Genomic DNA, 72,089 nt, shown 5'->3' with positions numbered 1-72,089 from the left:
ATTTGCCCAGGGTTACACAGCTTGTAACTGTCTGAAGCCAGATTTAACTCAGAAAGATGAACTCAACGTTCTGTCCACTACATCACCTAGCTGCTCCTTCCTAACAACTAGGGCTATCCAAAAATAGAGTGGGCTATCAGGGGGATAGATCACTACTGATTTTGCCCTCCCTGGAAGTTTTCCAGAAAATGAAAGAACACTTGTTAAACACAATGCAAATGTAGCAAAGATTCTTCTTCAAGTATGGATGATGTCTGTTTGAACTTGAGAGGGCTTTTTGTTTAGAAAGTAATAATGCTTGTAGAGGAAACAATTTGACTGGAACTAAATTTAGGGGGAAGTTGAAAAGCAGAGCCCACCCAAAACACACACACAGAGTGTGCCCACAAAAATGTCCTGCAAAGAAAGTAAACTGTGCAAAATTCAGACTACCTCTCTTAGCCCAGAACTGAACCCTCATGTTGACCAGCTAGACCAAGTCTCTTATTCCTTCCTAAATATTGTTTGCCCTAATCACCAATTCCTGTTTATGATGCTGCTAAGACCTTCTGCCCCAGTTCCCTTAGCTTAGAACCCCAAGCAATTGACTCTGGCTCCCTCTAATCAAATGTTTCTGAGTGGGAATCTTCTAGCTATGGCCTTTCCTTACTCTCCAATCCAGAAAGTATTTATACGGAAAATTCTCCACCATGGCAGGTCCTAGAATAGTGAAAGAAAAGTATATGGGGAATATGGTTTGAGCATCAGTCATTGAGGTAAGATTTTCTTAAAAGAATTTTTACATTGCTTTGTTGCCTTTTTTTGTTTCATTTTAATTTCCAAAGCAGGAAATTTTCTATGAGTTGATGAATAGGCAAGGTTAAGGTCATTAGGAGTCAGACTAAAAGTTTCAGTTAGAGGAGGAATTCGGAAGAATAGGATTTCAAGGTTCCTGAAAGGATACTTAATCAGTTGTATCAATTAAATATTCATTATTTCATCCCAAAATTTCCTCTCACTGGAAAAGTATGGGTGCATCTCATAGGGTAAATGCTCTTGTATACCACAAATGGAATTTTGCTATTTTTTGATTCAGAAGAGGTTGGATAATTTTACAAACATTCATCCCACTGGGAAATTCTATAAAATGCAGCATTTTACCCTACGCAGGTGGAATAGCTCCGAGATGCAAACTTGGAAGGCTGCCATTTCTCATAGTTTTTCCATCCTACTTATTTTTCTCAATTTACTCACTTGTTCATCATCTTCACCTCTTCTATTTTGATTTCATCTCAGGGAGGGTTTTTTCTCCCTTCTGGCAGAAGCAGAAAGAAGCTCCTCAGAGAGAACTCAGAGTCAATGACCCAGGACTGCTCTGTGAGACTGTCCAAGTACTGAGGTGAAGCAGTCAACAGCTGGGGGCTTTCTGCTGAGGGAATGAGTTACAGAGGGGCTCAGAGAAGGAAAGGACAGATGTAATGAGAGAGGGAGGAAGGGAAGGAGGGAAGGAGGGAAGGAGAGAAGGAGGGCAACCAAGGTTTTTCTTTTAATAAAACTGGAAGGTTTCGACTATACAAACACAGCATCTTCAAGAGGCACCTGGACCGTCCTGCATTTTCAGTACACATACTATATTTTCCAAAAGGTAATCTTCAAAGTCATCAAAAAACCTATCTGTTCACAGTGCTGCGCTGGGCACTTTATAAAGTGAGTTAACAAACAGAGCCTGCTCTTCTCCAGAGCAGATGTGATCTTAATCTATCTGAATTTTCAAGTCTCTTGCAGTCACAAGGACATTTGTGGAATTATTTAGCAAATCCTACTTAAGAGGCTTAGTTTTGCTCGGAGGTGCATTGGTGGCCCCAGAAATCAATGACATCCTTTTTTCCATCAAGCAAGAGGGAGGATGTGTAAAAACACAACAGTCCCTTCCCACTCCCACCTTTCTGGAAAGGGCATAATTAATTACAACCTTCGGTCTAAATTGACAAATAAGGATGCCAACTGGAACAGGTAGGGCAGGACACACAAGACCCACCATTTCACATCCCCCAAATAACTATTATTTTATTTATCTTCAAGGGGGCTGGACAAGAAGAACCCATCAATAACTTGAGGTTTCCTTCATCCTTAGATCAAATCTGAGTCTCTGTTATTAAGCTAATGTCTATATAGTGCTTTAAAGTTTACAAAGTGCTCTACTACCTATGTTATCTCACATCTGATGCCCACAAGAGCCCTGTGAGATAGGAAACTGAGTCTAAGATGTTCTGTTCTGAAAGCAATATCTGTCCTAACTCTTCAAACTTTTAGCTTCATCCAAAAAAAAAAAAAAAAGAACTTTGGATCACAGACCCATAAATTTAGAGCTGAAATAGTTAGAAAGTCATCTCATTGACCCTTCTCATTTTACATAGACTTGAATCACGTGGTTTGTTGCCAAGACAAGAATGAAAAATCTAAAAACTTTTCCCTTCCCTTTTTCTCTTCTTTCTTTTTATATATTGCTTATTGTAGGAATTTAAATGTGTTAAATGCTTTTTTAAAAAAGACATTGAAGGTCAATGGCAGAAGAGTTTGAGGGCAATTATTTCTTTCTCTTGAAAAAATAATAGATTTAGAGGCCTCCAAAGATTGCCAGTTCTTCATTGGCCATACAATGGGAAAGACTCAATGTCATCAGCCCTTTTCAAGAACAAAGAAGGCCAAATAACAATGGCACTATTCCTCAATCTCTTCCAATCTATCTGGGGTCTTCTCAACCACTAGAAAGTACCACCCAAAGTCACCACTCATCCCAAACCTGCTAAACAGGAAAAATCAAAGCACATAAAAATATAATTATCTTAATAGTTAAAAAAAATTCTCATTAAGTAATTTAATCCAGCCTTCTGATGAGGGGGATGGGAAGGGAGATAATATGTAACTCAAAGTTTAAAAAAAATAATAAAAAATGATTTATATGTAATTGGGAAAAAATTTAATTTTAAAATAAATAAATAAACTCACACACACACACACACACACACACACACACACCGGAAAAAAAATTCTGATATAGCAACTTCCCCACTGGGCCGTTTCCTGACTTAATGAAATTATGTTCATAAAAACTCTCTAATAAACCTTGAAAATTCTATTAATGTTAATTATTTTTATTATTCCTGGATAGAAAAAGTCCTAGATTCTGGTTTCATCCCTGATTGTAATGAGCTGTTTGATCTTGGATTAATCACTTATTCCCTTTGGACCCAGGTTTTCATATCTAAAAGAGAGGTGGTTGGACTAACTGAACTCTCACAAACTACAGTTAAAAAGCAACGAGATTCAACAGTCTCCGTTGGTTACCTTACTTCTGCATTAGTTTATCAAGAATGTGTCCCCTTTTGTCCAGTTACAAGTTAAACCTACTTCCTACAGTTCTATCCTCTGCTCTTTGGATAGATAATAGAGTCCTTTATCTTATTTGAGTAAATTACCCACAGTCTTACCTCAGGCTACATGGCTCTGGCTCTTTCCTTTTCTTCATCAGATCTATTTTAATCATGTGCACAGATCTGTAGGGATACTAATACCTGCCTTGCCTACTCTTGTTGTGAGTTAAACATTTTGCAAAGAGACAACCTACTCATAGGATGTGAACTATAACTGCAAAGTACCTCAAAGGCTGTCTAATCCAACTTTCTTATTTTGCAGAAGAGGAATCTGAGGTCAGAGAAGTTTGATGATTTTTCCATCCTGCCAAGCTACAGGCTCAAAAATAATTATTAAAGGCTAAAATTCCAAGGATAAGGTAATGCATTTACATACAAGAGTCAATGAAATTGAACTCATTATATTCGCTGAAAATCGGTTAAAGGTTAAATACTTACATAGTGTTAGAGATTTTAATCTGGAAAGGACCTTAGAGTCCATCTAGTCCAATAGTCTTATTAGTTTTGGTTAACATTTTATAGGTGAGGTAACCAAAGCTCAGAGAGGTTAGTCATTAATCATGGTTTTGCAGAAAATGCAAAAGACAACAGAAAGCTAATTAGAGTCCCAGGAAAGATGAAAGCTCCAGACATCTGCATTTGTGGTTATATAGGCTGCCCACCTGGCCCTTCTACCCTCTTAGGGTGACTAAAGATCATCTTATTTTTCAAAGGGTCAGAGGCAAATTTCCATCTTCTTAAAAAGGTTAAAATTCTCTCAGTATAAGAATATACTGCTGTGACCTCATTTAAGAATTGAATCAAATAAAATTAAAATCAGGTAAGTTTAGCAAATACCTGAAGACTGACTGTGAAAACTGAAAGAAACCTGTCAGACTCATCTCCTTGTGGACAAAGCATCAACGTAGAAACAACCTCCATTCATTTTTTCCTACCTTACTTAATGCATTGATGCTATTATTAATTAAACCTCATTGCCTTTCCCTTTCATTATGTTCATTCTTTCCCCAGGCCTCTTTCCTCCCTTAAACTCATTCCTCCACCCCATCACTTCTCTTAAGATACATGTCAGCCATCGTTCCTTCAAAGAAAGTTTCATAGATGATTCTTCATTTCTCTATCCCCTTCATATTTTTCACCCTTCACAAAGGGAGTGGAATTTTAAAACATCAGCCTTTACTTTAAAGATTTGCTTTTAGGATCATTTTCTGGGCATCCAGGAAAGCCTGGAGCTGCAAGAAAGGGGGGGAAAGGATTAAAAAAATACCTTTTATCTGTTCAGTCTACAAAGAAGGAGAAAGATGGGCTATAAGTATAAGGAAAAAAGAAATGAACACTTCCCAGACATGGTATGGGAATAAGGGACTCAAAAGCACAAACACATACACAACAAAGAGAATAAAGATGTTTATACCTATCCTTGTTTTCTTTCCTTTTTTAAGGTTCTTCCAAGACAAGATATTTCCACATCACTTCAACAAATCACCCCGATGCACTCTATTGAGGAAATCAGAGGGAAAAAAAGTTTGCCATTTGGGAAAGTGCTATGAACTCATCAACAATTAGTAATTGCAAGAATGTTTTTCTGTTTCGTTTCCATATAATACTCATTTCTAATCATTAGTCAAGAAGAATAAGTTTGAGGAATGGGATTTGTACCATGACATTTCAAGCAGGACAGATATAATGAAAAGAATATGTGGATTCAAGTACAGCTTGGTTAACAAGTTAAGCAAGTTATTTCAATCCCCTTCATCTCAGGGGTTTTTAATTTCAATGATCCTAAGCCCTTTCTGAAAATAAAAATGGCACATTTCAAAGAATATTCTATACTGAGTACACAACTGCTTTTGACAACCTAAGGAGCAAATATTCCTCCATTAAAACTCAACTGCTTGATGAAGTAGTAACATTCGGATGGATAGATAGCATGTTGTCAAAAAGACTCCAATCCTGCCTCTGACACTACCTGTGTTTTTATGGGAAAGCCCATTTAACCTCTCCAGCTTTCCTTATCTGAAAAATAAGGTCATTGTTAAACTCAATGACCTTTAAGATCTCTCTCAGTTGTATATCTGTGAGACAGAAAAATCAAGATTATTGCGGGACAGGATTTGAAATCGGAGGATGTGGATTTTAATTTTAGTTCTAACATCTTCTATCCATGGCTTTATGGGCAAATCTCTGAATTTCAGTTTCTTCTTCTATAAAATGAAGGGCTTGGACTCAAGGACCTTCATGTCTAATTCTGTGACTCTAAGACCTAAGATTGAACAAAGTTCTGTCTTTGTAGAAACAAAGTGGACTACATGAAATATAAAAGAAATGTACCCAATAGTCCCAGATCACAGAATACAACTCTTACCAATATCATATTAAAAAATTAAGTCTGTTGTTGGAAGATTGCAGATGTCAATTTTTTTTTAAGGTTGCCTACTCATAGAACCCACATGTACAAAAATATTAATAGCATCCCTTTTTGTAGTGGCTGGAAACTGAATGGATGCCCATCAGTTGGAGAATGGCTGAACAAGTTATGATATATGAATGTTATGGAATATTATTTTCTATAAGAAATGACAAGTAGGATCATTTCAGAAAAGCCTGGAGATACTTACATGGAACTGATGCTGAGTGAAGTGAGAAGAACCAAGTTGTACATAGTAGCAAAAAGATTATGTGATGATCAGTTGCAATGGACTTGACTCTTTTCAATAATGCAGTGATTCAAGGCAATTCCAATAGGTTTGGGATGGAAAATGTCATCCACATCCAGAGGGAGAATTATGGAGACTTAATGTAGATCAAAGTATTCACTGTTTCTGTTGTTATTGTTTGCTTTTTTCTCATAGTTTTTTCCCCTTTGGTCTGATTTTCCTTGTACAACATGACAAATATGGAAATATGTTTTAAAGGAATGCAAAATCTTTTTAACCTTTAACCTGTATCAAATTACTTGCTGTCTTGGGGAGAGGGGAAGAGAGGGAAGAAGAAAAAATTTGGAACACAAAATCTTACAAAAATCAATGTTAAAAGCTATCTTCATATATAATTGGAAAAATAAAATGCTATTTAAAATGAATGTTTAAAATTGTCTATACATGTAATTGGGAAAAAAATAAAATACTATTTAAAAGGGAAAAAAAGATGCCTGCTTATAATGATGGGTAACAATAGTTACTAAGTCATTTTGATATAGGTCTGAAATCCAAAACTCACTGCAACTAACTATGCTCATGATGGCTCTGAAAGAACAATCTCTGAAATAAACAACAATGAGTTTGAATAGATCATTCCCCAAATATCTGGGAGCAGATTGACAAGAGGGAAATCTTTAAGGTTCCAAACTATTCACATTAATTGTCTGTATTGCCTGGATCTATCGGATAATTAATAAATCTAATCAACATCACCTAGATAGGAAGTTTCAGTCAATTTGCAGAAATGAAAAAAAAAAAAGTCATACCCTCACCCTTCCCTTCCTAAAGAGATTGTAAGGATTCTTTCAACCTTGTCTTGAGACTATATCTATTAGCTTGTAGAATTTTTATAGCACCTAGAAAGTGTTTTCCATACATGACTACTTGGTAAATTGAGGCAATGTGTTTCTTAAAGTAGAGATTATTTGCTATAGAAAGTATATTATCCTAAGGAAAGAAAAAGAAGGGAGTTTTTTTTTCAAAAGAAAGACAAAAAAAGTTCCAGTGTAATAGCATTAAAAACCTCCCCTCTCCTCTAAATAGAGGTAAAATTTGGAAATAAACCCAGAACCACCTTCCTTTCAGTGACATATGATTAAAATCTGCTTTGCTCTTAATTTGGCACTCTCAAATTACTGGACTCTTGCTGGCACTGCATGCTCACAGTTCATTGCTGCCCTTGAATTACTATACAATTTAAAAAAAAAAAAAAACAGTGGGCATGGAAGGTGTCATCAACACAGCTGGTGAGGAAAATGCTTTACTTCCAAAAGTGGAGTCAGAAGATGTCCTTTGGTGTCACCTGTCCTATGGTGCTGCTCAGCAAAAAAATGAATCTCCCCATGGGCTTATTGTGCTACTCACCTAGGAACATAAGAGGCTATGTTATCCCTGACAAAACTCCAGGTGGTAGGAGAGAACCTGAAATGTATTTTTCCATAGCTGACTCCAGGGATTTCATTGTTTTTCTACTTAAAGCTTTAAAACAAGGGGATCCTGACAAGGATCTATCCAGGACCCAGGGAGAGATATAATTGGTTTCTCATCTTGCTTGAAATTCCGCAAAACATCATGGTTTATTTTCTTTTTTTAATCCATCTTAATTGTGCTATATTTGTTCAGTAGTTATACTCAAAAATTATAGAGAAAATTATTTTGAAATTCAGTTGGCCATCTACTGTCTCTTTCCTTTCTTCAGCTTGCTTCTTGAAATTGAAAAATGCAGGATGTAAAAACAGTAAATTCCCTTCCCTCATTATCCAGATATGTCAAAAGAGAACTATATTGAGTGATATGCAGATAATTGGTTAAAGATTTTTTTTAAAATAAGCAATGCAAAGAAATAGAAGAAAACAATAGATGAAGAAAGACAAAAGATCTTTCATGATAATTAAAGATATCAGAATGGCTAACAACCAAAAAAAAACAAAAACGGAAAAATGTCAGATATTAGAGAGCATGTGGGGGAAAAGTGACACTAATACACTTTTAGTGAAGTTGTGAACTAATCCAATCATGAAGAAAGAAAGAAAAGGAGAGAGAGAGAGAGAGAGGAAGAAAGGAAGGGAGAGAGGAAAATTAGAGATATTAAGGGAATATTTCATGGAAAAAAATAAGTGTGATAAAAGACAAAAATGGTTGGGACTTAACAGAAGTGGAAGAGATAAAAAAGAGGAGGCAAAAATATACAGGAAAAATTATACAAGAAAGGTCTTAACATAACCAGTAACCACAAGAGTGTAATCATTGCTAACAATAAGGTTAGTAGATGTGACAAAATTCCAGATGAACTATTTAAAATCCTAAAAGATAATGCTATCAAAAGTGTTGCAGTCAATTTGCTAGCAAATTTAGAAAACTCAACAATGGCCACTGGATTGGAAAAGATCTATCCCAATTCTACAGAACAGTGCCAAGGAATGTTCAGATTACTGAACAAATACACTCATTATGCTTAAGATTTTGCAAGCGAGGGTTCAGCAATATGTGAACTAAGAATTACCAGAAGAACAGGCTGGTTTTGGAAAAGGTGACTGAACAGCAGATCAAAAACTCAAGACAAATTTCATTTCTAATTTTGCTTGATCCTTAGCCTTTGGCAAGTGCCTTGACCTTAAATTAAGTAAGTTGCTTAACTTCTCTGGTTCTCAGTTTAATTAACTATATGAATCATTATACTCTATTCAATGATGCCAAGAAAAACATAAGTGAAAGGAAATAATGTTCTTAAACAGAAAGCTCTATGAACAAATATAACAAGCAGAGGTCACTTACATAATATGATACCTCTGTCATCATCTTTGAAAACTCATGATATGCATAGATAGGAGCTAATATATATATATATATATAAAATGGCTAGCTTTTCAATCATATCTGACAGTTCTTTGTGACCCCATTTGGGGTTTCTTGGCAAAGATACTACAGTGATTTGCCATTTCCTTCTCCAGCTCATTTTACAGATGAGGAAACTAAGGTAAACAGGGTTAAGTGACTTGCCCAAAGTCACACAACTAAGTATCTGAGGCTGGATTTGATCTTTCTGACTCCAGGCCTAGTGCTCAATCCACTAAATCACCTTACTGCCCTAGTTACAGTATAATATACAGTAACAATATAATCCACTCATAATGATGGAATCTTGAACATGAAAGAATCTTAAAAGTCTCTTAAACCCCAGGAGAACACAGTACACAGTAATAGCAATACTGTACAACAATCCACTCTGAATGACTTAGCTCTTTTCAGCAATACAATGATCCAAGGTAATTCCAAAGGACTCATGATGAAAAATGCTATCCATCTTCAGAAAAAGAATTGATGGAGTCTAAATGCAGATTGAAGTATACTATTTTTCACCTTCTGTATTTTTTCGTGTTTTTTCCCTTTGGGTCTGTGTCTTCTTTCACAACATGATTAATTAAGTAAAATGTTTTGCATCATTGAATATGTATAACCTATATTAAATTGCTTACTACCTCAGGGAGGGATGAGGGGAAAGAGGGAGAGAGAAAAGTTGGAACTCAAACTTTTTTTAAATAAATGTTTAAAATTGTCTTTACATGTAATTGGGTAAAAAATATTATAAATAGCATACATGTTTGTATATATATGTGTGTGTATGTGTGTAAAGTCTTCTAATCCAACCATAACTGAAGAATAATCCTCTCCACTTCTGTAAAGAGTGATCATCCAGTCCCTTTTAAAGAGCTCCAACAATAGCAAATTTACTATATCCATTAGTAACATTAAATTTTCAGTAGTTCTAGTTATCAAGAAAATGTTCTTCCTACTAATTAAATATCACAGAAAGGGCAATCATCAAGTGCAGACTAGGTGTGATCAGATTGCAATATCTCATCAATGAAGTACTTCAAAGAAGATCAAGGGAAAAATTATTATCCAGGAAATGCATAGCAGGAATAAATGTATAATAGGAGCTAGTCACACAGTAAGGGGGAAGGATGACAGATGGACAGCCAGAGGGCTTCATTGGTACCCTCCTAATGTAACAAGAAAGCAAGGAAAGGCTCCAACATGTTGGATACACCTCTTGTGACAAACAAACTCATTGGAGAACATAAGCAAGAACAACACAGGATGAGCCGGCAGGGATGGGCTATGATTTCCATGATTGGTAGAAATACCAAACTGATGTGATCACAGATCCATTCAAGTATTTAGCATTTTTATCACATTAAGTCTAAATCAGCCTTCCTTCAACTTTTATCCACTGGTCCTACTTTGGTTTTCTGGGGCCAGATAGAACAAATGTAACCCCGAGCCTTAGCTAAACAACTCTGTCCTGCCCCTTATTCAGGGAAGAACTTTCACCCCACCAGAGTCCCATATCTGGGATAGGATAGGAGTTGCATAAATCTTATTCCATTTCCACAAATCAATCCTTCAAAAAATACTCATGTCCTTTCTAAATCTTTTCTTTCTCAGATTAAACATTAAATATGTCATAGATAATTATGAGTTTACAATTATAAATAAATATATTTATAATAAAAGCTATATATTGTATAGATAATAAATAAAATAAATTACATACATATATGTAACAAATGTAATATAATATATAAAGAGACAAATATTTCTAATTTCCTCAACCAATCCTCAGTTATCATTGTTTTCATCCTGCTCCCTGGGTCTAGTTTCCCTCATTTCGATTTATTACAGTTCATCAATCTCCTCCCTGTGAAAGACTCCTGGATTCCAAGTCCTCAAATTCTAGGTCCGATATTACTTATGTAACTTGGCACAAATCATTTTAATCTCTCTGAGCCTCTTTTCTCATCTTAAAAGGGGGATTGGACTAAATCCCCTTCCAGCTCTAAACACTATCATATTCTGGATACAATCTGACTAGGGCAAAGCACAGTTTGTCAGTAAGTATTTATTAAACACCTACTATGTGCCAGGAAATGCCTGCTAACATAATGGGATTATCACGTGGCTCTTTCTGGATACAATGCCTCTATCAATGCAACCTTCAATCTCTATTATCTTTTGTTGATTATCTTTTGTTGATTTTAAACAATATTTTAATCTTCATCCCATGTTAATTTATGAATAAATGAAAATGTGCTTGAATTTAAAATATTTCACATTATCACCATTGGGGAACAAGGAGCAGTATTGAAATATCTAATCAAGCATTAGCCTTGATCTAACAAATAGCTTTCTTTTACTATATAAAGAACTCTTATTTTGCTATTGTTATTACTAATTAGCATTTTTATTCTTTAACACATATATGTGTGTGTATATCAGATGGAAATATATATGTTGTTTGTATATATGAGTTTGTTGATATAAACATATATGTGTGTATATATTACATATTCATATATGTGTGTCAGTCCATAATTGGCTATGTCCAAAGCTTAAAACACTATAGCCAGGACACCTAAGCTCAATTCTTCAATACAAGTTTCATTCTTGAACACAAAATAATACAGGGGGTTGGAGGAAGGAGAGAGGAGACAAGAAAGGAACTAGGTAGTTACAGCAGGACCCCAGGCTGTAAGATAATGAAGGAAAAGCAAGAAGGATACCCAAGTGACTTGAGTATTAGAAAGGCAGTTTGAAAAAAAAAGAAAAGAAAAAAGAAAAAGGGAAAAAAAAAAAGAAAGGCAGTTTGATGTTGCTGTGGTGCTGGGGCTGGTGATAGAAACAATATTTCTGTAGTGCTTACTACATGACAAGTGCTTTATATTCATTTGATCCTCACAACAACCCTAGAAGTTGATACTACTATTATCCCCATTTTACAGTTGAAAAGACTGAGGACCTCAAGAAAAACCTAAAAAGGTAAAAAAGAAATCTAACTATTTACTGTAAAGATTATAAAAAATACATGTATACCCCCTTAGAAATGAGGTAGACATTGTACAGAAAAAGGCAAAGTGGGGGGTACTATATCTCACAAAGAGGCAAAGGAAACCATTATATCTGAGAGAAAGAATGGGAGGGGATGAATATAGTGGGATTTTACTAAAGAACTGACTTTAAGAGAAAAAAACAATTCAATAAATGGTGAAACCTTTCCCATCTCATTGAAAAGGAGAAGGGAAAAGTGAAAAGGGAAGGAATAAGCAAGGAAGGGAAACAGAAACGAGAGGAAAGGGAAGATAGGGGAGGAACCCCAAGGTGGGGAGGAGGGATACTAAAAAGGGAGGGCGTGAGGGAAGGGGCCTCAAGTTTAATACTGGGAAGGGGGGAAGGGGAAGGGGAAAAGCATTAGGGGAAAAGATGGCAAGAAACAGAATTGGTAATTTTAACCATAAATGTGAACGGGGAAACTCCATAAAGAGGAAAACGATTAGCAGAATGGATTAAAAAGCCAGAATCCACAATAAATTTGCTTACAGGAAACACACCGAAGCAGGGGAGATACATGCAGAATAAAGGTAAAAGGATGGAAAAATCTACTATGCTTCAGGTGGTCAAAAAGAGGGTAGCCATCCTGATCTCAGATCAAGCAAAACAAAATTGACCTAATTAAAAGAGATAAGGGCACATTCTTGCAAAGGGTAGATAAATAAGAAGCAAATCAATATTTATATATCACCAAGTGGTGTATCATCCAAATTCTTAAAAGAGAAATTAAGAGGGCTGCAAGAAGAAATAGATAGCAAACATAATAGTGGGAGATTCCAACCTTGAATTCGAATTAGATAAACAAACACAAAAAAAATAAGAAAAAGTCAAAGAGGTAAATAGAATAAGAAAAGTTAGATATGATAGACCCTGAGAAAACAAAGGAGACAGAAAGGAGTACTTTCTTTCAGCAGTTCATGAACCTATACAAAATAACCATATTAGACATAAAACCAAACTCAAATGGTAAAGAAATAGTGAATGATCCTTTCAGACAACGATGCAATAAAAAATTACACTCAACAAAAAAGCCAGGGAAAGAGACCAAAAAAATAATTAAACTAAATAATTCCTACTTAAAGAATGATTGGGTGAAACAGCAAATCATAGACATAATTAATAACTTCACCCAAGAAATACAAAAAGACATCATATCAAAATGTGGGGATGCAGCCAAAGCGGTAATAAGGGAAATTTCATTCTCTAGAGGCTTACTTGCATAAAGCAGAGAAAGAGAAGGTCAAGAATTCTTACAACTAAAAAATGCTAGAAAAGGAACAAATTAAAACCCCCCATAAACACTAAACTTGAAATTTAAAAAATAAAAGGAGAGATCAATAAAATTGAAAGTAAAAAAACATTGAATTAATTAATAAAATAAGAGTTTTCTATGAAAAACCAAAAAATAGACAAACCCAGTAAATCATTAAAAAGGAAAAAGGAAAATCAAAGATCTTAAAATGAAAAGGGAGAACTTAAACTAATGAAGAGGAAATTAGAGAAAATTAGGAAACGCCAACTTTATGGCAATAAATTCAACAACTTAAATGAAATAAAAATACCCAAAAAATATAGCTTGCCCAGATTAACAGAGGAAGAAGTAAATATCCTAAACAGTCCATCTTGAAAAGAAATAGAAAAGCTTTAACCAAACCCTGAAAAATCCCCAAAGATGGATTTAAGGAATTTACCAAACATTTAAAGAACAATTAACCCCAATGCTATATAAACTATTTGAAAAAATAGGGACGAAGGAGTCCACCAAAACCTTTTACACAAGACATGGTATGATACCAAACCAGGTAGGTTGAAAACAGAAAGAAAATTATAGACCAATCCTAATAACCGGCCAAAATCTTAAATAAAAAAAAAAAAGAAAATCATCCAAGGATAAAACTATGATCAAGTAGGATTTATACCAGGAATGCAGGGCTGGTCAATATTAGAAAAACTAAATAATTGACTATATCAATAAGCAAACTAACAAACCATATGATCATCCAATAGATGCAGAAAAGATTTGATAAAATCCCAAATCCATTCCTAATAAAAAACACTTGAGTATAGGAATAAATGGACTTTTTCTTAAAAAGTAGGAGCATATATTTAAAACCATCAGTAAGCCCTATGCAATGGAAAACTGAATTTTCCCAGTAAGATCTGAAGTGGGGCCCATGCCCATTATACCAATTATTAGAAAACACTATCGGCAAAAGAGTCGAAAAGATTAAAGGAATCAGAATGGCAGTGAGGAAACCAACCATCACTCTTGCAGATGTATGATGGTAACTTAGAGAACCCTAGAGATTTAAAAAAGCTATTAGAAATAATCCATAACTTTAGCAAAGTTGCAGGTTATAAAAAACCCCTATAAATCCTCACATTTTAACATCACCAACAAAACCAAAGCAAAATACAAAGAGAAATTCCATTCAGAAAACGCCCAACATAAAATATTTGGGAATTATTACCAAAGGAAAGTAGGGAATTATATGAGCAAATTACAAAAAAACCAAATAAATGACTTAAACAATTGAAAAAATATCAAGGCCCTGGATAGGTAGCAAATATAAAAAGATGACAATACTCCCAACTAATCATTTATTTAGTGAACCAATCAGACCCAAAAAAATATTTTAATGATCTAGAAAAATAAAAAAAATTCATATGGAATAATAAAGGTCAAGAATCTAAAAGAATTAATGAAAAAAAAATCAAATGAAGGTGGCCAGCTGTACCTGACCTAAAACTATATTATAAAAAGCATACCAAAACCATTTGGTATTGGCTAAGAAATAGATTAGTTGATCAGGAACAAAAGGTTACAAGAAGAATAGTCAACTATAAATTTAGTTCTTTGACAAACCCAAAGACCCACTTTGGGATAAAATTCATTATTTGACAAAACTGCTAAAAACGGAAATTAGTATGGCAGAAATTAGGCATGGACCCACACTTAACACCAATACCAAGATAAGATCAAATGGGTCCAGATTTAACAAAAGAACAAGATTATTTAAAAAAATTGGAGGAAATAGGATAGTTTATCTCCGATTGTGGAAGAGGAAGAAATTTTGGACTAAAGATAACTAGAGACCATTATTGATCACAAAATAGAAAATTTTGATTACCAAATTAAAAGCTTCTGTACAAACAAAACTAATGTAAACAAGATTAGAAGGGAAGCAAAAACTGGGAAAACATCTTCACAGTTAAAGGTTTATAAAGGCCCATTTAAAATATATAGAGAGCTGACTTAATTTATAAAAACCAAGCCATTCTCCAAATAAATGGTCAAAGGATAGAACAATTTTCAGATGATGAAATTAAAACATTACCAATTAATGAAAGTGTTCCAAATCATTATTAATCAGAGAAAAGTTAAGACAACCGAGATACTACCACACCGCGATTGGCTAAGATGAAGGAAAAATAAATGATTGTTGGGGGATGGTAAACTGGGACACTGATACATTGTTTGGAGCTGTGAAAATCCAACCATTCTGGAGAGCAACAATTATGCCCAAAAAGTTACCAAATTGGCATACCCTTGATCCAAGTGTTTCTACTGGGCTTATACACCCAAGGAGATACTAAAGAAGGGAAAGGGAGCTAAAATGTTTGTGGATTGTTTGTAGTGGCTACAAGCTGGAAAATAAATGATGCCCATCAATTGAGAATTTAAATTGTATAGAATGTTATAAATATTATTGTTCTGTAAGAAATGACCAGAGGGATGTTAAGAGAGGCTTGGAGAGAATTAATGAATGATGCTATGAAATGAGAGAACCAAGAGATCATTATATCGCCAACAACAATTGTATGAAGATATAATCTGATGGAAGTGGGTTTTTTGAAAAAGAGACCTAATCAGTTTCAATTGATCAATGATGGAAGAAAAGCACACCCAAAGAAAAAACACTGGGAAATGAATTAAACTGTTTGATTTTTGTTTTTCTTCCCGGTTACTTACCTTCTGAATCCCCCTCCTGTGCAACAAGAAAACTGTTTGATCGCACACATACATTGTATCTAGGATATACTAGGACATATTCAACATATATAGGACTGTTGCCATCTAGGGAGGGGTGGAGGTGGAGGGAAAAAATCCAAAAAGTGAGTGCAAGGGATAATGTTGTAAAAAAAAAATTATCCAGGCATGGATTCTGTCAATAAAAAGTTGCTATAATAAAAAAAAAGAAAGAAAGAAAAAGAAAAGACTGAGGACAATGAAATTTAAGGTCACACTGCTAGCTTGTGTCTAAGGAAATGTTAGATTTTAAGTCTTCCTCCCTCCAGGTTCAATGCTTACCTATCTCTCATCATAATAACTAGAATTTATATGGTGCTTTAAGGTATGTGAAGCAATTTACATAAATTTTCTGTTTTGATCCTCACAACAACACTATGCAGTAGAAGTTATTATTCCAACTTTAATAGATCAGGCAGCTAAGCCTGAAAGAGGTAGGTTTTTTAACATAGGAAGTATCTGGGGCAAGATCTGAAAAAAGTCTTAAACTATAAGCTCCCTGGAAGTAGGAATTGTTTCATTCTTTGTATGTGTATCCCTATTATGTGAATTTGAATGTGTATCCCTAGCCCTCTGGCATATATTAGGTGCTTAATAAATTTTTGCTGACTAATTGAATGATTACCTACTAAGTTAGATGTCTAATATCTATATAGGAGATGGGAGTGCATAACTTTATGTCAGAAATAAGTGGATTCAAATCCCACTCTAATACTTTCTAACTCTGGACAAATAACATAACCCTTCTAAGCCTCAAATTCACACTATTTGAGATTATGATTGCTTAAAATATGACCATTGGTTCCAGTCCAATGGCAATATACAGTGCAAATTTTAATAATACATCCACAGAGGATTCAATATTCCCACTAAGGGGTATTTAGCCATAAATTAAAATTGTTATTAACTTACAAACTGAACCAAAACTGGAATACATGGGATGAAGAGTTTGGTACAGCATCCCCTGGCAACTATATCATGGTGTGGTAATTCTTGTCCTGGAAAATTAAAAGTACTCCCAACTGTCAAAAATAATAGTAAAGGATTGTCAGGATTCTTATAAAGTTTTTACCCCTAAAAAATTTAATAAAAAAATACTTTTTTAAGTTTCCTGACCATTAGAAGTTATGTCTTTCTGGAAATCTCCCTCCATTTTTCTTATACCTCTTCAGGAAGGTGATTAGAACAAATAATTCAAAATCTAACACTTGTTTAGGGCTGTGAGACATTTCCTGTAGGCAAGGTAATTTCTGCAAATGACAACAGCGACCATCACTTTGTCTCTAGGTGACTGCCAAGTCTGTCCATTCCAGTTAGCATGTTACCTTGTTTTTTGGTAATGTGGACAGAGTTTCCCTCAATTGCTGTTAAGTTAAGCCAATCTAGCATTGGCTTAAAAAACCACTCTTGTATATGTATCACTGTAAGCATGAATTGCAACTCAGCCCCTTCATTTTTCTCCTAATTATTCATAATTCCATAAGATTTTTTATCATTGGCAATATTCAATTTTAAAATATTCATCTTTAGATATGGGGCAATGGCATTTTTCCCATGATCTCAATAATGGAAAATTATTATTATTATTATCTTTATATTGTAATAAAATAATTATTACAGATAATAAATAAATTATTTATTATTATTAAAATCACAGATCTTGAGCTAGAAGGGACCTTAGAAATCATTGAGTTCAACCCATTATATTATGAAAGAGGAAACTAAGATGCTGAGGTAAAGTGACTTGTCCAGCTATTAATGTCTGAAGTAGAATTTGAACTCAAGTATTCCTGGTTCCTCAAGGTAACTCCAAGCCCTCTTCTATCCACTAATCTACATTGCTTCTCACTCTCTCTTTAAAGTCCTTCTCAATGTCTCAATGGGTTTTCAAACAGATTCTGGATGGCCACTTTTTGGGGAAGGTTAGAGAAAGGACTCTTACTTGGGGGTGGATTAGATTGAACAGTCTGGGAGATTCCTCCCAACTCAGAGATTTCTGTGAATTTTTCAGTCACAGTAATTCATAAAGAGCAGTCTGTGTCATTGGAAGGGGTAACTATATTGGTGATCCTCGAAGTTGGTTTTTTTTCCTGTGAGCAGCACCTAATTAGCACCTATCAGAAATTCTCCAAATCGTCTGTCAATATGTGGCAGAAAAATACTTGGGAAACAGATGCCTCCATAAGAACTTGACAGCTTTCCATTCCTTCCAACACTGACATCTTAAAACCCAATGCCCTTATATTCTTGATGCAGAAATTTTAACAGTTCCATGTTGACATTTGCAAAACCCGTCCTTAATGTCTACTGATCACAATAATAACTTTTTTCTGATCCATTTGACTACAAATCTCATTTTACACTCTGTCACAGAGGGCGGAGAGAACATTCATCAGCCTATCACTCACCACTGTGAAAATCATATTAGATTCTCCACTTGACCAATTCTAAAACTGTACTCCATTTAAAATATGCTTGGCAAAGATACTGGAATGGCTTGCCATTTCCTCCTCCAGCTCATTTTATAGATGAGAAAACTGAGGCAAACAGAATTAAGTGATTTGTGCAGGTTATATATGAACTCAGAAAGATGATTTTTCCTGACTTCTTACCCAACACTCTATCCACTGTGCCATGTAGCTACTCCAGGACTTGAACATAGTAGGTACTTAATTAGTACTTAAACAAATTGTTAGATGAAGAGCTAGGACCCCACCTAAGTTATCTTTGTGCACAGTATATTGGACTTTATAGATATCTGATAAATGTTTATTGGCTGAAATTAAATTAATTCAAAATGGGACTTAATTTGACAATCTGCTTTCCATATCTTTATCACTTTATTCTAGCTGAACAAATAGTGTCTTTTCTTACAGTTTAACTGAAAAAACAATACTTGATACTATAGCATTCACAAAGGGCATATTACATTTACATGTTAATGTTACATTATGTGTATATGTACACATGCATATATGTATGCATTTCTAACATTAAGAGAACCGACAATATTCAACATGGAAACACTAAAAAGGCTTTGAATGAGTTTGGCAGCATTTCAGCCACATGAAAGCTTGGAAGCCCAAAATGCATTTCTTCTAAAAACCACTGCGATCAGCAGTTACCCAGACAATAGCATTCAAACTATGTAGACTTAATTTTTTAAAAAAGCAGAAATAGTTCAGCTCAGTCTCTCTTTCTGCAAAATTATCATTAATGTCCAGCAGAAGTCAAGAGATAAAATCCTAAATTAACTGCAATCAATGAGGAGAGTAATCATCTCTCATGACAATCATGAAAGTAATCCTCTCTTCTTGGTATGTATATGTTTGATATAAAATCAGAGTTTTAAAATTGCAAGACACTTTAGAGATCATCTTAAGAAAGGGATACTTAATTGATGGTTGCCCCTTTGATGGAGTAGTGAAGCCTATGGACCCCTTCTATCAAAGAAATAATGTTTGTAAAAAATTTAGCACATAGTAGATGCTTGATAAATGCTTGTTTCCTTTCCATTTTAAAACAATATTTTAATTGCATTTAATATATAATAATGACTAGCATTTATATCGTGCTTTAAAGTACATAAAGCACTTTACAAATATTATCTCATTTTATCTGTTAAAAAAATCCTGAAAGTTAGTATCATTATCCCATTTTACAGATGAGGAAAACTGAAGCAAAGATTAATTGACATGCCCATGGTCATTCAATTAGTGCCTGAGAACCAGATTCAAACTTGAATCTTCCTGACTCCAGGTTCAACACTCTAACTACTGCATCACTTAGCTGTATATAGAACTACGAAGATAATTAATTATATTAAAATATGGTTATCAGAAACATGGAAAGATCTATGTGAACTGATACAGAGTGAAGCAAGCAGAAGCAAGAAAACATCAACTACAACAATGTAAATGGAAAAATCAAAAGTAAATGTAATAAAATTATAAAACTCAAATATGATCTGAATAAAGAAATATGAGAGGGCACCCCCTAAATTATCCTTTTGTCTAGGTAGGAGGTCCACAATCTTTCTTTACACATTGAACATGTTTTCAGACTTTTTCAATGTATCAATCAGTTGCACTGACTTGTTTTTTCTCTTTAAAAAAATTTAGTCTGTCATATGTGAGGACTCCAAAGGAAGGAGAGAAATACATAGGATACTGTGACAATGTAAAAAACAAAAATCATCAACAAAAATTATTGAAAAAGAAATAACAGTTACTAAAATGTTTTTAAAAGACAAGTTCATAGACTCCAGGCTAAAACTCTTAAGAGTTTTAAGATTATACATCTACAGTTTAAATGAATACCAGAGGCCACTTCAGATCATCCTCTTCATTTTATAGGTAAAAAAACTGAGCTAGGGAAGTTAAGTGATTTTTTTTTTCACTTAAATCAAGGTTTATTTACTAATTAGTTGGCAGAAGCAGGACTAGAATCCAGATCCACTGATTAGTGGTCCAGTTCTTTTTCCATTATTTTACCACATGGCCTCTCTATGAAGTCACCGGTCCCTGCCTAAGACTTCAAAGAAATGATATGAACTTTTATCAACTAGAAGATGGCTCTTAAGATCTTTCATGCACCGTGCATCCCCCATATGTCCACTTCCTATTCAGTTTTCACCATATTCTATGTTCTGCAGTCAGATGTTTATATTTTCTCAACTCAATAATAATAATAGGGCTCTCACCAAGTTCTATAATGTTATTCATCATGGTATAGCCATATCAGGTCAATGCTGGAAAGGACAAGTTCTAATGGCTTTTATCAGACACTGAGTGATTCAAGGATGGCCTTGGCCATAAACTGTTTGCTTCTCAAGATCAACCTAGGTAAACCTAGGTAACCTCAAAGAGACTCATTGGCAGTGAGATGAATCTAAGACAAAATTTTCTCTCAATCTCAATTCCCATTAAGACACAAATTATGTCCTTTTTCACTTACTGGGGGTACCCACAAATCACATCATGAAGTAATATGATAGGGGGACCAATATGATGAGTTGTTAAAGGAAGAAATGGGATGCTTGTGAATATAAATTAGATCTATGTAAAATTCCACAAAGAGGCTCTGATGATTAAAGTGTTTTCTTACCATTTATAAGATTAGTGTATGACCACATTTCCATATATTTGCTTAAAGCACCTTCTATTAAATAATTAGTTGAGTATGAGAAGCCAAGGGCATTTGGTTCCTTCATTTAGCAGAATAGACTAACTTTGGAACCAAAGGACCCAGATTCACATCAGTTATGTTAGTTATCACCTAAATGACCTGTCAAGGCCTGAGATACCTCGTTTATAAAAATAAGGAAGTTTGAAGATTAGATCTAAGCAGTTCCTTCCAAGTCTAGACCTCTGATCTATGACTAAAAGATGAATTAAAACTGAGGGCTCTACAAACATTCTTCTTAAATAACCTGAAGAAAAGTGTTCCAGCTGTCTCTTGCCCACTAGAAAGCTGAATTAATAGTTAGCAAATATGGGTTAAATTCCAAAATAACCAACTGCCAAGAAATTGTTCAATTTTTTGCTTGTCTTGGAATTTAGCTGCCTAGAATTTTTTTTTAAATAAATAGAAAATGCATTGGCCATGGCCCCTTAGGTGTGGATACTTGTTATGATAATGTTAATATTAAAACATGATTAAGCCAGTATGGAGATTGGGGGGAAGGGTTAATCCTTCAATGATGAGAAAATAAAAAGGAATTAAGTTCAGAAAAGATTTCTAAAAATAAGAGTAATATTCAAGGCTTAGAGTTAGCTATCATAGAACCAATTCAATTTAATGAACATTTATTAAGCTATTGTTCAGTTGTGTCTAAATTTTCATGGACCCTACTAATGGATTTTCTTGGCAAAGAAACTGGAGTGATTTGTCATTTCCTCCTCCAGTAGATTAAAACAGAGTTAAATGACTCGCTCAAGATCACCATTAGTGTCGGAGCCACATTTAAACACTCAGTTCCTCCTGACTCTAAGCCCAGCACTCTCTCCACTGAACTACCTAGCTGCCTCCTTTATTAAATACAATTCTACACCATCACAGATAAGATGGTCTGAGAGATGAGAGCCAACCTTAGAATAAGGAGATTCAGGGCTCAACTCCGATCATTTCTTATACATCCTGACACAGGGACCCTTAACAAGCTATTTAACTTCAAAGTGTCCCCAGGCAACTTCATAAAACTAAGAAATACTGTGTTAAACAGCATTTCTGGAAGAAGTTTCTTCATAAGCAATTCCCTGTATCAATCACAGAACTAGATCAACCCCCCCCCAAAAAAAAAATCCAATAGACACTTAGATACATACACACACTGAGAATTTTAGAACTAGAATCCACCTTAGAGATCCTCTCATTCTCTCTTTTTATTCTAAAGATGAAGGCAACTCAACTCTTGGCATCAGAGCCATCACAATATATATCCTGATTTTTTATCCATTTCTTTTCATTACTTCATCCTATCCCATTATTCATGACTAAAGAATAAGACTAAAAACCCTATCATTTAGCAAAAATAATTTAAACAATTGACAAAATATTTACTGATTAGCTGTAATAATGTCTAAATTACTACACTAAGTTTCTTATTTAATTAAAAATCCAAATTTCCAAGCAAAACCCATGGCATACAATGGAGTACCAAGTAGGAGACTTCAAGTGGGAGGACAAAGACACATTTAGCTTTCAATATTCCTTCTTCATTGCTGTTAATATAGTCTTGCATATAAGTATATAAGTATTATATAATATATACTATTATGTTGTATATTATATATAGTATATCTCATACATAAACATTACCAAATAAATCTAAAATAGTTTATATATAGTATATCTCCTATATAAGTATTACTAAATAAATCTAAAATGATTTCAAATCTAAAATAGCAATTTAAATAAGAAATGGAACCATTCAAAATGAGTCTCAAAGGAAGATAAAGATTATATGAGGTTGAATTAAGGAAGGAGGACATTCTGAGTCATAAGGATGGAAGATGCATTATCATAGCAAAAAAGCAGGCCAGTTTGATTGGATTTCAGAAAGCAATACAGATAGAAATTAATATACAGTGAATCTAAAGGTGAAACAAGTTGTACAGAGACTTAAAAGCTACACAGAGAAGTTTGCATTTTTTTCTGAGAGGCATTAAGGAACCATGGAAATTGATTGAAAGGCAAGTAAAATGATCAGTTCGAAATTTAAGGAAAATCAGTTTGGCAGTTGTGTGAAGGATGATCTGGGGTGAGGGAAATGTTAAAACAGGAAGACCAATTAGGAGTCCATTGTAATCTGGGCAAAGGGGGATGAGAACCTGAAATGTGATACCTGTGTGAGGAGACAGGTTGTTGTGAGAAATGCTGGGAAAGATAATGTGAGAATTATCCCTTCAAATGCTCACCTTTGAAATTTCTTCCTCTGAGCCTTATCTCAAACTTTATTTTTTCCCAGGCTAGTCCTCTAGAAGTTACTATTTTTTGTTATTGTTGTTCAGTCACGCCTGACTTTATACTCCCATTTGGAGTTTTCTTGGCAGAGATACTGCAGTAGTTTGCCATTTCCTTCTCCAGTTCATTTTACAGATGAGGAAACTGAGGCAGAGAGAGTTAAGTGTCTAAGGTCAGATTTAAGCTCAGATGAGTCTTTCTTGACTCCGACTATATCACCTAGCTACCCTACAAGTTATATCACTGCATAAATCTAGGGGAACTGCTGACTCTTTCCAACACTTAGTCTAAACATTCACAATCAAAGGAAAATGTTTACAGAATCAGCACTTTGGATCCAAAGAAAAACATACCACAGTATTCAGGATTACACATGCCATCTAGTAATTAACTGCAATGCTTCCCCATGAATATGCCCAGTAAGTTGTTTCCTTTTTGAAATTATTCATTGCCAAACCGCCTTCTCAATAGCAAACCCTTTGAAATAAGCATTTTTTTAAAGCTACTCCTTGGCTAAATAAATAAACAAACAAACCAACTACATGCTTGATCCTGCACTGATCTATGATGTGTCTGAATGAAAAAATCACAGACAAAAATATGGTCAAATCATCAGTTTAATGACTTAATAGCTGAAGGGACCTTAGAGATAATCTAAACTAAAAATTACTGATATGGAGTCAGTGAAATTGCTCTCTTGCCTTGGAGGATTTATACATATATATACATATATACATATATATATATATATATATATTGATCACTGCATTTCAATAATCCATTTCCCTTGTACTTCTATGCATATGGTTAAAAAGCATTATTCTGAGGACTCCATAAGTTTAACCAAATCCAAGGTTCTATGACTAAAAACATTTAAGAATTTTTTAACTCAACCAACCCTTTGATTTTACAAACAAAAATACTGAGGTACAAGGTGATTCACCCAAGATCACACAGTAAAGTGATTTGTCCTTCATTCTTAAAGAGGTCCAAAATTACAACCATGTTGGAGTCAACGTGTCCAGTTATAACCAATGAGACCAACAGAAGCTTGGGAATGCTCTACCCCAGGTCAGGCACAAATAGTCCATATGAAAATTTGAGTGGACTTGTCTCTAAATTTGCACATCTTAACTGGCACTAAGTAGAAGAGGTGGAACAAATATTTCCCCCCTGAAGATAGCATCCAGAGGGGAAAATGGCATTTTATTCACCCTCACTCTGACTTAAAGAGCCACATCAAAAATTATTCTTTGACCTTTGGCCCAGCAACTTAACCCACATCTATGGCTAGGAACTTAATTTTGGAGAATAAAACATGGAGAAAAACAGCAATCAAGTGAGAAGCACTGATTAAGTGCCTAGTAAATGCCAACCACTGTGCTAAGTGCTGTAGAGAAAAAAGTCAAGACAATCTCTGCCCTCACAAGCTAATAAGAGACAATAGCAAACATCCAAATACATAGGAGATGTATATAAAGGATAAATTGGAGATAATCTCAGTGGGAAGGCAAGAAAGGTAGAAGATGGAATTCCAGCTAAGACTTAAAGGAGTTGGGGAAGCCTAAAGGGTGTGGAGGGGAAAAGTGTCAGGCATGTATTAGTCAGTGAAAAAACATAGATAAGTGTCTTGTGAAAGGAATGGTAGAGACCAGTGCCACTGGATCCCAAAGTATGAGGGGGTGGTAGAGAGAGGAGGGGACAAGATAAATTCAGCCTTAGTTTTTTCATCTATGAAACAGGCATAATATCTGTCCTAACCACTTCCTACAATCATTATGAAGCCCATATGAGATAATTGCACATAAAGTGTTTTCCAATTCTTCAAGTGCTATATAAATGTCAGCTATTATTATTGCCTCCTTTTGGCACTTATAAATTCAAATCTTCCAAGGACCACAATTATATCTTATTCATCTTGGCAGCCTCCTTCAGCCCTTCTCTAGTACGTTGCACAGAGGAATTGTTAAGTGTTTATTGAATTGAACTGAAAGTTTCATGCCCTAATGATTTCATGTCAATCATTGTTTTTTTCAGCAATGTGAGGAAGTGAGGAGGGCAGCCTAGTAGGGGCCCTAGTCTATTCTAAATTCTTTAATTCGTCAAGAATTATCCACTTTTGAATAAAAAAAAGTCCTTAGGACAGCCTTAAAAAAATCATCACCATCATTTCTCCAGTTGCTCCATCCAACCTCATCCACTTATATTACCCAGTTTTTGACATCTTTAATTTTTCCTTTTAAAAAATACCCTGAATAATAACTCTATGGTTTCTATAATTCACCAGAAGATCCCCTGAGGTCTATATTCCCACCATCAGCTCACTTTCTCCCAGTTCATTACCTCTCTTCCTTCTATCCTCCAGAACCCAATCTATAGGAGCTCATTTAAATAAACTGTACATTTAAAGAAAAAAAATCCAAGATGTTCACTCACATGGAAAAGATAGAGAGTGAGCATTCCAAGGATATTATTGTCCCTGTGCCACCGTACAGGGCATTCAATTTTCTACACTCATTAGAGCTAACTCAGCAACAGCCTGCCACGCTGACTTCCTTCACTGTGAACTACAGTAAGGAGCGAAACATGTGTCTGCAATCCCCTGTTGTTCCTGAGCCAACTCCAGCACCCAGTGCAAAATAGGTCTATAAAGATCACTGGAAGGAATCTTGGCAAACATCATGTCTAACCTTCTCATTTTACAAATGAGGGAACTGAGGCTTGGAAAAGTCAAATTACTTGTCCAAGATCTCTGAGTCAGCTGGTAGTCTCAAACTTGCCTTCTAGTTCCTAGTTCAGTATTCTTTTCCCTTCCTAAATTTTTGTTGTTTTTGCCTTTTTTTTTTGAGGAGAAAGAGGAAATTTTAATCCATTATAAATGAGAATCAAGGTGGACCTTCCTTCAGAAAGGAATTCTTTACATATAAAAAAGTTTGTCTCCCAAATCTGTGTACAAAGGGGATGAAAAAAAAATTAAACTGTCCTGGGCTTTGTTCTTCTTCAAACCAAAAGGGAGAAGGAATCATTTTCTTTCTTTATTTAAAACAAATGGAAACTTTGAGGGACTTTAATTCTGACAGTGACGCTCAATCTCTGCTACTTCAAGGGTATAAGAAATTCTCAGAGCATTTTTATGACTTTGTAATCTCAAAACATAATTATGATTTACTTTGATTTTTCTTAATAGGCTATATACAGCTTTTGTGAGAGAGAGGAAGGTGTCTCAAAGGTATTGTGATGACCAGATTTTCTCAACCAAAAAACAGGATAAATGATCTAATGCTTTTTAGTTTGAAATAAGGATATTCTAAAATATTCTAAAGGTATAGCCATAATACCCTAAGTGAAGAACCAACCCAAGCAATTCTAAAAAAAAATTATAAACAAACAGCAGTCTTTGACCTAAAGTTCTATTGCTTCATTTTCCAAACTCTTCTGCAATAAGAATCTTTATTTTTTGTTGCTTCTCAGGACAGCAGAAGGATGAATATAGGCGATGCTTTAATGTATTCGTCTGAGCAAGGAAGACTTATGGCTTTTAAAGAATGTTTTAAGAGGGTTAAAAAAGCAGAGAATTCATATCTGTCCTTTCAGAAACAGTCCCCAAATAGCTGTTTTCAACCGCTGCCTTGCCGGAATCATGTGCTCCCATTGTACAACTTAAAGCAAAACGCAGAAATTTAATCTCGCTATGCCTATCAACCATCTTTGTGCAGAGTTGGTAGTACCATAAAAACTACATATTCTGCTGGTGCCTTTATTATTTATGAATATTACACTGAAAGCCAGACTCCTCCAGGGGAATCGGGGAGTGGCAAATTCGACTCAGATTAAACCCATACGGGTTTACGCTTTTTAAACAGAACCACTTTTCTGGTCCAAAATAGTGTGACAGTTCCCACAAGAAAACCGAGGAAAGCTTTTGTTCAATATGTGTCCAGCACGCCAGAAGAGGTTTTGAATGGAATAGTATGGTTTTTTTTTTATTTTCAAAGAGCCTGCCATGTACACTAGCGTTGGGTAGGATAGAGATAGGGAAATCCCTTAAAAGATGCTGTAAATAATGACTAGGAAGGTGCAGGGTTCTTGGGGCACTGGAAGGGGCACCCTCAATGAAATAGGGTCAAGCTGGACAGAGACCTGTATATACACATTCATCATGGGCCCTTAATCCCATAAACCAACAATGCACGTTGCCCCAGATGCCTCTTCTCAAACTTCAGCCAGAAAGAACTAACTGCACAACTATGCAAAACGGAGCTTCTTCCCTCACCCCCACCCCCACCGCACGGCATCCAAGCTTCCCTGGGCTCCTTGGCGGCGGCATCTCACACTCCTTTCGCAGAAACACCCTGACGTGACAGCTCCTCTTTTAGCAACAGAAGCAGCGTGCTCCCCCGCACCCTTCCCAGCCTGGAAGGAGAGTCTGGAGCTCCCGGGGCTGCCCGGGCGGGAGCGCGCACACCCTACCCACTCCCGGGGAAACTTCGCTGCTCTGCGAGCACCCCAGTAGTAAACGCTGTCGCGAAGGCGGGTCGGGGCGCGGGGCTGGAGACTGGGAGGGGTTAGCCCAGGAGAACCGAGGTACGGATGCAAGGTGCACTGGGCATGGTGCACGGGCGTCCGGGGGAACCTGGGGAAGGGTGAGTTGGAAGTTAAGTTCAAGTGCACGGAGCCCCGGAAGGAAGAATGCCCATTTCTCAGGCTGCTCGATAGCCCCCAGCCCGCGTGCGGGGAAACCCCCAGAGAGCAAAGCTGTGGGAGAGGAAGGCAGAAGGGAGCTTGGGTGAATGAAAGTGCACCTTCCCGGAAAGCTAGGAGAGGAAGAGGAAAAGAAACTGGGGGGGGGGGGGGGGGGGGGGGGGGGGGGGGGGGGGGGGAGAGATGCACTAGATGTCCGAGTTTCTGGAGGGAGGGACGCGTGCAGACTTCAATTGGAAGGGATTAGGGGGCGGAGGGTCAAGTGTGGACACGAAGGTTCATGCCATATGCACGGCAGTAAATGTCCTGGCTCCGGATCTCCCGAATATGGCTCCCACATTCGAAGATGAGAATAACTCCAGCAAGGAAATCGCCCTCTCCCCGTATTTCTCCCTTTTCCATTCCCTTCCACTTTAACCCTTAGTCCACCGCCCACAGCCCCCTACACCCCTGGTACTCACCTGGATCTGGCAGGAGATTTCGGAATCGTCCAGTAACCGGATGGTACATTTCATCTCCTGGCTGAGCGATTTGATGCTCGAGCTCCTAAAGCGGATCATTTTCATCGTCCTCCTGCCTCCCCGCACACAGTGGCAGGAGGCGAACATACACCGCGGCCCCGGGGAGCGGGAAACCTCCGGGAGACACCCACGCGGGCTGCCCGGGGAGCAGCAGCGGCAGCGGCAGCGGCGGGAGGATGGGGCCGCGATCAGCCCCGGGGAGGCGGCGGCGGCGGCGGCAGCGGCAGCGGGAGAGGCTGCCGCTGGCCAGACATGCTGGTAGTGAGAGCGATGGCTGGTGATTCCCTCCCGCCTGGCCCGCTCCCCCCGCCTCCACCCCCCCAGCTCCCAGTCCTTTCCTTCTCTCCTCTCGCCAAAGAGAACCCGGGCTGGTGACGCCGTCACCGAAACACACACACACACATACACACTGGCAAGGAGAAAGAGAGGGTGGGGGGTAGTGGAGGGTTCTGGGGATGAACCCGAGGAGAAGGGGAACGAGAGAGAAACAGAGAGAGAGGGAGAGAGAGAGAGAGAGAGAGAGAGAGAGATCCCTGTCTGTGATGCTGTTGCTGCTGCGTCAAGCTTTGCTCTGCTGTCTCCTGCTTAGCTTTAGCTTCCCTCCCTCCCCCAGCCAGCCTGTCTCCTAGCCTGTTTTCTCAGCATAACCTCCTTCTCTCTATGTGTGTCTCTCTCTTTCCTTATTTCTTCCTCCTATCTATCTCTCCTTCCATCTCCTCCACCTTCTTTCTCTTCTCTCCACCTCCCTCACTTCTTCTTCTTCTTCTTCTTCTTCTTCTTCTTCTTCTTCTTCTTCTTCTTCTTCTTCTTCTTCTTCTTCTTCTTCTTCTTCTTCTTCTTCTTCTAATTCTTCTTCTTCTTCTAATTCTTCTTCTTCTCTTCCTACATTCACACCATCCACTTCTTCTGTTTCCTTTCTCTTCCACACCAGAGCTGACATACTTCACTCTATCCTGCTACAAAAGATTGAATTATAAATGAGTTAAAATGCACATAAGTTCACCAGACCATAGAAATAATTGCTGGGAAAAGAAGGGGAAATGAGGAGGTTCCATTCAGAGGGTCAAAAAAGTGATGGCCAAAGTTGCCCAAATAGTGACATTATGCTAAAGAATGATTTGAAGTAAATGGATTAAGACTAAGTTAGCCCTTGAAGGCAGCTAGAAGACAAAGAGAATAAGATTTAGAGAAACAGAGACCTGAGTTCAAATGAAATTATAACTGAAGCATTTATTAGCCAGATGATCATAAGCAAATCACTTAACTTTTCCCAGACTGACTTTTTCCATCTGTAAAATCAAGGGATTGGACATGACAGACTTCAAGGACCCTTCCAGTTCCAAATCCATGATCCTTTAAAAAATAATATCTGGTATCCCCAGCATCCAGCAAAGTGTCTGATAGATAATAGGTAATTGATTGCTTGGCTAATTGGTACACACAATGATTTTTTAAATCCTAGCTTCTTCGACTTTCTTCTCCCACAATGGCAAAGTATTTGAAGTAAATATATAGTTTCCAAGATGGACATTTTGAAAGGTACAATACTCATCATTTGTAAACAAAGTCCAATACAGCAAGATTTGAAAAAAAAACTCTTTTTCTTTATACCATGCTGCCTCTCAACTATATGCTGGACTTGTGGGAATTCCAAATCCTTGATATATCTCTCATCTAGCTATGATCTCTTCCAAGGCTTGCCTATACATCATCTTCTCTGTGACATTTAAAATCCCCATCCTGTTCAAGAATATCTGCCACTCAACGGTTATTTGAAAGATACCAAGCATTTATCAGAATTTCTTCAGTTAGATGATGGAGATGTTACTTTATGGTGAAGTTGAGTGGGTCTATTGCCAGGATTTATAATGGGCAGCATCTTACAATTGTTAGTATATTTTGTATTTTTAGGTTGTGTCCCTTTTTGCTAGAAATTAGTAAGAGGGACATCAAGGAAGAAGAGACAGAAAGACATGAATTATATTCATTTCTATTCTAAGGTTACCAAAGGCAGCACTGGAGTTAAGCATAGGAATCTCCTTAGTGACTCAACTCTCTCTGGTATAAAGTGGACACCTCCTAAATTTATAGTTTTACAGAGTTATCTGTAGCACTTAAAGGTTACATAACTTGCCCAAAGTTACAATTCCAGTACATTTTATAGGCAGGACCCAAACCTAGGACCTGAATCTTCCGGCTTCAACTCCAGCTGTTTCCCATTTTTCCACCTTGCCTCTGCACACAGTACATGTAAACCTAAAATTCTGGGTTTGGGACTATTAATGATGAAAAATAATAATAATAATCCAAACCCAAAGATGTTACATTCTTAGGTGGAAGACAGGTGTTCTCACTTCAGCAAAACAGCCCATGGCTACTCCTAAAGAGAATTCTACCAAAAGTAAGCATAAGAACAGATTGCTCTAACAGCCTTGGGGTCTTAACTCCATTCAGTTCATTAACCATGCTTAAAGAACAAATACTTGCAATCATTGTGAATGTTCAAAAGAATATGTTACAGACTTTCAAGGCAATTTGAAAAGGGGTACTCCAAAAAGGTTTGTAGCCAATAGATCATAGTTGGAATATGCACAAAAGCTTCCAAGCTGATTACCCTGAAGGAGACAACCTTTTTGGACATCTGAGTTCTTCTGTGCTAGGGATACATTTGCCTCTCACTGACTGTGGATGCTCTTCCTGTTGTCCTTCATAAATGTAAAATTCCTTGTTGCAATATTTAAAGATTGCTGATTACTAAAAATGAAAGTGTAGTTTCTAGGTTAGCAGATTAGACTGTGCTACAATGAAAGATATTCTCTGTGTTTTGTAACTTCACCAACAACCACACTACTTGCTATGTAAGTAATAAGTACTATTAATATAGTATTTGTTGACTGACTTTCTGAATGTGTTGACAGTTTTCATTAGGATTGACACCTTCCCACCAAATTCCATATCCATCTCCCCCAACATTATCTCAATCATCATCTCCCCTCTCCTATGTCCATTTCACTCCACATGAATATCTTTCACTCCACAGTATCAAAAGTCATAGTGTCACTTTACTGGAATATATATATTTTTTAATTTATATTTATATGTATCTGTGTATATATATGTATATCTATGTATACACACACATACACACACACACACAAATATCAGTACTTCCAAGACCTTGTTTCTCTTAAGTAAGACAAGAGAAAGAATTGAGATAGGTATTCTAGGATTTCAAGCAATAGTTTACATATTTCTCTACACTGATATGATAACTTATAAGCAGTTTGATATTTAAGGCCTTCCTTAATTAAATTCCATATCACTACTATGATACTAGTCAACTATTGTTCACTATTCAACCACTATGTAGTTCATTGATATATGCAAAAAAACAAAATGAAATAAAATACATATTACACCTGTTTAACTTAATTCACAGGAAAAAAGCAACACCCTATTTAAGACATTGCTAAGGGAGTGTGCACAAGTGTTCCCTTTTCAACATGAATAGCCCAAGGAGACAGGCCTAGGTGTGACCCTTCAAAATAATTATGGGAAAAATCATGGGTAGCAGATGTAGGAAAGATACCATTTAAAGCTTTTTTTTTTTTTTTTTTTTTTTTTTACTGGCAGGGTGGAGCCAGTTGGCAGGAAGGTAGTTGTTGAAACAAATTATATTTAACTTAATTACTTTCTATATAAACACAGTTTAAACTCTCTTCTTCAAGAGGCCAATTTCTATATGCTAAAAGTCATGAAGCTACCTAAGACCAAATACTCCAAGAATAAATTGCAACCCTAAAAAGAGACCTCTTTAATAATGGCAATAACAGCAATAATAGTTAGCATTCTGTGTCCCATTAAGGTATGCAAAGTGTTTTACAAATAACTCATTTTATCTTCACAACCACCTTTAGAGGTAGGTGCTGTTATTATTCCCATTTTACGGCTGTAGAAACTTAAGTGACTTGACAAGAGGATACATGACTACTAGATTTTTGAATAACATTTTGTCTCCAGGTCTTCCTGATTCCATAGCCAACATCTGTGCACTGGGCCACCACGCTGCCTATAAATATAGCATTCAATATGTATTTTTCCCTCTAAAGAAGAAAAAATATATACTGAAGAATAATTGCCAAAAATAACCAAACCAAAAAAACCTATTTATATTTTAATGATCATAAAGGAGAAAAAAAAATTTTTATGTCCTAGATCTTGTTTTCTTTTTTGTGACATGGAAGACTTGAACAGTTAGTGAAATGTATGGGTTCCTTCACAAAATTATGTTTTTTTTATTTATAAAGTAAAATACATAGGAGTACAAAGAAAAACAATTATATTTAAATTGGGGGGATTTTCACATCCAGGTTCACAGACTCTGAAGTCAATAGACTTCATGGATCTTTTCTTATCTATAGACCCAAAATTAAGATGGCTATTCTATAACATAATCACTTGGGCAGTCATTTAACTTTTCTGGGCTCCAGTTTCCTTGTCTAGAAAAGAAAAATAATACTTATATTACCGATTTCACAGGCTGTTTTCTGAAACAAGAGAACGCATATGAAAGCTTTGTAAATTGTAAAGCCCCCTCTCAACATGTTGAGCATTTAGTAAATGTCTTTTGGATTGACTGGTTGAGAGGCCATTTCAATTTACAATTCAACATAACACTCAATTAGATAAATGGGCAAAGGCTATGAATAGACAATTTGTAGAAGAAATTAAAGCCATTTCTAGCCATGTGAAAAAAAATGCTTTAAATCACTACTGATTTAAATCACTATTGCAAATTAAGACAATTGTGAGATACCACTTCACACTTCTCAGCTGATGACAGGATGACAGGAAGTTGATAGGAAAAGATAATGATAAATTTTTGAAGGGGATGTGGGAAAACTGGGACACTTGTACATTGTTGGTGGACTTGTGATACCATCCAATCATTCTGGAGAGCAATTTGGAACTATGATCAAAGGGCATACTTTTTGATCCAGTAATGTTTGTACTGGGCCTGTATCTCAAAAAGATCACAAAAGAGGAAAAAGAACCTATATGTGTGAAAATGTTTGCAGCAACTCTTTTTGTAGTGACAAGGAATTGGAAATTGAGTGGATGCCGTCAACTGGAGAACAACTAAATAAGTTATGGTATATGAATGTTATGGAATATTATTGTTTTGTAAGAAATGACCAGCAGGATGATTTCAGAAAGTCTGGGGAGACTTACATGAACTGATGCTAAGTGAAGTGAGCAGAATCGAGAGAACAATATATACAGTAACAACAAGATTATGTGATGATTAACTGTGACAGACTTGGCTCTTTTCATCAATGAAGTGATTCAAGGAAATTCCAATAAACTTGGAATGGAAAGTATCATCCACATCCAGAGAGAGAACTATGGAGACTAAAAAGCATAGTATTTTCAACCTTTGTAATTGTTCTTTGTTTGCTTGTGTAGCATTGTGTAGTTTTCTTGTGCAGCATGACAAATATGAAAATATGTTTAGAAGAATTGCATAAGCTTAACCTATATCAGATTGCTTGCTATTTGGGAGAGGGGTAATAAAAGAGAGAGAAAAATTTGGAACACAAGGTTTTGCAAAGATGAATGTTGAAAATTATCTTTGCATGTATTGGGAAAAATAAAATACTATTAATTTTTTTTAAAAATAACAGTCAATTATAATAAAACTTTAGAATAAAATTTCAAGAAAAAATTTAAGAAAACTACTTGTCAAAGATGTCATGGAAGGGACTTCTGCCACAGAAGGGAAGGCTGTATGAAATGATGACCTCAAGGTTTCTTCCAAAGCTAGAATTCTATAATCATAAAATTTTTCCCCCAGAAATGTGCATCCTGAGGTGAAATTATGCATTAGACAAATATAATTTTTATAAGTGAGCCATCTCCCTGCCAGAGCTTTTAGGTACCACCACAACAGGATGAGCAGCCTCAAAAAGGGTTCAATGGACAAGCCCCCACACCAGAGATGTCCTCCTTAAATGCCTCCTCCACCTTTGGTTTATCTGTCATTCAATTCTCACCTGCAGCTCCAAGAAGCTGTAACAGGTACAGCAGCAATACCCCAGTAAAAAACATCTTGGCAGACAAGTTAAATCAAGTTGAGGGTAACCAAGTTAGAGGGGATATTTATCCCAAGTAAGTAAAGACCTCTCTTGGAATGGGTGGGTGAAAACAATGTGTCTCAAAGGCCATGAAAACAGCTGAAGCCACACTGTGGAGTGATTAGAACTTGGTTGGACCCTGAAGACATGAAGGTCATCCACTACATCCTTGGTCGCTGCTAGCAATCTTGACTTTTGTCTTGCCTCTGAATTTCGATGACTCTGGGAGAGAGAGATGACTTCGTGCAACTCTACCTCACTTAATCCAATTCACACAAAAGTCAAGTCATCACCATATCCCAACATCATGATATCATTAGTCTTCTTCAAAATTACCAGACTCCTACTTGCTCAGAACTCCCCATTAGTTCTCCCTCTTAGCTTCCCTTCAACTCCCCCATTAAAGTTACCTTTACCTATACCATTACTTCCCAGTCCTGCCAGCTAAACTGCCTAATAAACTAATTCCTACAAGGATAATAATGACTTAGTGGACAGAAGAGATGCACAATGGATAAAATGCTAGACCTTGAGTCAGGAAGACCCAAGTGAAAATCAAATTTTATATATTAATGGGATGACTAGGTAATAACTCTTCTCTCAGTTTCCTCATCTGTAAAAATGAGAATAATAGCACCTACCAATCCTACTATGAGAATAAAATGAGATATTTGTAAAGTACTTTATAACCTTAAAGCTCTATACAAATATTAATTACTACCATCCTGCATGTTCCCATCACAAAGAAAAAACTACTCAAAAAAGTCTGTGAGTGTAATATGGCAAGGATGAAATATAATAGATGGACTATCTACCTTGGAGAACAGAACCATAAGTAGCCATTGGAAAGACCCAAAATCCATGACTCTAATAGTTAAGACAGAAAAATGAAGAAAAAAGATTTTCATTTCTGGTATCCTATGAAACTGAGTTTTCATCAAATCAAGAAGCTAAACTCTAATAAATTAATGGTTTCTAAATTTTAGGGGAGGATTAAAAGGGGTTGAAAATCAATAAACCCCCAGAGATTCTGCTAAAAAGTTATTAGAAATAATCCACAACTTTAGCAAAGTTGCTGGTTATAAAATAAACCCACATAAGTCATCAGCATTCTTATATATCACTAACAAAATCCAACAGTCAGAGTTACAAAGAGAAATTCCATTTAAAGTAACTACTGATAATATAAAATATTTAGGAATCTATCTGCCAAGGGAAAATCAGAAACTTTATGAGCAAAATTACAGACCACTTTTCACACAAATTAAGTCTGATCTAACCAATTGGAAAAATATTAAATGCTCTTGGATAGGGCGAGCAAATATAATAAAGATGACAATATTACCTAAACTAATCTATTTATTTAGCGCTATACCAATCAGACTCCCAAAAAACTATTTTAATGACCTAGAAAAATAACAACAAAGTTCATATGGAAAAACAAAAGGTCAAGAATTTCAAGGGAATTAATGAAAAAAAAATCAAATGATGGTGGCTTAGCTGTACCAGATCTAAAACTATACTATAGAGCAGCAGTTACCAAAACTATTTGGTATTGGCTAAGGAATAGATTAGTTGATCAGTGGAATAGATTAGGTTCAAGGATCAAACAGTCAACAAATATAGCAACCTAGTCTTTGACAAACCGAAAGATCCCAGCTTTTGGGATAAGAACTTACTGTCTGATAAAATTGCTGGGAAAATTGAAACTAATATGGCAGAAACTAGGCATTGATCCATACTTAACAGATACCAAGATAAGGTCAAAATGGGTTCATGACCTAGGCATAAAGAATGAAATTATTAATAAATTAGAGGAACATAGGATAGTTTACCTCTCAGACCTGTGGAAGGGGAAGGTTTTTATGACCAAAGCAGAACTAGAGATCATTACTGATCACAAAATAGAAAATTTCGATTATACCAAACTGAAAAGTTTTGTACAAACAAAACTAATGCAGACAAGATTAGAAGGAAGCAATAAACTGGGAAAATATTTTTACAGTCAAAGGTTCTGATAAAGGCCTCATTTCCAAAATATATAGAGAATTAACTCTAATTTATAAAAAATCAAGCCATTCTCCAATTGAAAAATGGTCAAAGGATATGAACAGACAATTCTCAGATGAAGAAATTGAAACTATTTCTAGTCATATGAAAAGATGCTCCAAGTCATTATTAATCAGAGAAATGCAAATTAAGACAACTCTAAGATACACTACACACCTGTCAGATTGGCTAAGATGACAGGAAAAAATAATGATGATTGTTGGAGGGGATGTGGAAAACTGGGACATTGATTCATTGTTGGTGGAGTTGTGAACGAATCCAACCATTTTGGAGAGTAGTTTGGAACTATGCTCAAAAGTTATCAAACTGTGCATACCCTTTGATCCAGCAGTGTTACTACTGGGATTATATCCCAAAGAGATTATAAAGAAGGGAAAGGGACCTGTATGTGCACGAATGTTTGTGGCAGCCCTTTTGTAGTGGCTAGAAACTGGAAACTGAATGGATGTCCATCAGTTGGAGAATGGCTGAATAAATTGTGGTATATGAAAATTATGGAATATTACTGTTCTGTAAGAAATGACCAACAGGATGATTTCAGAAAGGCCTGAGAGACTTACACGAACTGATGCTGAGTGAAATGAGCAGGACCAGGAGATCATTATATACTTCAACAACAATACTAGATGATGACTAGTCCTGATGGATCAGGCCATCCTCAGCAACAAGATCAACCAAATCATTTCTAATGGAGCAGTAATGAACTGAACTAACTATACCCAGAAAAAGAACTCTGGGAGATGACTAAAAACCATTACATTGAATTCCCAGTCCCTATATTTATGCACACCTGCATCTTTGATTTCCTTCACAAGCTAATTGTACAATAATTCAGAGTCTGATTCTTTTTGTACAGCAAAATAATGTTTTGGTCGGGTATACTTATTGTGTATCTAATTTATATTTTAATATATTTAACATCTACTGGTCATCCTGCCATTTAGGGGGGGGGTAAGAGGTGAAAAATTGGAACAAGAGGTTTGGCAATTGTTAATGCTGTAAAGTTACCCATGTATATATCCTGTAAATTAAAGGCTATTAAATAAAAAAAAAAAAAAAGAAAATCAATAAACCTTTATCAACCACCTACTATGTGTGGGGTTCTGTGCTAAAGTTCCTGATTTCATTTGTAATGGGAATTCCAGTTGAGAGCAATAAGGAAAGTCCATTTACCAATACAAAGAGGTACTTACTGGCAACTAGGAAGCCTTACACCACAGAATTGCATGGTACATTGGGAGGTCAACTGGTTTGTCCAGGGTTACACAACCCGTAGTATTTTAACTAGGCTTTTTCTGATTAAGAAAGCCACATTTTATCTATTAAGTCATATTTTCTTTCAGAATTCTAGGTGGTAACCAATCACAAAGGATTCTTTAAGCACTTACAAAATGTTAGATGCTAGAGAGGCAAAGAAAAGAATCTCTGTTGGAGACTATGTATAAATACACCCATATATAGAAAACAAATATAAGGTAGTTAGGGACAGACAGTCAGTGAGCAATATTAATTGGAAAAAGAATTTTGAAACAAGTTTCTCTGAAGAAGGACTCATTTCTCAAATGTATAGGGAATGGAGTCAAATTTACCAAAAAAAAAAAAGTCATTACTCCATTGAAAAATGACCTAAAGATATGAACTATGCCCAAAGAGCTATAAAATCATACATATATTTTGACCTAACAATATCACTACTAGGCATGAATTCCAAAAGGAATTTTTTAAAAACCTATATGTATAAAAATATTTAAAGCAGCTCTCTTTCTCAAGGAAAAGAATTGGAAATTAGGGGAATGTCCATTAGTTGAGGAAGGGCTGAATAAATTGTGGCATACGATTATGATGGAATATTATTGTTCTGTGAAAAATGATGAGCAGATGCTCTCAGAAAAACTCAAACTGGAATGTACTGTGTATATATAAAAGCAGTGCTGTGGGATGATCAACTATGAATGACTTTGCTATTCTCAGCAATACAATAATCCAAGACTACTCTGAAGAACTTATGATGAGAATTGCTACCCATATCCAGAGAAAGAACTGATTGCATCTGAATGCAGATTGGGGCATTTTTTTTCTTGAGAGTTTTTTGTAGGGGAATCTATCTTTTCCTTTACAACATTACATTTATTGGAAATGTTTTATATAACTTTACATGTGCCTTCTAAAAGAAGAGAGAGAATATGAAATTCAAAGTTTTTAAAAGAAATATAAGAATTGTTTTACATGTAACTGGGGAAAATAAAAAAATATGTTTAAAAAAGAAAGAAAAGTGATGGAGAAAATGTTAATAATGCAGATTAAATTTAAAATTATGTCATGAGTGCTCCCCCCCCAAGTATCTGTTGTTAAATATTCATCACAACATCCCTATCTAGGTCACACAGGTAATCAATATCAAAGGTGGGATAGATGGACAAATAGACTCAGAAAAGTGAAATGGCCTGAACAACATCACTAGTTCCTGCCAGGAAATTACCTAATAAATTCAATCCTAATGATTTATTAATGGATAATAATGGCTTGATGGAAAGAGGATGTGCAGAATCTCCTATGGTGATCCCATAACAAAAAAAGGGGGCCCATAATGTCAGTGTGACAGAGAGGTTATCTGATTTACAGACTAAATGCAAAAAGAACTCCAAAGAGAAGTGCTTATGTAGTAATCACTGGAAGTGAATTACAGAATCAGAATTGGAACCCAGTTCCTGTGGCATCAAATCCAAGATTTTTTGAAATCATTATGGATAGGGGACTGAAGAAATCTAAATTCTCTCAGTTTGACCCAAATTCCAGGGAGTTCCAGATATTCACTACAGAGAAAAAGAAACGACATCTGTGCTGTGTCTAGAGTAGTTATTTATGTATTAAAAAAAAAAAAAAAAACAAGGAGACTTTCTCACAATTCTCAAGTGTCTCAGATAGATGATTTCTCTAACTACTTCCAATTATACTTTCCCCTCCATGATTTTCTCCCTGGATTGCTCTGAAGAATCCCAACTGTCTTAGTCTAAAACCCATGCCAGCCATCAGTCATCAACTGAGAAACTTGAATGAGATGAATGTTGGCAGTGCCCATATAAAAACAGACGTGCTTTCCAGACAGTGAGGCATTTTAGGAGCCTATAATACTTCCTTCTTTTGTTCAGTCATTGATGCCTAATTGAGGAAGTGAGAAGAAGTAGTCATTTATTTTCTTCTGTTTTAATTTCCTCCTTTTCGCAATTTAGTTATCAAGATTCTTTTCATCTGGATTGTTCAAGAACATCGCTCAGAATTTTCCATAGAACTTTTGATTGTTGAATCATGAGAACTTTTCAAACCAACAGCTAAAAAGAAAAGTCTCTCTAGAAGGGTGGTGGTTGAATGTGTGATTTGGGAATCCTATGATGTGCTAAGGATCATCCCGATTTTCAGTCTGTCACTAGTTTTGCCCACCCCATACTCTCCAGGTCACCCCTTCTTCCTCTGTCCTGCTGGTCACATAATAAAATTGCTTTCAATCTCTCTGTTAAAACCTTGCTAAACAGTCTGCCTAAATGTCACTTTAAAGAGTTATGGTCTGTAGAAAGGAATAATATCCCTTTGACATAGTCCTTATCTAAAAATTACAGGTATTTAGGAGTGACCACAAGAAGTCATTGCTTTGCAAGATAAGGTGTGGGGTTCCAGATATAAAGTCAGATAACCTGAGGTTAAAATTCCTATTCTACCCTTCTTTGAGTTCCACCACTTTGTAACCTCAGAAAGTTTCACTATTCTAATCTTCAGTTACCTTATTTGTAAAATTAAGAGGTTGAACTAAGTGATCTCTAAAGTCTCTTTTTGCTCTGATTTCTTTGATTCCATGGGCTGATCAGAAAGGATAAGAATAATTTCTGGGGTTTTCCCTTCTATAAAATTACTTCTGACATCACTAGTCTTCTTAGATATTTCCATTCTCTATTCACTCTACAATTCAATTATACTGACCCCCTTGCTATTCCTCACACAGAATGTTTGATCTCCCATCTTTTGAAGATAGAGGGAAGAAGGAATGAGGGGGGAAAAGGGAGAAAAAGAGAAGGAGAAAAGGAAGGAATGAGAACATGGAGGAAGGGAAGGAGGAAGGAAAGGAAGAAAGGAAAGAAGGAAGGAAAAAGGGGGAGGGGAAGAATTGAAGGGAAGAAGGAAGGAGAAAAGTTAAGAAGAAAGGAGAAAAAGGAGGAAGGGAGAGAAGAAAGAAAAAAGAGAAAAAGGAAAGGAAAGGAAAGGAAAGGAAAGGAAAGGAAAGGAAAGGAAAGGAAAGGAAAGGAAAGGAAAGGAAAGGAAAGGAAAGGAAAGGAAAGGAAAGGAAAGGAAAGGAAAGGAAAAAAATGAACATTTATCATTTATCATTTATTAAATGTCCATATTCCAGATAATGTGATAAACATTTTACAAACATCTCATTTGAACATCACAACAAACCTGGGAGAAAAGTGTTATTATTATTCTTATTTTACAGTTGAGAAAACTGAAGCCAAGGTTAAGTGATTTGCTTGCATAAGATCCCAGTCTTGGGGCTAGATATGAACTAGGTATTCCTGATTCCAAACTCAACACCCTATTGTGCCTTTTGTTCCTCCTCTACTCCTATCTCTGGCTTCTAGTGCCATCCCATCTGAAATTATTTTTGGGGTGTGTGTGTGTGTGTGTGTGTGTACATAAATGCACAGCAGGATGCAATCCCCAAGTGGAAGAGGCTGGGAAGCCTGCTTCTGGGAATATGAAACATTTCCTAACTGATTTTAGTCTCTAGCCATGAGGTAAATGGTAGCCTCTTTGTCTGTAGCAAGGAAGACAGAATTGGAGAGAGGGGAACATTCAAAACTCTCCTGTGATCTTGTGCCTTCTCCTCAAGGTTACTTCTTCCTGCTTAAAACAGCACCCAATGAGAGAAGAGAGAAAATGTTGTGAGGGAAGCAGCTTTGGATATTGGAGGTCTTGATTCTTTACCTTGGCATTTTTTCCTTTATTTTAGGTTAAAAAAAAAAAGTTAGAGATGAATGTGATTTTGTGAATGTCAAAAGGTCAGGAGTTAGCCACCCAAGGTCCAGGAGTGAAGTCTAAGCAGGATTTGCAGGCAGATCAGCATCCCAGGGACTCAATCCAAATGTGGCTGAAATGAGGATTTATTCACTAGTTAGAGGGACATAAAGTTGATGGGATTAATGCTGCTTAGAAATGGCATCATTGCAACCCACTTTCCCTAGGAACTGAAGTAGTATAGGGGATAGCATAAGCCTAAAGCATGAGGGGAAATGGTTGGATTCTGTTCTTGCTAAATCTTCAAAATAAAAAAACCTTTATAAAAGTTAATTAACAGGGGCAGGTAGGTGGTACAGTGGATAGAGCACCAGTCCTTAAATCTAGAGGACCTGAGTTCAAATCTGGTCTCAGACACTTAACACTTCCTAGCTGCGGAGTCTGGGCAAGTCACTTAACTACAATTGCCTCAGCAAATAATAATAATTGATTAACATTAATTGTTTACATAAAACTTGTTATCCATGGAGGGAGAAGGGGAACACGCATAGAACCAGGGTCAAGCCAATAGAAGTAGACAAGAGATACCATAATCCTCCCAAGGGTACTTCTAGAAACCCTTCTGGGTCAGTGAGGACAGAGTCACAACTGCTCGTTACATAAACATAAATTTGTGTACATATGTGTGTGTGTCACATGTGCTCCCCATAGAATATAAACTTCTCGAGGATAGGATCCATTTATTTGTCCCCAGCACCTAGCACAGTGCCTGGCATATAAATGCCTGATAAAAGCTTTCTGGGATGAGACTGTGCCTTATAAGTTTTTATCATTGCCCAGTGGAAATGGAACCAAGAAAATTGTTTCTCTCTTTTGACTTCAACAGGCAGGAAAAAGCAGGGGAAAGGGAGAATTGCAAACCTTTCAGAAAAATAAGGGGATAAAAGGAAAAATTAAGGCTGCCCCTTTTTTAAATCAAACAATTCTACAGAAGGGTCTGCACATCTGTGGCTGAAATGGAGAAGAACTACAAATAGACTGAAAATTAAGGATAAACTGTCCAAAATGCTTCTGATGTCACAATGATCTGAATTGTTTGAATCATTAAGATGTCTAGCTCCAAAAGAAAGATCCAGAATGAGCCAAGAAAAAAGCATCTTTATTAAAAAAAAAAAAAAAAAAAAAAAAACTAGCTTTACAATTAGCATTATATTCAACAGTGACTGTTAGCAGGAAAAGGTTAATGAGAAAAGTACCAAATTATTTCTTAGAATCATTCTGTTTAAATTCACTTTACCTATATCAACATCATTTAATCCTTGATAACATTAAATTCAGATGTTCTGATAAAGAGATTTGATTTGGTTTGGGATTTTTTTTAAGATGAAGAATAGAAAAACAGTTTAATCCATATCTGTTAACCATGTTTCTTTTACCCCTGTCATTGTTAATCATGCAATCAAAATATTTCCATCCGTCTGGTGACTACATTCCCTTATTACCAATTCATTTCTTAAGCAGTCCATAAAACCTAATGGCACAACCTTGAGGCAAGAGATAGAATTTCCAGTTACAAAGCCATGTGGTCCAATACAAAGGCATTTGAGATACAATACATACCCTGAGATCATGGATTCGAATCCTGATTCTATCATTTATTATTGTCAGTGTAACTCAATTCATTTCAGATCTCTCAAATGAGTCTCTGACAAATAAATGCTAGATTGGAGTCAGTTCATGGTTGAACTATCTGGGAAGTATTTAGAAATGCTGGTGATTCAAGCAGGACGAAAGTTTTAGATACTGGACCTAGGGAAAAGAGTTGACATTTTGCTGTGATAGTTAATGAGTTACCAATAGATAAGTAGTCAAAGAATGAACAAAGTTTTTCATCAGAAAAAAATGCAAACATATGTTAAAATGCTCCAAATCCCTAATAATAAGAAAAATGCACATTAAGACAACTCTATCCAATCAAATCAGTAAAGATTATATATATACATATATATATGTATGTATGTATATATATATATATATATATATACACATTATTAAAGGGGCAGGGGAAGAGAAGGCATATGAATGTATTTTGTAGAGCTATAAACTGGTTTAACTGTTCTGAAAACAGTATTGACCTATGCTAGAAAAGTGATTGAATTGTTCATCTCCTTTAACACAGCAATTCCAGTATTGGCCATTTACCCCAGAGGAGGTAAAAGACAGAAGAAAAAGTCACATTTATAACAAAACATTTAAGCAAGATTTTTGTGGCAACAAGACCCTGGAAACAAAGTGGGTGCCTGTCAATTTGGGAAAGGCCAAACAAACTGTGATATTTAAATATAATATTATTGTGCCATAAGAAATGATAAATATAAAGAATTTAGTGAAAGCTGGAAAGACTTGATGAACCTGTGCAGAGGAAAATTAACAAAACCAAGATAACAATATGCACAATAGAAATTATCAACAAGAGACCTCAGAACTCAAATCAATCCATCACCTAATTTTAACACACCAAGAACTCCTTTTAATAGGTATGAAATGAAAAAGATGGTCATTAGTCAGTTAATAATTCTACTTAAAAATAACAATAACTGACCTATATAATTTTAGTTTCCAAAGTGTCTGGCATATATTGTTTCATTGTGTCCCACACAAGGCTCTCTCAATCTCTAGATTTTCATGACACTCCTCTTTCTTTGGTCTCCTCCTATGGGTTTGTTTGATCATTTTTTCTTAGTCTTCTTTGCTGCATTTTCATCCAAGTTACATTCACTCTGGTGGATGATATTATCATCCTCATTTTATAGATAAAGAATGTTGAGCTATTTACTATCCCCCCTCACCAAAGAGTCTATTCAAACTTTTTTAATCCCTCCTTAAACCTCCCAATGACACTCCAATCTCATCTTCACATCCTCTCACCTGAGCACCTCACCTTCACTGAACAAATTGAAGTCATTCACAGAGTTCTCCCTCTTCATTTGTCCTAACCTCACATCCCTCAGACATCTTTATTGTTTCCTCCTTAGTTGTATCTCTGATTAAGAGGTAGCCCTTTTGCTTGCCGAGGCAACTTTCCCCACCAATATGCATCCTTAATTTTATCCCCTCCCATTTGATCCAGAAGACTGCTTGCATTATCATTCTCACTTTATCTATCATTTTCAAACTCTCCCTTTTATCAAGGGCTTGTCATCTACCTACAAACATAACTATATCTTCCTGATCCTTAAAAACACAAACCCTCAATGACAGCATTGAGCTGTCATCCTCCTCTCCTCCCCTTCCCAGATAAACTCCTTAAAAAAACCATCTACACTGGGTATCTCCACTTCCTTTCCTCTTTTTTATATCATCTAGTAATCTGGCTTCCTACTTCAACAGAAATTTCCTTCTCTAAAGTTACCAATGTAATTGACAAATGTAATGGTTTTTCTCAGCCCCCATCCTTCTTTACCTCTTTCATCCAAGAAGATCTGGTCTGATCACTCCTTCTTAGTCTGATTTGGGTATGTCCAAACAGGTCTCACCTTCTAACTATGGTTCTTTCTTTGACCATCTTCTCTTTTCCTTCTGTGGATGTCACTCGGTATTCTCATCTCCCATTATTAACTCTATCCAGCTCCATTTTCTCTTCTCAGTGAGTCATATATCATCACCTATTTTTGGGGACATCTTGAATTAGCTGTCCTAAATGCACCTCAAACGTAACATGTACAAATCAGAACTCATTGTCTTTCACCCAAACCCTGCCTCTCTATCCAACTTTCCTAATACTGGTAGGAGTCATCCTCCCAATCTCCAAGAGTCACAACCTGAAGTCATCCTCATGAATATCCAACCTGATGTTAAATCTTTTCTTTTCTACCTTCATAACAGCTCTCCTACTTCTCCCCTTCTTTCTACTTATATAGCCACCACCATAACGCAGGCAGTCAATGACCTTGCAATTAGTCTCCTTGCTTGAGATCTCTCTTCATCAACTTAGCTACCACAGAGATTTTCTAAAATTCAGTTCTCATCATGTCACCTCAGTTAACTCCTGTGGCTCCCTGTTACCTCTAGAATCAAGTATAAATGCCTCTATCTGGCTTGACAATCTTGCTTCTTCCTACCTTCCTGAGTTTTTTCCACTTTGCTCCCCTCCACAGGTTATAATTCAGCTCTAGTAATCACCTATACTGGCTGGGATTTCTTTGCTTTTGTAGTTATATCCCCTGTGCTCAGCAAAGAGTACTTGGCACATAATAAGCATTTAGTATTCTTTTAGTTCATTCATTCAATGATTCATTCTAATCCATTCTTTTTTAATTTACCACTAGGAACTGGTACAACCAGAGGAACAGTTAAGTAAGTTTTCTTCCCCAATTTAAAAAATTGATTTCAAGTCAAAATTAAAGAAGCTACTTCTGAATATTAATCAATAGATAAGGCTTCCAGCATCTTCAATCAAAGCCTTCTTGGAAAGACTACCTTTAGAGTTCATCTGTAAAATGAGCTAGAGAAAGAAATGGCAAAACACTCCAGTATCTCTGCCAAGAAAACCCAAATGGGGTACAAAGAGTTGGACACAACTGAAACAACTGAACTGTTGTTTATAACTTATAATGGGCACTGAATATTTTTCACTTAAATGCTAAGGGACTTAACAAGTGCTACTAGATTTTGGCCAATCCTTTCAGAGGGATATTTGAATATGGATTACCTTCCAATCCCAAGATGGATCAGCATTCCCTTGCCCCACCAACTAATTTTAATAACTTTCAAATGAATTCTCTTTATTACTATTCAAGAATTGTCTTTATTTAAGCTATTCTTTGACTTTCTTTTTACTGCCCCAGATTATTCTCATCAGAAAAAAAGCATATTAACATTTCTAAAGTCCATATTGGAAAGTTTCCAGATCAACTTCAATATCTGGCCACCCCTTCCTCTTATTTTCCTGTAAAATTAAGTCAGTTATATTTCATTCTTTCCAGAAGAGAAAGCTATAGAGAAGCCCTTCCTAACAGCAGAAGCGACAGAACCAGACCTAATCCCCAGTATGGAATTCCAGGGGAAGAATTTCCTTCAGGAATGCAAGCAAGCAACTGCTTTGTAAGTTATGGTCCAGGAGAGTAGCAGTAGAAGCATTCTATTTAAAAGTTGAAACAAGTCCTTTTTTGAACTTCCTCCATATTTTTCCTTGTAAATTCAGATTGAAGAAGGAACCCCGCCTAAGCCATCTTGGTGATTTTATGGTGAAATAGAGGAACCAATTCTCTCTTCTCAAACCCCCCAAAAGGATTTTTAGAGTTTCAGGGTCCCTTTCAAGATCTTCAAAATATATTTCTTTCCAATTTTTTCAAAGGAATAATTTATATTAATCTATTATGGAAATTAATGTATATGACTCAATATAAAATTCACATTAAGTCACTAGAGCTGACATGCTAATATTCCAATGGCTCTGTGATCTCATTATTGTGGATATTGCCTGTAAGGATACAGAAACCCATCAAGCCTACCTGTCCTATGTCAGTCTTGTACGTGTCCCTCCTGTAAATGAGACACAGGGCATAGCATGCTAAGGGCTTTCCTCTCATTCTCTCAACTTTGCACTTATTCATTCACTTATTACTCTTATTACTCAACTTATTCATGTCCATACCACTGGATACCTTGCATGGACAAAGGTATGACCTGCTGAAGAGTTACTCTCAAGTAAAAAAACCCAAGCTCAGGATTTTTATGTTCTTTTGAAAATCAATTAGAGTAACATGAGGATACATCCAACAAAAGTTTTGCCTAACAACTAATAAAAGTTGCTCAGGTTTTTACTAGCTAAACAAATTTCTTTCAGTCCTTCCCATATTTGTCCATATCATAAAATGATGCCATAATAGAGGAGTGTGCTAAATTCAGCTCAAACCAAGAGAGACCTTTTGTATTCTGTAAGAAAATAGCAATAGTAAATTCTCTAATTATTCAATGTTTACTAAGGCATCTATGTTACAATCATACCTACAAATCAAATGAACATAATATTGACCAGTTGAATTAATTTTCAGAAAGATTGCTTCAACAAGAGAACTGTTTGGTTCTGCACGCATATATTGTATCTAGGAAATACTGTGACATATTTAACATGTATAGGACTGCTTGCCATCTGGGGAAGAGGGTGGAGGGAGGGAGGGGAAAAGTCGGAACAGAAGTGAGTGCAAGGGATAATGTTGTAAAAAAAATTACCCAGGCATGAGTTCTGTCAATAAAAAGTTATAATTATTAAAAAAAAAAAAAGAAAGAAAGAAAGGCGGCTTCATTTAAACCAAATTTTTAACCACACTATAATCCTTAGATTGCCTGCATAATAATTCCCTGATGACACCTCAGTATTTTTGTAATATCCTTTTTTTCCTTCTTTAACTTGATTTCCCATTATTTTTTCAGTTGCCCAGCCTTTTCTCTCAGCTTTTTTCTTATTCTGCATATTTTATTTTTTTATTTTTAATCCAATAAATATGGTCAATCTAAGTTATATTCATGTTAACTTGCATGTGGAATTTCTGTCTTTTGCAGTGAAAGTGATAATATGTAATGCATGTGAATTTTCCCCACTTTTCTCACCTATCATCTAATTTCTTCAGAATTTGATATCTTTTATCATTTCATGTTCTTTATATATTATATATCATATTTTATTACATATTTATGTTTTCTTCATATTTCTTCATGAAAGGAAGAATATCTATTAAAATTACATTTTCAAACACACACCCAGACATACACACAAAAGCTAGTAAGAACTTACTGTTAAATTTTCTGTGTGAGCATTTACATTTTGGAAACCAAAAAAATCTTACAGCTCAGGACTTGATTTGTCTTGTTGATAATCTAAGATTTAATAAAGCGATCAAGATAATGCAAATAATGAAATTTAAACTGAAAACTGTATGCTGCATACTTTTTTTTCTGGATAGTCAATTGTTAAAACACTTACAGCTTATTCCTGTACTCCTGACAATGAGCCCCAAAGACTCTCACACTAGATTTATGGCCCTAAGGTCAATGGTTTCTTATTGCCATTTCTATTTAAAGGATTTCTTACCAGTAGTAAAGTCTCTTTTCAACTTTACTGAACTTTTGATCCATGAGTCCCTGACCTAATGTCAAAATACATGGTTAATAACCATTTTTTTTTGTCTTACTGACTTTTTTTAAATCCCAGCCAAGAACCAGAGGTCTGTTATTACATCTACTACAGTTCATTCATTTATTTATTCATCCATTCATTCAACAAGCAATTACAGAGTACTTATACATAGCTGATAGGAAGGCTGGTCTTGGTCATTAATGGTCTGAGTTCAAGACCAACCATACTACTAGCTTTATAACTGTGAGTAAATTAAATAAATATATTGTGTATACATACATGTACATGTGTGCACATGTACAAATATATATTTATATTTTGTATATGCATAGATGTCTACAAATTGTTTCACTGGTTGGAATGTGAAGTCTTTGAGGACAAGTACTCCCCCCCTTTTTTGTATTGTTAGCACTTAGCACAGTAAATAGCATACAGTAAATGCTTATTTAAAGCTCAGCTTAACTGTCCCTTTCTTTGTATCTCAGTGCTTGGCACACAACAGGAGATTACTAAATGCTTCTTGCCCCACTGGCCAGAGCACGGAGAAGCAGTATGTTATGGTTTGGAACCAATTTAGGACTTTACATCTACAGTAATGCTGTATAAAAGAGGCATCATCTGTGCAAGTCAGGTAAATACCCAACAGCAGTAATGCAGGCCAAGCAATTAAGACCTGTTCAAACAGCTGCCGAAGAATTCCTAGCCAGGAAACCATTTCCTTCTTTCATCTCTTAGCAATCTTTTTCAAAACACAGATTGGAGTCTTTCATGAAGAAAAATGAGAGTCCATTATTGATAAGTTCAAGCTCACTCTATTGGAGCTCCTGTTGTCTCTCTGTAACCCCAGATAGGACCATAAACCACAAAGGCTAATTCAGACACAAAGAATGAAATGGGACCCTCCCAATCCAATTTCTGCAATCAATGAACCTCCATAACTCATTACCTGGAGCTTTCCAGCTCCGGGTCACAGCGAACTCTATTCCTTTCCAAAAGTGCTCGTCTCCATTATTGGGCTTTCTGCAAATAGCTCTCAGTGGGGAAGGATGTTTTCCTTCTGTTCTCAGAGAGGCAGTAAGTGATAGGTGCAGAATAAGGCACATGTTGCACATGTGTTGATTTGTTTCACCTACATTTTTTGTTGTTAGAAGGGCGAATTCAGTGGAAATAATGGCACAGGGAAGTAGAGGGCAGGGTCATCTGGAAGAGATATCAGTGTAAAAAATTTTAAATTTTAAATTAAAATAAATAGGTATCAGAATACTGCTATAAACATTTTGTGACCAAAGTTTGCCTTTACCTTTGTTCATTACAGTAGGAAAAGTTTTCCCATGCACATTTCTGTGTAAAAGTGAGCAACTGTGTGTAATAGGGTAGCTTAGCTTTCAAAGTGTTTATTTATTTGGAGAGTTGAGGGAGGGAAAAAGAAGGGAGAAGGGGCTACATCTGAGATTATTGTTCTTCCTTCCTTCCTGAAGAAGACAAATGACATCACAGACATAATGTTTTGACTTTCAAGAAATTTAATTAAATTTTAATTTAGATTTAAATGGGTCAAAGTCATCAGCCTCACTCTCTCCTCCAGAGACATCAGAGTTCAGCAGCAAAACAAAGTCAAAATGACTAGTGATGATCCCACCTGTGATTATACTGATATAGAAAACATATGGTTAAAAAAAAAAAAAACTCCTCCACCAAAAAGAGATCTCTCCGTGGTCTTTAGAGGGTTGAGGACCATCCAGAGAAGTTAATTTACCCAAATAACTACTTTGTGTCAGTGCTATCATTTGAAGCCAGGTCTTCTTGGCTCTGAGCTCCATTCTCCAACCATTAAACCATACTGATTCTCAAAAGGGACAATATTTTGCAAGGTAACTCCAAGCCCCAAAATATATTTCTCCCAATGGTCTATCATGATGCCCCAAATTTCACCATTAGGGATTCATTCCTTTGATCAGGAAGGTTTTTAATTCTTCAAATGTTGCTTATTAAAATGCAAATGCTCCAAGGTGAAATAGCAGTAACTGAGCATAAAATCATATGAAAATGGGATACCAAATTTGAGGCTCTGTATAAGGAGTTAAAAGAGGTGAGGAACAAAAACAATACTGCTACCTCACAAGTTCAAGGAAGTGACCCTGGTCCGGAGCAGTCACAAGATTTCCCCCATACACATATACAAAGTACTTTTTAAAAGTTTTTATGTTTGAAATGAGTTGTATGGTATTTTTTTAAATCCTGAAATCAATTTTAGCTGTTTTTTGAAAAAATATACCCTACAATATATGGGAGATAATGGGTGAGTAACATTAAATATATTATCACACGATTTTTTGTTGATTAGTTTTACTGAACTATATTTTTTCCTCTTTTTTATTTTTGTTATGAGTGTGTTCTGTAGGGAGAAAAAATAAGGGATATATTGAGAAATATGAAGATTAACTGTATCAATAAAAATTTATTTTAAATAAAGGCATGTTGTAAATTTTATAAGTACCCATATAAATGGAATAACTATGAGTTTCATACATATAATCTTTGCTGTTAAAATTTTTTATGATTTTTTAGGAGAGGGCTCTTAAAAGAGTTGAACAATACTTAAAACCTTGCTAATGGCAATTCTTCTCAATTGTAACTGCCTAAAGAACACTGTCAGTTCTCCCATCCCTCTTCTGTTTTGGTTTAATGCCATTCAGTGGGGAACCAAGTACCATGCTGCTTCTACTAAAGAAGGCAATATCATTTACCAGATGGGGGACTGGGCTGTGAATAGGAAACCTGGCTCTTCTAGGTCAAGTCACGGTTGATTGTTCTGCTTGTCAGTCTCTCATAATTCAAAATGGAGATCTCCTACAACCCTACGAAAAGAGATGGTTCCTATTGTCAGAAGTGATACAGACATGTCTTATACAAGAGGTAATTGCTCAGAAGATATTATGTAGAACAAAACTCCCACTGATCTTGTGATGGAGGTTATTTAGAGTCAAATCTCTTTGATGATTCCTCCTAACCAAAAACTCCAGACAGCTCCCACCAGTCTGGCAGGCCAGACTCCTCAGGTAAATACTAAAACAACCAGAAAAATTCTCCAACAGACCCAAAAAGAAAGCCACTGATGCTTGCAGCTGCATCCCCCTGTGGCAGCAAGGCTCTATTCTCTCCTTTTCCCCTAAGCTCTTCAGTGTGGTAAAAATTGGTTTGTAAATATGAGCAAGAAAAAAGAAGGCCTGCTTCTCCCAGCTTATATTTCCTGGCTGATGATAGAAATGCATATAAAAGGGGGTGCTTCCTTTCTGTTTCCTCACCTCAACTTCATTCCCTTCCCTGTTGTGTAATCCAGTGATGTAGCTATTTCAATTAGTACAGAACTAAAGACTTAAAGACTGAAAGAAATTTACAACAGATTTGTAAAAATTGAAAACATAAGCTGTAATATTAATACTATACTTCCTATTATTTGAAAATACTGATGCAATAGCAAATACTTTGGGCAAATCCTAGCAGTCATGACCTGGGTTTTCTCATCTATAAAATGAAGATAATTGGAATCTTTAAGGTCCCTCCTAATTCTAAATGAATCTCTGTCATATCTATGACACTGATTGATATATTGAGACCAGCATTTTTTGCAGTGACCAGAATGCTAAACAAAGTCCAGCAATTTTGTTACTGAAAGGCAGGTATAAAAAAAGGCAGAAATGGGGAAAATGAGCAGAGACCAATGAGATTGACCTAACCTTTCTGTTCTTGAACCTAGATTTATTTGCAAGCCAATCAAAAAACATTATGGTTGCTGAAAAGAACCTCATGATTCTAAAACCATAAAACTTCTATTTCGGGTTGAGAAAATCTGGGTCCCTAAAATGTGATTGGAGGATACAGGCTAACCATTAAGGGTTTAAGGGGAGTTAAAATGATTTAATCATTTAATCATTAAAATTTTAATTCAAAATAATTTAAGTCAAATAGTGAGCCAGAAACAGGAATTTTAAATTTACAGTTAATAAAAAGAAGTCAAAGAATAAACAATCTTCCCAGGACTTCTATTAGTTTTTACGAGCTACCTGGCTGAGTCTTGCACTAAAATTACTTTAGTCCATTTTTACCAAAGAGAGGCTTACATCCCAAGCAGATGGAAATGGAGAATAACAGATGACCCCCAAAGAGGCTGAAAGGCAGCAGATGGTAGCAAAGAGCAGCTCAGTGAACTTAAAACAGGCAGACAATAGAAACAACAAATCCTAAAAGAGATGATATAACAAAGAGCAGGAAAAAAAGATGTCCAACAGAAAACAACATGATAAATCTACATGATAATCTACATGATAGATTCATCAGTAAGACTGCTGTGTCAGACATGTGAATTGCCCCAGACATCCATGTGTCTAGCATGTTTGCCCACTAATATTCTCTAAATACACATTCATCTGTATTCCCTGTATTGCGCTCTACTCCACTAATAGTATGAAAATCTATAGAATATCATCCTGTGTATAAGGAAATCATTTTCTTGTCACTTTCCTTGCTTTGCTATTTAATTGTCTTCTCCTTCCACCTAATATGTCCTTTCTGGTTGACTTAATAAACACACTGATGGAATTTCAAGAACTATGCTTTTTGAGAACTTGCTAGATAGTCTAGGCTTACAACATTCATTGAATCTGTGGTGACATTTAAGAAGACTTGTTGTGAAGAAGGGGACCCTAACTACTACATACAGGAATAAGCTTGGATGTGGGCTCTATTTGGCTCCAGAGGACAGAAGTAAAAGCAGCAGGGAAATATTAATATGAGGAAAAAGTCACTACAGACAGAACCAAAAGCAGAACCAACTGCTTTGGAAAGGAGTGATTTTTCATCACTACAAGTCTTACAGAATAGGTTTTCAGAGATGTTGAATTGGGACAGGAGAGAATGGATGGGTTGTACCATCAAATGAATGGGAAATTAGAAAGAGAGGCTAAGGAGGGAATAGGAAGAGTTCTGTTTCAGACAAATTGAGTTTGAGATGATGGTGAGACACCCAAATAGTAATGACTCTCAAAAAGTTGTGGATGTTTTTCTAGAACTCAAGAAAGAATTTGGGGCAGGAAATAATCAGTTTGCAAGTCATCTACCAAAAGATGATAACTGAAGTCATGGAAGTAAATGAGATTACAAAGGAATCAGAGGAGAGTATGCTAAGAGAAAAGAGAAGTGGATCAAGAATAGAAGATCGAAGGAAATTCACTGTCACATAAGCAAACTAAACATTAAATTTTAAGAATTAAGAAAGAAAATATTGCAACAAATGAGGCTGGTCAATGAAGACATCATGAAGGAAATGTGACGATTTGGGTCTTGAAAGAGTGATTGGATTTGAACAGGCAGAGAATAAAAACTGATGCCATTCTACCTAAGGGAATGGTACCAACAAAGATTCCGAGTTGAAAATGCATGGGAAGTATTAGAGGGATGATGAAAAAGATCAATCCATTTGGAACAGAGGTTAGGAAATACTGTGAGTTAAAACCAGAGAGGAAGACTGTGGCCAAATTGTGGAAAACATTGGAACCCCACTTAAATAATTTATATTTAATCCTATAGACAATGTGGAATCATGGGAAAGTTTTGAGCAGGGAAATTACAAAATGAAAATTATTAAGAAGATTATTCTGACAACAATGTACAAAATGGATTAGGAAAGGGAGAGAGTAAAGCTAAGAGTCTGCATGATCCAGGCAAGAAGAGACAAGTTCCTAGAATAGATGGATAGCAACAGGAATGAAGAGATATTTATTAAGAAGAAAAAACTGACAGGAGTTGGGAATTAACTGGATTGAGGGAGGGGCAAGAGAGGAGGAGAATCAAAGATGACTCCAAGATTTTGAGCCAAAGCGAATGATAATTAGATTGATAGAAAAATAGAAGAAGTAAAAATATGAGCCAATTTGGAAGAATAAGATGATAGTTTCAGTTTTAGATATACTAGATAATAGTTTAAATTGACACATATTATTTTTGCAAACTTTTTAAGTGCTTTTGAATCTATTATCTCATTTTTAACTTAAGGTTGTTAGAAATGTTTTGAATATTTGACATGATTTAATAAATTATTTATTTTCCAGGTGGCCTTCCATTTGGAAATAGCTGAATAACTTATTAAGTGAATACTGAGGTACTTTAGAAACAGGAATGCATAAAATGTAGAAGGAAATATTAGGGCTATGAGTCAAAAAAAATCTACATTTATGTCATGAATATAACCTAAATAGCTTTTAAAAGAAAAAAAAAAAAAAAAAGCTTCTCTCTCTGATCACTGGCATACATCAAATGAATGTGTTTAGCACAACAAACACTAGAGTTATTTCTGAGTCAAAATTTGTCAGTACTAAAGGCGTCACTGCTGTCAGTCTTGAAACCCTGTCAATTTCTCTAATAAATGATTCAGTATTCTTCACTTGCTGCTGCTACATTGCCACTCATCCATCCCTTAACCCTTTATCAGCTGGCTTTTGACTCTACTGAAACTAGAGGTTACCAGCAGAGATTGCTAATGACTTCTCAATTGCACAATCTAAAGCTAAATCCAATGACTTCTTAAGTGCTGATCTTGCTAAATCTAATAGCCTCTCCTCAGGACTCAGGCAATTGGAACTTTCTGCACCACTAGCAACTATGGACCTGATCTTCCTTACAGTTACTGTCTTCCCTTCGTGGCCTCCATGACTCCTAGTTTTCCTTATACCTGTTTAAACATTTTTTTCTTATTTGGCTAAAGTGGTTTATCATTTTTGTTTCATTCTCTAAGAATAAGTTTGAGTATCCATCAAAATTAGGAACTTAGCCCTGTCTTCTTTAATATCTTAATGATCCTACCCAATCCCATGGGTTCAGTTATTAGTTGTAGGAAGATGATTCCCAAATCTCATATAGACATAAATATATGACATGCAAAGATATACATGTACATAAGTATATATATAAATACATACATGTTTTCTTTATAGGCATATGTGTGTATATATGCATGTATATGCAGGCCCATATATATATATATATATACACATATATATAATATCAGTGCATATATATGCATATATTTATACTATATATCTGTTTACACATAGACATATGTACATATACATATATTTATATGTGTGTATGAGGATGGGATATATATGTATATATGTGCATTTATGCAGAAAGAAAAAGAAAGAAAGAAAGAAAGAAAGAAAGAGGGAGGGAGGGAGGGAGGGAGGGAGGAAGGAAGGAAGGAAGGAAGGAAGGAAGGAAGGAAGGAAGGAAGGAAGGAAGGAAGGAAGGAAGGAAGGAAGGAAGGAAGAAAAACCAAGTAAAACTATGAAATAGGCCAACTTTGTCATTGGGCCCCAAATCCTTCCCCTTTCTGAGCTCCTTCTCCACTCCCTTCCTGTCATCCTCTTGATCCTTCCCCTGTAAGCCAACAAAACTTGTTCTCATGAAAAGCTCTATTGCCATTCTCTAATTGATAACACAAGCTATTAATAGTAATATGAAAAAATGTTCCAAATTACTAATAATTGTTATTGTTCAGTTACTTAAGTTGTGTCTAATTCTTCCTGACCTACTTAGGTGTTCTCCTGGCAAAGATTCTGGACTGATTTGCCACTTTCTTCTCCAGGTCATTTTATAGATGTGAAAACTGAGGTAAACAGGGTTAAGTGACTTGCCCAGGATCACACAACTAGCAAATGACTAAGCTGAATTTGAACTCAGGAAGATAATTCTTCCTGACTTCAGGCCTGGTGTTCTATGTACTGCACTAACTACTTATCCACTAATAATCAAAGGAACACAAATTAAAATAATTCTGTAGCACTATCTCCCATCCTTCAGATTGGGTATATTAACCAAAAATCAAAACAAAACAAAACAAACAAACAAAAAGAAAAATTACAAATACAGGAGGAAAACAGATCATTTTGTGCATTGTTGATGAAGCTATGAACTCCTCCAACCATTCTAGAAAACAATCTGGACCTATTAAGCTGTGCATAACTTTGACCCATCAATATTGCTACTATTCCTAAAGAGTTAAAGAAACTATATGTGCAAAAAATGCATAGCAGCTATTTATTTGTGGTAGCAAAGAATCAGAAAGTGAGGGAAAAATCCATCAATTGAGGAATGGTTGAACAAGTATTATACTATAAGGCATCATGGAAGTAATATTTGCTTGAAAAACCTTGGGAAACTTATGAACTGATGAAGAACCAGGAGAACAATTCATATGATAACAATGTTGTAAAACTAATAAACTTTAAAAGACTTTGATAGAAACTTTGATCAACACAATAACCAAACACAATTCCAAAGGAGTCATAATGAAATAGAGTATCCAATCTGATAGACTCAGATTGCAAATTTAAGCACATCTTCTGTTTCTTTTTCTTTCTTTCTTTGGACATGGCCAATGCAGGACTTTGTTCTTCATGATTATGCATATTTTTATTGGGGGGAGGCAGAGGCACACAGCTAATAACTGTTGGAAGCCAGATTTGAATTCTGGATCTTCCTGATTCCAGGGCCAGTGGGACTATGTATATTTGTAATGGATTTTGTTTTTCTTGCTTTCTCAAAAAATAAGTGAGGAGGAGGAGAAAAGAGGAAAAGAATTTGGAACTGAAAATAAAATTGAAATTAAAAAAAAAAAAAAAAAAGAATAGCACTCTCAGATATTTACACCCATAGTGTAAATTCAAGAGAGTAAGTATATGTAACTGTGAGAAATTCAAGGCACTGGATCTAAATAAATTACATTTCAGGATTTTGAAAGAAAAAAATAGGTACAATTGCTGACACTGATCTTTGAAAGAATAGTGAAAACAAGAAAAGTACCATAGGATTATTGATGTTGTTCAGTCATTTTTCAGTCATGCCCAAATTTTCATGACCCCATTTGGGGTTTTCTTGGCCAAAATACTAGAGTGGTGTGCCATTTCTTTCTGTAGCTCATTTTACAGATGAAGAAACTGAAATAAAAAGGGTTACACAGCTAGTGAGGACCAGATTTGAATTCAGGAAGATGAATCTTCCTGATTCCATGCCCAGCTCTCTACTGAGCCACCTAGCTATATTAACCATAAGATTTAAGAAGAGTCAGTATCATTCTGATTTTTGCCATGAATTGAAATCACATTGACCTTAAGTTTGCATAATGCATTATCTTCTCTTTTTTTGAAAATCACATTTTCCCTTCTCCAAACACAAATCTTGGGCAATACAGGATGTCAGAGTCCTGTGACCTCTTACTACAAGGGTTCCATGTTCTCTGATTCAGACACATTCATTAAATTAGGAGGAGTTCAGATGTCATAGATAACAGATGTCAAGGCAATTGTTACTGGTTTTATGGTACAAAGTCATCACCACTCAGCCTTTTCATGAGCTTTGTGGAAACCTTAGGCATCTTTCAATATTGCTCAATATCCAAGACTTTGCCATGCACATATATAACATAGGGGAACACTTTAACTGAGTTCCATAGTCATATCTTCCATTAAAAGTTCTCACCTGGGCAATGATTAGCAATCTTGAGAAAGATATGTTAGTTACCCCATGAGAAAAGACTTCCTCAGTTCAGGATTCAGATTTATGGCATTAGATGACCAGAGGGAGATTTCTTGTACCCTACAATTGTATCTATTTTGTCTTTCAATTCCCTGAAATGTAGTTTCTTTGGGTCCAGTGCTTTGAATTTCTCACAGTTAGGTATTTTTATTCTCTTGAATTTACACTGCAGATATAAATATCTACTAGTGTCTTTCTTTTTTTTTTTAAATAACAAGCACAATATACTTATCATCTGATTACCAGCAGTGGAATCATTCCACAGTTGGAAAAAAGAAAACTATGTCCAATCAAACAAAGGATAGAGATAATTACCAAAAAAAAAAAAACAAAAAAAAAACCTATTTTGTGTCCGATATGAAAAATGTGTTTTGAATGGTTATACATATGTAATTTACATCAAATTGCTTGCCTTCTCAAAGGTGGAGGAGAGGGAAGGAGAATTAGGATTTGGACCTCAAAATTTACAAATAATAGAGGAGAAAATAAAATATTAAATTTAAAAAGATCAACTAGATGATTTTGATTGTATCCTTTTGAAAACTTTCCCACAAAATAAATTAACATATTTAGAGTAAGGAAGATCAGGCAGGTGGCTCAATGTATAGAGTACCAGGGCTGGAGAAGAGAAGACTCATCTTCCTGAATTCAAATCTGGCCTCAGACACTTACTAGCTGTGTGACTCTGAGCCCTAAACTGTTTGTTTCTCTATCCTCATCAATAAAATGAGCTGAAAAAGGAAAAAGCAAAGTATTACATTTTCATTGTCAAGAAAATCCCAAAAGGGGTCACAAGGAGTTAGTCACAACTAAAAATAACTGAACAACAGCAACAAGCCAACAAATAAAAAAAAATCTTGATAGTAAATTTCTAAAAGAAAGTTATCAAAGGATATGAACAATTTCTAGAAGAAAGTTATCAAAGGATATGAACAGTTCTTAAATGGAAAATTGCAAACTATTAACTACCATGTGAAAGAAGGCCCCAAGTCTAGCATGCAAGTAATAATAAGAGATAGGCAAATCAAAATCAAAACAGTTCCTCTATGTCAATGCAACTCATCAACTAAGTCTATATGTTGTTTTAGTCACCCATGACTTCAAGGTCATTCTCCCTTCTTTTTCAAGTTCAGAATATGGTTCATATGACTCCTTCTTTACTCCAACCCTGCACTCATTACTCAATACATAAGTTAATGGATTGAAATCAATTTTCCACTAATTCTATACTCTATTTCAGTTCTCCACAACTTTCAGATAAGCCATCGTGCCAACTAAGGACCACCTTCTATAGGACTCCTTCCCGAATTCCCCAATTTTTGCGTACTTTCTCTCTTTCAGTTTACCTTGAATTTGCTTGTCTGTGTGTATGTATTGAAGCAATTAGCTGATGGCAGCACTGAGTCTGGAGTCAAGAAGACTTGAGTTCAAATCTAGCCTCAGACACTTACTAGCTATAAGACCCTGGTCAAGTCACTTAACTGCCATGTGCCTCAGTTTCCTCACCTGTAAAATAAGAAAATAATAGCATCTACCTCCCAGGGTTGTTGTGAGGATAGAAAGAAAACATATTTATAAAGCAATGGCATGGTGCCTTTTACCTAGTGCTATATATATTAGGTATTATTATTTGTTGTTGTTATTATATTCTTCCTCATCACCCTCTACCCCCAGTAGGATGAAAGCTTTTTGAGAATAGGAATTAATGTGCTTTTTGTCTTTATGCCTCTCAACAACAAGAACAATGATTTACATGTGCTTCATAACTGTCTTGCACCAGCAAAAATGTAAAAGCCTTCCTTATAGCCTAAAGCAGAATAGTCTTCAGGAAACAGAATACATTTAAAAATTTTCCTTCCTGTTTCTCTCTCAGTATTTGCCTACTCTTATTTATTGGTTTATGACTTACAATCAGATGATGAAATTTTGTAAATGAAATGTTTTATATTTAGGTTATTTAAAATATTTCATAATGAGAGCAAGATGAGAGCTGAAGCTTGGTTTGATATATAGGTTAATGAGTCAACACTTTTCTAGTTCACTCAGAGTCATCCAAATCTTTCAGATGATTCATGTTTAATTCACATTTAGCTTAACTTAGCTTCATAACCCCTTTCGCTCTAAGCCTATATGCTATGCTGAAATGAAACCTTTATGTAATAATCAAAAGGCATTGTCTAGAGCAGGGATTCTTAGGAATCCTGTTTGTGCTGTGGGTCCTTTTGGCAGTCTGGTGAAAACTATGAACTCCTTCTCAGAATAATGTTTTTAAATTATATATATATATATATATATATATATATATATATATATATATATATATAGTATTACAAAGTAATACAAAGTATTACCAAAAAATTACCCAAAAAATGGTTTCCATTTTTATTGAAATAATGATGTAATTTTTTTTTCCCATCCAAATTCACAGATGCCCTGAAACCTTTACATGAATTCTAGGTTAAAGACCCCTGCTCTGAATGGAACTGTCACTTTTGCTCTTCCCAACCTTTGCCTAGGATTGCAAGAGAATAAAGAGAGTGGAAAGAGCTGTAGGCCTGGATTTTCTACTCAAGGAGAAATAAAACTCTGAAAGGACTAAGTAAAGCAGATAATCCCCAATCATTTAACAGTGGAAACCTTTGTACTTGGATAAGGGACACCAGTAACTTTGTTTAAACAGTGACCTCAACTCTGCTATCTTAGATCAGACTTCTTCAACAATCGCAGAAGTGTTTAGTTATATCCTCTTCTTTCCTCTCATTCAACAAGCTCTCCTTCCTCCCAACTCTCTCGGAACCTAGCATGAAAAAAATGAGAAAAAATGAGTTCATTTGCCATGAACTTCCTCTTCTCCCCTGTTCCTCTTCTCCTCTGTTCCTCCTTTCCCACTACTCAGCTGCCTTCTGTCACCCTCTCCTCTTTTACCCCTTTACCCCTGTCTCAATGACCTTACTCCTTTTGTTTGAGTGATCCCATTCCATTTGCCCTCCTTCCACAGATTGCCACCTAAGTCATCCTCATTTTCACCCATCAATCTCTCCATTTACGGGTTCATTTCCTATTGTCTATAAATACTCCCATGTCCATATCCTAAAAAAATCCACACTTGACTTTTTCATGCCTACTATCATCCTACATTTCTTCCACCCTTTGTAGCTAAACTCCTTTTAAGGGCCATCTATAATAAGGGGCTCTACTTTCCCTCCTTTCACTCTCTTCTTAACTCTTTACAATCTGACTTCTGATCTTATTCCACCAAAATCATTCTTCTCCAGAGTTACTGATGATCTCTTAGCTGATTTTCAGATCTCCTCATCTTGCCCCAATCTCTCTGCTAACGTCTAATCTTACATCTCCAACTTCCTTTTAGACATCTCAAACTGGATGTCTTAAAACTCAGAATGTCCAAAAGAGAATTCATTATCTTTCCCCCAAAACCCCTCTCAATCTCCTACTTTCCCTATTCCTGTGCAAGGCAAAAATCATCCTCCCAGTCCCTTAAGCTCAAAACCTAGAAGTCATCCTGGATTCCTCACTATCTCTCTCATCCCCCATATCCTACCTATTGATAAGCTCTGATAACCCATTTTTCCTTTGCAAGATTTCTTTGAATATGCTTCTTTTCCCCTCATATTGCATCATTCTAGTGCAAGTTCTCATCGGCTCATACCTGGATTATTACAATAGCCTGCTTGGGGTGAAGGTGGGGGTTCTGCCTCAGGTCTCTTCCCACCTCCAAATCATTCAACCACTAAAGTGATTTTCTTGAAATGCAGGTCTGATCAAGACTCACACATTTCTCTCTCTCTCTCTCTCTCTCTCTCTCTCTCTCTCTCTCTCTCTCTCACACACACACACACACACACACACACACACACACACACACACACACACCTACCTCCAATGGCTTCCTGTTGTCTATAGAACCAAAGCCACAATGTTTCTTGGTATTCAAAGCCCTTCATAACCCTTTTACCTTTCCAGTCTCCTTACTCCATCATGTACTTTTTGATTCAGTAACACTGGTCCCCTGGCTGTTCCTCAGATAAAACTATCTTTCCTGACTATCCCTCACACCAGCAATACACACCCTCCTCCCCTGTGACTACTGAGCTCTCTACCTTCTTTAATCCCAACTATAAGAACCTTCCCCAACCCTCTTAATCCCAGTGTTTTCCCTGTTTCTTTTCTGTTTAACCATTATGTAGTTTGCCTTGTATATTTTTGTTTTCATATTGTCTCCCCAATTAGACTTAGAATAAGAATTATCTTTTGCCTCTTTATTTTCATCTCCAGCACTTAGCATAGTGCCAAGTACATAGTAGACCCACTAGTACATGTTCACTGACATATTGATTCTGATAACAAATCCTATCAGATGCATGAAAAATATTCTCTGAAAAACCACCCTCCTTCCTTTCCTTGGCTGGTTCGCCCTTTCTCTTTGTCTATTGTGAAGGATGTTAGAGGATTGTAGAAAAATTGGAACACCAATTCAAAGTTGGTGGAACTGTGAACTAATGGAGGACATTTAGGAGGACAATCTGAAATTACATCCAAAGGGTTATTAAACTACTTATACCCTTTGATCTAGCAATACCTCTACTAAGTCTATTTCCCAAAATGATTAGAAAAAAAGGAACAGCACCCATATGTTCTAAAGTATTTGAGGAGCTCTCTTTGTGTTAACCAAGAATTAGGAATTGTGAGGATGCCTATCAATTGGGAAATGGCTAAACCAGTTATGGTATATAATCGTGATAGAATTCTGCTCTTTATTATTTCATGCAAATCTATCCATGTTTTTCTAAGATCAACGAGCTCATTATTCCTTATAACACATCAGTATTCTATCATGATAGTACAAAGTTATTCTACACCTCTGAAAAAGTCATAGAATCAGATAGAATGTTAGATCTGGAAGGGACCTAGTAAGTCATCTAGTCTAATCCTCCCCATTTTGGGGCTAAGGGAACTGAGGTTCACAGTGGGAAGAGTCTTGAAAATGGTCAGACAGCTAGAAAGAAGTGGATTCAAGATTAGAATATAGGTCTTCTGATCCTCTTTCCAATATGTTGCTCATCTCTCTTTTTTTTCTGTGTACCTCTCAGATGGTGCTCCTCTAAAACTTAAGCCTTAGTAATACCTATTCTATATTTTAAGTATATAATTGACTCTTCCTTTAGTTTGCACAATATCCTTACAGTTACTCAGTTGTATTGGGGATGACTGATTTTCCAATAACTATGTCCTACATAAAGGCTATATTAAAATTAATTTAAGGTTGTTGCCAACTCTAAATACTAAATACAATGATGAAGTCCTGGGTTACTAGGAAGGTTGGCAGAGAGAGCCTGAAGTACTGATAAAATTACTTTCTGAGACAAACAGGGAAGGGCAGTGATGGGGATCAGTTTAACCTTACAGTCCCATCTTCTGTAAAGGTCATATCTAGTCAGAAATCCATATCAAACCACTGAAGTTAAATTTCCCCTAGAAATCTGTCCGTGGCCTACGCCATCTTTGCTGGATCCCTCTTGGGTTAAGCCCACCATGGCACTCTGCCTTGTAGTATCTTTCTCTTCCTCTCTCCCCCATGCTTTATGGTATCTTTTCCTTCTTATAGCTAACTAACTACATGCTCTCCCAAATCTATTTTATATTTTCCATTCCTGGTATCTGTTTTATTTCTTCATTTTATCTGTAACCTCTTCTAAATAAATCTACCTTTTCCCAAAGAGAATTGCCATTGTGAATTCCTCAAATGACCAAACCTCAACATTTAGTGCAAATTGTTCTAAATCTCATCATTTAGTGCTAAACCACAAATACATCCGTCATTTGGAGGAAATGAAAAGTTCTACCTATATTCAGACATCAGGAGAATCAAGGGAATACAAATGCTAATATTACTAAACTTGGGCTTTGCTTCAGCTATAGAAGAAGTCCATAGGATTGAAGATTTGGATCTGGAATTAACTTTAGCAATCAACTCTTCCCCATCCCTCATTTTACGGGTAAGAAAATTGAGGGTCAGGGAGGTTAAGGAATTTTTCTAAGATAAAACAGGTACAGTCAGAGGTGAGATTTGAACTAGAAAGGTGAAGGAGTAAACTGTTATGTTTCCCTCCTCTGCCTCTAGAGATGGGGCATTTCACCTTTTTGGAGGGTCATGGAAATGTTGGTTAGTCTGGTGAAGACTATTGACCCCTTTCTCAGAATATTTTTAAATAGAGAAATGCATAGGATTACAAAGGAAGTCAGATTTATTAAAATACAATTATCAAAGTATTAAAAAAAATAGTAATTCACAGACTTCCTGAAATCTATTCATGGATCCTTTGGGGGCCTATGAATTCCAGGTAAAGAATTCCTGACTAAGACTTTTTCTTTTCAGGCATTTTCTTAAAGGAGATGCAGCCTGAAAAACACAACCTTCAAAGGAGTTTTGTAACAATATAGTTACCACTAGAGGGCTCAACAGGGACACTGCATATAAAATAGAGACCTTCAATCCCTTAAGAGATTTAAACATTATTATTCTTTGCAGATGATATGATGGCATACTTAAAGAATTCTAGAGAATCAACTTAAAAACTAGCTGAAATAATTAACTAACTTTAGCAAAGTCGCAGGATACAAAATAAACCCACACAAATCATCAGTATTTTCATATATAACCAACAGAGACTAGAAGCAAGAAATAGAATGAGAAATTCCATTTAAAATAACAATAGGCAATACAAAATACTTGGGAGTCTATTGCCAAGATAAATATGAACACAATTTTTAAAAAACCACTTTTCACACAAAGTCATATCTAAACAATTAAAAATATTAATTGCTTGTGAGTAATTGGATCCAATATAATAAAAATGGCTTCTCCCAAATTAATCTATTTATTCAGTTTCATATCAATCAAACTACCAAAAAATTAGTTTACAGAGCTAGAAAAGATAATAACAAAATTGATCTGGAAGAACAAAAGTAGTATCATGAGTATCAATGAAAAAAATGTGAAGGAAGATAGCCTATCTGTACCAAATCTCAAATTGTATTGTGAAGCAGTAATTTTCTTTCTTTTTTTTTTTCTTTTTTTTCTTTTTTTTTTGTTTTTGTTTTTTGCTGAGGCAATTGGGGTTAAGTGACTTGCCCAGGGTCAGACAACTAGGAAATGTTAAATGTCTGAGGCCAAATTTGAACTCAGGTCTTCCTGACTTCAGGGCTGGTGTTCTATCCACTGTACAATCTAGCTGCCCCTAAAGCAATAATTTTCAAAACAATCTGGTACTGGCTAAGAAATAGACTGATGAATGAATTCAATAAGTTATGTATAAAAAACATAGTAAATGATCATAATACTTTAATCTTTGATAAACACAAAGATCCAGGTTTTGGGGACAAAAACTCATTATTTGATTTAAAAAAAAAATAGTGCTGGGAAAACTAGAAAACAGTATGGCAGAAACTAAGCATAGAACAACATATGACAAATAATATACCAAAATATAGTCAAAATGGGTAACTGATTTAGACAGAAAGAGTGATACTATAAGCAAATTAGGAGAATACGCAATAGTTTATCTGTAGATCCATGGATAAGAAAAGCCTTTATGACCAAACAAGATATAGAGAACATTATGAAATGTAAAGTGGATGATTTTGATTATATAAAATTAAAAAGTTTTTGTACAAGCAAAATCAACGCAATCAAAATTAGAAGGAAAGCAAAAAACTGAAGGAAAACCTCATTTCTCAAATATACAGAAAACCAAGTTAAATTTAAAAGAATGCAAATCATTCCCCTAATTGACAAATGATGATAAGATAAGAATGAACAGAAGTATCAACAAAGTCTGAGAGTACATGGAATAATTCCTGCAGACACTTCTGAAAAGAGATGAGAGGGAGAAATTTGGAACAGTGTTTTGCAAAGGTGAAAACTCATGTACTTGGGGAAATATTATTAATTATTTTTTAAAATGGACAGTTTTCAGACAAAGAAATTAAAACTATTTAAAATTATATGAAACATGCTCTAAATCATTATAGATTAAAGAAATGCACATTAAAATAAGTCTAAGGTACTACTTCATACCCATCAGATGGGCTAATAGGACAAAAAAGGAAAATGATAAATGTGGAAGGAAATGTAAAAAACTGGGACACTAATACGACTAATGCTGGTGGTATTGTGAACCGATCCAACCCTTCTGGACAGCAATTTGGAACTATATTCAAAGGGCTACAAAATTGCATATCCTCTGATCCAGCAATATCACTGCTAGGTCTATATCCCAAAAGATATCCAAGGGGACCTACTTGTACAAAAATATTTATAACAGCTCTTTTTGTGGCTGCTAAGAATTGGCATTTAAAGGGGTGTCCATTGTTTGGGAAATGGCTGAACAAGTTGCAGCCTAAAATCGTAATAGAATATTATCATGCCATAAGAAATGGCAAGCTGAATGATTTCAGAAAAACCTGGAAAAAGTTACATGAACTGATAGAAAACGACATGAACAGAACCAGGAGAACATTATATACAGAAATATGGTACGATGAAGATCTGTGAATGGCTTGGCTATATGTATTTAGCAATATAACGATCCAAGAAAGTCCCAAAGGCCTCATGATAAAAAAAAAAAAAAAAAATGCTATCTACCTCCAAAGAAAGAACTGATGACATTCAAATATAGACCAAAACATACTATTTTTCACTTCCTCCCTTCCTTTCTTATTTTTGTTCAAATTTTCTGCACAAAATGACTAATAAGGAAATGTTTTACATGATTGCATGCGAATAACCTTTATCAGATTGCTTACCATCTGGGGCAGGGGAGGGCAGGCAGAAAAGGGAAAGAAGGATAGAATTTAGAATTCAAAACATTTTAAAATGAATGTTAAAATTTGGTTTTATATGAAATTGGGGGAAAAATAAAATATTATTTAAAATTTAAAGGGGGTTGGGGGAAGAGAGAGATCTAAGCCCAACACTAATAAGAGTAGAGGATGTGACCAAACCAATCAGAGAGATGGGAAGAAAGGTTGTATTTTACTGTCTTCTCCATGGCATAACCACATATACCCCAACCTTTTCAAAATCAACTCAGTACTCCCTCCACTCATTCCCATAAATGGCCTCAAGTGACTGTGTCCCAATTGTGATCCTTTAAGCATAGTTATAATTTAACAACATAGGAACTCAGAGTACCTGTACAGGCAAAATTCCTGTTCCTATCCCTACCCCACACATTTCCTCCACATCACTTTATGGATTTTACAGACTCTGGGATCCATTTTCCAGGTTATTTTCCAGTGAATTAAAGGCAATGTCCTACCCCTTTTCAGACAGACTGATTCAGGCCATATGAGTAAACATAAATTGGTTGCAATCTTCATCTCATTTCTCACTATTTTATTTTCCTGAAAACTCATCCCCTTTTCAAATTTTTACGTTACTGTTAAGGTCTACCCCATCTTTTCAATCACCTATATTGGAAAACAAGGTGTCACCTTTGAGTCCTCACTTTCATTGCACAAATCTACTCAGTTATCAAATCTTGTTTGTTCCTCTACAGCATCTCTTTACTCTTTACATCACTTTCCATTCAACAAATACTGGCAGCTCCTTATTGACTCTAGGATAAAAAGTTATTTAATTTCTGTCTCTTATTTTCTTAATTTCTATTTTGTCTAAAGTTTTAATGTGTGCATTATTGCTACAGTAGTATATGTTTATGATTTATCATTTTTATTATTTATGTATCATTTATAAAAGAGTAAATATAAATATGTTGGAGATATGGGGTAAAAATGTTTCACTGATAGGGGTTCACCACCAAAAAAAGTTTGGAGACCACTTCTCAAGCTCTAAGAAGAAAATAACACCCAACTTGAAGCTTACCAAGGAGGCAATGGATCCTAGGTCACCACCTTGACCTTTTTTTAATTGAATTTTTAACAGCTCTTTTTTTCCTAATAAACCTTTCCCCTCCCTGCCGAGGGAACTATCCCTGACAACAAAGAATTAAAAAGAAAGAGGGGAGAAAAAACAGTTCTGAAAACTGAAATTTCTACAAAATTTGAAATTACATGGAATGATTCATGCACATGCTTCTGAAAAGAAAAGAGGAAGCTTCATCTCATTTCCTCTTGTGAGAGAAACCCAGTCAGTATAATAATAATGCATTCACTTTCAGATTTTTGTTCTTACCAATGACATTGTTATAGCCTGTGTATATTGATTTCCTTGTTAGTGCTTATTTCACTTTGCAACATCACATACACATGCTATTCTGAAGACCTCATTCTCATCGTTTTTACTATACAATAATATTCCATTATGTTCACTGTGTAGCTATTTCCTAATTAATAGACACTACCTTTGCATGTAGTTCTTTCTTTCCTTATTGATCTGTTCTTTTCTGTTTGTATCCCCAGCACTTATCACAACATACCATATAACAAGTGTTTAATAAATGCTTGATTCTTTAATTCTTTGCTACCAAAAAAATATTGTTGCAGTGTTGCTATATGGATATTTTTCACCATTTTAACCTTCATCGGGACAGATGCTAAACCCTGAATTTAGAAAGCCAAATCAAGAGAGTGAAAAGGAGAGGAGGAGATGGATAAAAAGGGAAAGAGAGGAAGTGGAAGCAGAGGAGAAAAGAAAGGAGAAAAGAGAGAAGAAGAATGAGGAGGAAGAGAGAAAAAGAGGAGAGAAAAGGAGAAAAAAAAGAAGAAAGGGGAGAGAGATGAAGAGACAGAAATAGATAAACAGTCCAGTTCAATCCTATAAATATTTATTGGTTTTGACACACCAAGAACAGTAACAAGAACCATCAGAAAAGGAAAGGAGGTGTGTTAGATCATCTGTTTTCTGTATTTTCTGTGGCAGGATGGAAGCCCAAACCACCAGCAGGGAGGACATTAATTACTGGTTGGAGCTTCTCAAAACTCCAAGTAAGGTCTTATATTGGCTCTTGAGCTTGATTACTAAGCTGACCTTTCTTCCTTGCCCTCTACCACAATTTTAAAGTATTCCTTATTTTAACTTCAGATTCATGGTTAATTTCCACATGTAGAATCAGATGCTGACCAACCAAACAATTCAATATTCTCCATCCCTCTTTGTGAATCTTAATGGTTCCATTCCCTGCAGGAATCTCAAGGCAGTAGATTCTGCCAAGTTTGGCACTTCCAGGGAGAGCAGTCCTTGGGAATGAAAAGCAGGGAAGGCAAGGAAATAAAGGATTTAAACTAATGCTCCTCTCTTTCCTCTCCCCACCCCTTCAGAAGGCTACCAAGTTGATGGGAATCCCTGTCAGTCCCCAGATCTTCCTGTGCATCTCCAAGGCCTAGAAGAAAATAATTCCACCTTCTCCTTTTGCTATTTCTACTGGTGGTTTCAGGATTCTCGGGTTTTATTAGCTCACATCTCTCTGGAAGATACCAGGATGCACTATGTGGATCCTAAATCTCTGGTTCCACACTATTCCTCACTAGCTTCCAATACCTAAAAATATTTAATGCCTCAACGAATTCCTACCAAGGTGTCCCAAAGTGGTCCCCAGTCCCAAATAAGTGTGAACAGATGGATAATGGACTTTTAGAATCTTTCCATTTCTTAAACAATTCTCTCACAAGTTTTGTCTTCCACAAAAGTTTCTCTGTGTGTGGTTTTTTTTTTTTTCTGATTTTTCAGCTGATAATTAAACTAAGCCAAATTTCAGTGCTTCCTTTAATTAGCTACACTAAGATAGATTCTCTCAATTGGGAAGGAACTCACAGCAGCATGAGACTCAACACCACTAGAGACCATTTAGTGCAATGAAGAATCACCTTAAAATAAGTGGTGCATTATTGTCTGCTAAAAACCAGAGGTTACAAGGAATCAGACAGTCTCTCTGCCCAAACTGGTTAGATCCAAAAGAATTTAGGAGGCAAAATGGCATAATAAGAAACATTCTGGACTTGTTTTCATAAGACACCTAAGTAAGAGTCTCGCTTCTTGACACATGTTAGCATGAAAAAAGTCTGAGCCTCAGTTTCCCTGTCTGTAAAAATGGGGGTGATAATTCTAATTCTTGTACAACCTAACTCACAGGGCCATTATAAGGATTAAATGAGATACAAAGCATTATATTACAGTTATTAGAACTCATAACAACACTTTAGTTTGACTGCATCATGTAAATTCACCCCCTGTAAACATATTATTATAAGAACTCACTCTTTATTTTGTATTTACTCTGTAATATTTTGTAGTACATATAATATTACAGAGAGTTATCTGTGTCTATGCTATTTTCCTAATAGAGTGAATAGTAGTGTCTCTATGAGGACAGGGACCTTTGTTTTATTAGTAGAATGTCAGCTCCTTGAGGATAGGAACGGTTCTGATTGTGGTCTTTGAATCCCTTAGGATCTTGTAAGGTTACTGGCACATAGTAGATCATTAATATAAGAAGTCATTGAATTGAATTGAATATAAACTATAGATAGTCCCCCAAAATTCTAGCATAGTGCTATATAAAGAGTAGATGCTTAAAGATGTTTTCACCAAACAAATATTACATTCTGAAGTTGCAGAGTATTTGGATGTTTTACAAAATAATAAATATATTTATGTGAGCTAATATAACCAAATCATTTTATCTTCACTATGAGGAATAGTGGAAGTATTATCATTTTACTCATTTTTTTCCAATACAGATTATTTTTTATTTTTAATACACATGTTTTTATGAATCATGTTGGTAGAGAAAAATCAGAACAAAAAAGAAAAACCATAGGAGAGAAAAACAAAACAAAACAAACAAAAAGAAATGAACAAATATGTTGATTTACATTCATCTCCATAATTCTTTTTCTGGATGCAGACAGCATTTTCTATTCAAAGTCTATTGGGATTGCCTTGGACATTCTACTCATTTTTAAGAGATTAAATGGAAGCAATAATGGGTCAAGTTGGTACACAGATATTATTCTTTGGGAGAGGCTAGGTGAGACAGTGCATAGAGAGGATATAGAGTGGCAAGCTTAGAGTCAGAAAAATTCATTTTCCTGAGTTCAAATCTGGTCTCAGATTACCTGGGCAAATCACTTAACCCTGTTTGCCTCAGTTTCTCATTTGTAAAACAAACTGGAGAAGGAAATGGCAAACCACTCCAGTTGTCTTTGCCAAGAAAATCCCAAATGTGGTCGTGAAGTTGGACACAACTGAACAACAATTATTCCTTTATGTTCAACGTTCATCGGAATTTTGAATAGATAGTTAAAATAGAACATTTTTGTTACTGAATAAAAATATTAGGAGGTAAGCATATCCTCTCAAGATTTACTTAAAGCATCCTCAATATAATTCCAGTAGCAGAAACGGAATAAGAATGTTATTCACCTGATCCAAATTCCACATGATTTTCAT

This window comes from Sarcophilus harrisii, chromosome 1 (assembly GCF_902635505.1).
Source record: "Sarcophilus harrisii chromosome 1, mSarHar1.11, whole genome shotgun sequence".
NCBI lineage: Eukaryota > Metazoa > Chordata > Mammalia > Dasyuromorphia > Dasyuridae > Sarcophilus > Sarcophilus harrisii.
Note: the sequence above shows the minus strand (reverse complement) of the source record.